General features: G+C 35.9%; 2 protein-coding genes across 2 annotated transcripts; both read left to right on the top strand.

Annotated features, from left to right (window-relative positions):
- The first annotated feature begins 6,642 nt into the window (after positions 1-6,642).
- On the top strand, positions 6,643-29,020 carry LOC133034420 (copper transporter 6-like). The gene is made up of 5 exons (XM_061109504.1): positions 6,643-6,672; positions 8,652-8,765; positions 9,191-9,213; positions 10,465-10,517; positions 28,755-29,020. Exons 1-5 carry the CDS (start codon positions 6,643-6,645, stop codon positions 29,018-29,020), a joined length of 486 nt encoding a protein of 161 aa, XP_060965487.1.
- Positions 29,021-57,346: 28,326 nt separating this feature from the next.
- Positions 57,347-58,362, top strand: LOC115721402 (copper transporter 1). Its single transcript, XM_030650687.2, has one exon. It carries the CDS (start codon positions 57,658-57,660, stop codon positions 58,150-58,152), a length of 495 nt encoding a protein of 164 aa, XP_030506547.2. The 5' UTR covers positions 57,347-57,657; the 3' UTR covers positions 58,153-58,362.
- The last annotated feature ends 13,727 nt before the right edge of the window (positions 58,363-72,089 follow it).

Here is a 72,089-nt window from a genome sequence, read left to right on the forward strand (position 1 = left end):
CCCACAACATATATCCAAACACATTCAAGAAGAAAAGTATTTTTCCTAATTTTCATATCCACCATCATCTCATCCAAGTAATTGTGGGAAAAATCAATTGCAAACTACCAAGAAAGCATGAAGAATAGAAATTAGCTCAAAGAATTGCTTGAATTTCCAAGGAGCCTTGAAGAAAATTTGAAAAATCCCTTCTCTCTTCACCCAACTAGTGCCACGGCCACACCAAGAAAAAGTAGGGTTTTGTGAGTTTCTAATTTAATGAGAGAGAGGAGAAGAGAAGATGAATGGGAATGAAAAAGAATGAAAAGAAAAAAAATTACCTTGATTACTGCTTGAGAATCCCTAACTGACACCTTGAGAGATGAATGGTGATATGGTGTTCTTGAATGTTGGTGAGTGAAAATTCAAAAAAGTGATGAAATGTTTTGGGAAATAAGAGGGAAGAATGGAATTTATAAATAAAAGGTCTTATGGCCATGTGGTATTTTTGGCCAAGGGTTTCCAAAAATACCCTTGGCCTAAATGGCACATGTTTTTATCTTTAAGTGTTAATGACACTTGTCATGTGTTGGTAAAATTTGTGATTTAAATCTTTAATTATGTGAAAAAAAAAATGGAAATTTGTCATCCTTAGACAAATTAAATTTCTTTTCACCCAATAAAGTTTAAATTCTGCAAGTTCCGTAGAAATCATCAAGAAGACACACTTGACTCGTAGCAACGACAACTTCAATTGATATTCCAAGAGACAAAAAAATAAGCAAAAGATGTCATGCTTATTATTTCAAGTTAAGAAGGGTATAATAACAAAAGTCTTTCCCAAAGTTCTCGACAAACACTTTTAGGGGGCGAATAATAAATCAAGACATCCTTCTTGAGGGCCCCATGGCACTTTTAGAGGGCTCGAAAACGTCAACCAACCATATGGCGTCGGGACTCACACACCCAAGTGTGCCCAAACGAGGGTTCATGGGTCCACGCGAGCATTTTCATCCTAGAGACCTCAATCCCCCAAGGAAACCAATAAGAACTTGACTTGTTTAAGCATGAAAATGACTTAAGTTTATGTATAAAGTCAAAGTAGCACTAAAACCACAAGAGAAAAAGGATAAGTGACCACTGCAACAAGGAAATGGTAGTGCTCTCCACTTTTGGGGACATATGCCATATGAGAATGACACAGGTCACTCCTCGCGAACCATGGAAGGAAATGTGTTCCCTCGACATCAGGGAGCACGAGACAAGTGAGAAAAGTCATTTCCAGCCTAGGAGTCGCCTTAGGTGACCTGTGCCATAGGAGAAATGACAGTGCTCTCTTGTTTTAAAGACCTATGCCACAAGAGAATGGCACAAGTCACTCCTCACAAACCATGAAAGGATATTTGTTTGAACGGGTTCCCTTAACATCAAAGTGCAAGAAACAGGTGAGAAAATTCATTTCCAGCCTATGAGTCGCCTTAGGTGACTTGTGCCATAAGAGAATGGCACAGGTCACTCCTCGCAAACTACGAGAGGAAAATTTTCTAGATGGGTTCCCACGACACCAAGGAGTATGAAACAAGTGAGAAAAGTCAGTTTCGTCCTAGGAGTCGCCTTATGTGACCTGTGCCATAAGAGAATGACAGTGCTCTCCAAAATTGGTGACCTGTGCCATGGTAAAGTGGCACAGGTACGTTACTACACAAGGAAGAGGAATTGTCATACCAAATTATATTTTCAACATCCATGTATCAAATACAAGTGAGAGACACCACCTATGGTTTCCCACAAGCCATGGGTGACCTGTGTCATTATTCAGCCCCAACTGGTGGTAGTGGTCATCTTTTAGGGTTTTGAATGTCAAAATGAGGTTTTTGGGTCACGAGACCTCCAACATATGACTCGATATCACAAAAAAAGTCAAAACACACCCCGAGGGGTCCGAGAACATGCATTTCCGACCTCTGCCATCTGGCCATGGCAGTGCCCGCAACTGGTACAAGACAACATAAACTGCCTTCAGTAAAACAAGCATAACTCTCTCAATTTTTATCCAAATGACCTGATTCAATTTGTGTTGGAAAGATAATTTTGAGACGGATCAAAGTGTGTCTCACAGACATGACTCAATTCTGAAGTTATCGAGTCTAAAATTAGCTTGCAATAAAAGCTGGTGCATTTTACTCGAGAATTGGGAAATGCGGCTAAGCGAGGGTTGGTGGAGCACACCGCCACAGCCTATGTAGCGCTGTGCGTGAGCATTGATAGTCTAAAAAGCATGTGTTCAGCACTCTTTTTCAAATTGGTGGATCCTTAATTGAAAATAACCAATTGTCCAATATTTGTGGGATATTTGTCTAGATATAAGGAGATTGTTATTGATTTTTATTTATGTGTAATATTTTATTCATAAAAAGAAGTGGTATACGGGATTTGTTAGTGAAATATCTTCCTCATCGTGACCTTCCCCTTGAAGTTCACTTGACAACTTCCATGAACACTATATTATTTCCATCACCTTATTCATTGAGTCCACCATACTCAGGCGACACCAGACCTCAAAACACCATTTAATACACATGTTTTACATAAATTATTGGTTTATTGTTCCCAAGAACTTTACAACCTTTAATTTAGATCAGATTTATAAATATCAAGTCTCCCATGAGTCTTACATTCATAAATCTTGATTAAGATTTCATCTAAAAATCTTTTGTTATACTTTTATCCACACACTCTTGAGAACATAACTCTGGTGTGTCGAATCTAATCAATAAAACTACAAGTAGACATAGCCCCATTACCATCGCGACATGAGGGTGAACTACTGTAAATTCTTGGTGTCCATTTAATTTTTTGCAGTTTTGTTAGTCAGATTAATTCACCGTGGTCCTCTTTATTTTACGATCTTCTTATATCAGTTGACGAAAAACCGCGTCAATTATTATTATTATTATTATTATTATTATTATTATTATTATTATTATTATTATTATTATTATTATATTAAATTTATTTTAGTTTGTGATTCCATTGGACATATTTACCCTATATTGAATGATTAAATCAACTTTAAATTTTGAGCAAGCAAATAAGAGATTAAATGCCAAAATAAAATATGAAGTTAGAAATTGGTGTATTATGTATTCATATAAATTTATATGTTAGAGATTGATTTTTATAGTTGGTGCCGTTTTTAGATTATATTTTTTGTATTGTATTTTTCTTTTCATTATGTTGTTGAAAAAATTGGTTTTAGTTTCTGATTTCCTTTGTTATCTTTACCCTATTTTATATGCTTAAATCATTTCTGGGTTTTGAGAAAACAAATTAAAGATTGAATGCTAAAATAAAGAATGAAGTAAGAAATTTGGTTATTAGGTATTCATATAGAATTTATACATTCCAAACTTGTTTTTAAAGTTTGTATCATTTTTTTATTATAATTTTTTACATTGTATTTTTTCATTATGTTGTTGATGAAACTGATTTTTTTTATTTTTAATTAAATAATTAGTTTATTTTAATGTTGATGAAACTGATTTTTAAAGTTGGTGACGCTTTTAGATTATAATTTTTTACATTGTACTTTTTCATTATGTTATTAATGAAACTAGTTTTTTTTATGCCAATTTTAATAAAATAATTAGTTTCTTTTGATGTTGATGAAACTAGTTTTTAAACTTAGTATGGTTTTTAGATTATATTTTTTTGCATTGTTTTTATTTTCATTGTGTTATTGATGAAGCTAGTTTTTTTTTCTTCTTATAATAAAATATTTAGTTTCTTTTAATATCGATGAACTGATTTTTAAAGTTGATATTATTTTTCGATTATAATTTTTAGCATTGTATTTTTTTACATTATGTTTTTGATGATGCTAGTTTTATTTTTTATTCAATTTTTATTATTTAAGAATCTAGAAAATAGTTTTAGTTTTTTTAGCTTGACTAATTATGTTCGTTGTCATGGTTGTTATATTATTTTATTTTTATTTTTGATTTTGTATTTATCTCTTACTAATTCTAATTGGCTAGAGCTTAAGATTTATGTAATATAATATCATTTCTAGTATGAAATAGCAACAAACAACTCAAATACAACTAAATAACAACCTCAAAAAACAAACAAACAAAGAAATAAACTTAAATGCAACTACAAATCACTTGTACATTAATTCAAAAATATATGTGCACAACAAAAAAAAGTATATATATTGTACTCATCTAGGATAAATTAATTTTATATTCTACTTTGGTAATATTTTTATTCATTAAAATTTCTTTGGACTTTGGAGTAGTAATAAATTTGTTGGGAGTTATATAAAAAATTAAAAAATGTATACATATATAATAGGAAAATTTTTAATTCTATACAAGTAAATTAAATATATTACAAAAAATGTACAAAAAAACATAATTATACAATTCTATATAATTTTATAAATATTTACAAATAATCATCATATTCATATTATATAATAGAAATAAACATAAATGTTTACGATTTTAACATGTTGATTATTTTTAATTAATTTTTTGAAAAAAAAACGCCTACAGCTAAATATAAAAATACATAAGTCAATATTTATATTTTAATATATTACTAAAATAATATGTTTATTAAAATTTAATACAAAATTATATATAAAAACATATTTAAAAATTTTGTTTATACTTTATAAATAATGTATATACATGTTTATTGAATATTTGATTATTATTAATATTTATAATGCAATTATTGATCTAATATGTCTATTATATAATGTTTTAATAGAATTAATATAATTTGTTTATTAAAAATTTATAAATAAGTTTAAAAATAAAACATTTATCTTTATTTTGTTTTAAGAAACAAAACTATAACCAAATGTGAAATTATGTATAAACATTATGTTTATATTTTATATTGATAATATTTATAAATTATTAATCTAATATATTTAATATATACTTTTATAAATAAAATATGTATGTTTATTTATTTTACTTATTTTGTTGTAAGGAAAAATATATATATTTATTGTTTATTTATATATGACTTAAGAAAAATTAATTACCTTATATAGATTGTATAGAAAATTAAAATTATATTTTTGTATCTATATAGAATGTATAATTAAATGTAAATAAGCTATATTGTACTATATAGTGTAATAAAATTATATAATGTATACAAAATTATAAATTTCCCTATATATATAAAATTTAAAACAAAACAAGTTTTATATAATATAATTTTTAAAATTAATGAAAGCAAGAGTGGATTGTTAAGAATGTGCAGAAGCATGACAAAGTTGAGATGAAACCTGATGCAGATGGGTTTCGGCCAGTTGCTAAGGGCTGGAAGGCTAAGGATAAGGGGAGGGATTAGTTGCTACAGGCACTAGTAACTCTTTCCAGGTGCTGCAGCAGCTTGATAAGGGAAAGGAAAATGATCAAATGGGTGAGATGAAGGATAGAGGGTATGAGATTGTTAACAAGGGAGGGGGGGAGATTCCTCTCTTGGAGATGGATAAAATATTGGCATGGAATGTCCGAGGAATAAATAATCAGCAAAAGCAAATGTCAGTCAAGCAATTGATTGAACAACAAAAGATAGGACTGGTTGGACTCCTCGAGACAAGAGTTAAGGCTCAGAATTTGGGAGCCTTATATGTACGTATGTTTGAAGGGTTGTACTTTACATCAAATTGTGTGTGGCACAAGGGAGGTAGAATAATTGTGTGTTGGAAGTCCGGTAGCTTTATAGTGAATATCCTAAAATGTACAAGCCAAATGATTCATCTCTTTGTGGAATCCATAGATAGAAAGGCAAGATTCTTTGTCACTTTTATCTATGGATTCAATTCTGATGAAGGGAGAAGAATCCTTTGGCAAGACCTTAAGGATTTGGCTAGAAAGGATGCTTGGTTGGTGCTTGGGGATTTCAATGAGATCCTTCACAAGGAAGAGAGGATTGGTGTTCGAGCAAGGTACAAAGAAGCAAGTGAGTTTCATGAATGTGTGGAAGTGTGCAAATTGGTAGATGTCAAGTATACAGGGAATTATTTTACATGGAGTAACAAGCAACATGGAAAAGATAGAATCTACTCCAAGATCGATAGAGTTTTAGCAAATCAATCTTGGCTGGATTCCTTTCCTCCTGTTGAGGTATTTTTTCAAAATGAAGGCATTTTTTATCATTCTCCTGCTATACTTACTATCTACAATATGCCAAGTGGGAACAAGAGGCCTTTTCATTATTTTAGGATGTGGTCTAAACATCCTAATTATAAGGATTCGGTGGCTGAAAGTTGGGCAAAACAAGTAAGAGGATCAAAAATGTATCAAGTTGTGGCTGAGCTTAGAAGTTTAAAGCAGGTGTTGTGTGCTCTGAACAGGAATTATTTTAACGATGTACCTGCTACTGCTATGACAGCAAAGGAAGAACTCGATATTTGCCAAGATAGACTGACGAATGACCCCCTGAACTGTGAATTGCAGCAACAAGAAAAGCTTCCACGAGATAACTTATACACTGGCACTTGATAAGTATTATTCTTTCCTGCAGCAAAAAAGTAATTTAAATTGGCTGAAAGAGGGTGACATCAACTCTGGTTTTTTTCATTCTTACCTTCGGGCTAGAAGAGCTCAGAACAGGGTGCTATCTATTACCAACATGGAAGGAGTTAGTGTAATGACCGCTTTAGTAATTTAGATTAGTAAAGGCAATTAGCACTAATTTCTGTTACTATTATAATTATTTATGAATTTTATTATTTGTGGACCCCATTATTATTAGTGAGTATTAGAGTTATAATTTCTCAATTCCGAAGATTTTATTAAACTCTGGCGATATTATTTGTTCTGTATGTGAATTATGCATTTTTTGTAATTTTTGCCCCGCGACAACGAAAAATGCGATGGATGGCTAGTTTGATCAAATGGGTAAGTTTAGAACCTTATTTCTTAGTGGGAAATATTTTAGAGAAAATAAAATATCGAGGTTAAACGGGTTATGGAAATTGACCAATTTACCCCTAGTTTTGAGAAAACACCTAGGTTATAATTTGGAGGGCATTTAAGTCATTTTCTTTAGTGAAGGATAGGTGACTGCCCTAGGAAAGTGACACCTAGCAAGCTAATTTCAGCAAGGGAAATGGATTTTCCATAACCTTCATTTCATTTAGTAAATTAAAAGAAAATACCAAAAAATCAAGAGAAGCTCTCTCTTTCCTTCTCTCTCTCTCTCTCTCTCTCTCTCTCTCTCTCTCTCTCTCTCTCTCTCTCTCTCTCTCTCTCTCTCTCTCTCTCTCTCTCTCTCTCTCTCTCTCTCTCTCTCTCTCTCTGAGTTTAATTAATTATTAATCTGAATTTTTTAATGGTTGATGTTGTTTGGATAAAAACCATTTTTATTCATTTATTTTACAAAAAATAAGAAATTAAGAAAAACACTTTTCCTCTCTCTTCAACTCTCTCTCTCTCTCTCTCTCTCTCTCTCTCTCTCTCTCTCTCTCTCTCTCTCTCTCTCTCTCTCTCTCTCTCTCTCTCTCTCTCTCTCTCTCTCTCTCTCTCGTTCCCTAGAACAGCTAGGGTTTGGATTTTTTTTTCTTCACAAATTCTAGTAATTTCAACAGGTTGTTTAATAATATAATCCAAGGTAAAGTTCCTAACACTCCTGCTTTTGATTTCTTGAACTTTCAGTAAAAGATTTTTGCATGAATTATGTGTTAGGGTTCTGCATTTGCTGTTGGTGTTTGTTATTGTTTTCTAAAGTTAAATTATGGTTATTTATGTGAATTGAGCTAGTTTTGGTGGCTGTTGTAAGGTTTGAGCAAGCTTTGAGTTTAAGAACTCAAGCTTGCCTCTCTAATGGTGAATCTTGATTCCGAGCTTATTTATTTGTTTTCTTGCTTGGAATATGTTTATTGGGGTATATTAAGCAGGTTTGGAAGGTTTGGACTCGAATTGGTCAAGTTTTCAAAATTTTTTGGGTTACCTGGTGTAAAATCGGTTATTCGGTTTTACAGGCCTTGTAAAATAGGTTAATCAGATCAGCAGGTGGGTTCCCAAACTTTTCGTGTTGTCGATTTGTGTTAGTTTCAGAGCTTTGGTTGGTTAATTCCTTGATAGTTTAGAGTGTTTCCATGTTAACTTTTAGTAGGAAAACTTTTGGTTTAAAACCTAAGTCCTCGGATGTGATTTAGCGTGTCACTCACCCGTGTTATGAAAGATGTGATTTAGGGGCCTATAATTCGTCGAGTAGTTGTTCCAATCTGGTTGGCCGGAAAACCTAAATTTGGAAACGAGGTAAGAATAGTATAATGTTATGCATATGTGTTTACATGTTTAGCGTACATGTTAATTATGCCTGTTAGAGTACATTGACAGTAGTATTAATATACGTAGAGTTATACGGGATACTGATAGATGTATGTTTGGCTCAAATACTGATCGATGCTATCACATTAGTATGGTTAGAGTATGACTAGCATATTGAGTATAGGCTGATATTATGGTCTATAGTATTGTCGTATGAACGTTCTAGACTCAGCACCCTGTGGGACACGAGGATAAGGTTATGGTTGGGTGTATGGGTGCCTGATTATAATCAGGGTTATTATTATGTTATTATTTATGCTTTTCTTACTGAGTTTGTTGACTCATAGTTGCTATTTCCATGTGTAGGTAAGGGCAAGGCTGACGCTAGGCAGCTGCGAGAGCGAGCAGATGGAGATTGTACATGTCGGAGCGGTTAGGCCTAGAGCGTACGGTCTTTGGGACATCATGGTTTATATCCAGGTAGATCGTAATTGATTTCGGTTCAATTTATGGCGATGACGCCAGCTCGCAGATCACTGACGATAGAGAAGACACCTCTTTGTACATCAAGGAAAGCAGCTCAGAGAACACTAACACCAAAGGAAATAGTCTTAGCTCCATCGACTAATACTAGCACCAGTCAATACTTCACCTGTAATATCCTAAGATTAAGAAAATAGATTAGTGAACCCTAACAAGTTAAGTATGTATTCATTATGGAATTATATTATTATATAACTTATTACATGTGAATTAATTTGATAAATGACATGTTAAGACCCTGTTGGTGAGCCAGGGGCATTTTTCGTAATTATGATACAAGAAGGGTAAAATTATGAATTTAATTTAATTGCGTGCTTATAGACTATATTGTTATGTAGTATACTTGTATTTTTCTTTTGCAGGTGTTTTTTGACAAGTCTGCGCAGTTAGGGATGAGCATGGATTGGAAATGGGTCGACTAACCCGACCAACACTACCCAAAGTGGGCCGAAACATGGTCACATTTAGTGGGCCGAACCTCACATGGGTTGAAAAGAGCCCAACCCGCACCAAATGGGTTGATAATCGGGCTGATGGTTTTTCAACCCAATCAACCCAAACTTGGCCGAGCAGCCCAACCCAACTAAAAATAATTAAAAAACAAAATAATATATGTATAGTATTTTTGAAATGCAAACCCTAAACCTAATACAACAACATAAATCCTTCCTCTCTCTCCAACAAGAAACCCAGCCGTCACTCTCACTCAGCCTTCTTTTTTTTTTATTTTGGAAAAAAAAACTCGAACCTCCAAAGCTGTCTTCTCTCTCACTCAGTCACTCTCACACTCATCTCCTTGCCCTTTTGTTGTGCCTCCCATCCACTCATCCAGGCTCCTGCTCCACCAGTGTTCTCCCACCCTAGCCTCACCAAAACCACCGTTCAGATCTCCATCCACGCCAACCATCCACACCTGGAACCACCATCGTCCAACTCTCCACACGCCAGCCTCACCACTCACCAACTAAGTTTTCAACTTGTAAGATTTTTTTCTCTTCTCTTCTCTAATCTTTTTCATTTATTTTTCTATGTTAAAAGAAACTGGATCTTATTTTTTTTTTGTTTCGTAAGCATATCGGCGGTCAGCCAAAGGCTGGATTTCATTGTTCTTAGGTGCTGGAGTTCGTTGTTCTCGGTGATGATAAACTCAGGTCTTGATCTTACTTTTTTTTACCTTATTTTTTCTAATAAATGTAATATTTTTTTGTGTATAAGAAGTTTTAATTTTTATTTTGTTACTGTTTACATATTTATTTATTTTTTCTTATATATAATTTGGTTATTTTTTTCATTATATTTTTGCTATGATCTTTGAATAGTATGTTGATTATAATTTAAATAAAAATAAATTTGAATATAAACTGATTCTTAACTACTGTTGTTTTAAATATTAATTTTAGTTAATGTAATTTGGTACTATAATAGTGTATATATAGCCTATATTTTACTCTCCATATTATGATTTTATTTAGTTACTAACACTATGTAATAATGCTTCTTTCATTTAAGTGATAAAATAAAACTGTATCATATGTTGTGATACATAAGTTTGTTTATAGATACACTATGTAATAATGCTAGTTACTTGGTGTCTCTTTAATCTCTGTGGTTGCTTTATTGTTGGTTTTGTTTATAGATACATAAGTTTTGGTATATTTATAGATGTAATGGACAGATATATTGAAGAAGGTATAATTTTTTTTATAATGATTGTTTTATAAATTAATAATTTTATTTTATTATGCTAATTTAATTTAAATAATTTGAGTAACTTTATTTTTAAATTGTAGGCAATAAAGTAAACGTCAAAGCATCAACAAAAGTGAAGACTATTGACATTGTTAATTGATGTTTACGTAGAAGAATATTGATTTTATTTTAACTTGGTAATTATTTTAGATAATTTAACAAATTTTAATACTTATTTTGAATTTGGATGGCTGTAATAATTTATTTTTGATGTTTGAATTTTTTATAACTTTGCCTGAACTTTATATTTATTTAATCATTCAACTCAATTTTTTTTAATTGGGAAATTTTAATTGCAAAAAATTAAGGGTTGTAACCCAACCCAACCCGATCAATAATGGGTTGGTTTGGGTTGGGTTATAATTAAAACTTGATATGAATGGGTTAGAATTTAATAGGTCGATCTCATTGGGTTGGCCCACTAAAATAGCATTAACCTGGCCAACCCAACCCATGCACAGTCCTAGGCACAGTATAGTCACTATTGGGTATTTCGGGCCGAATCGGGTTCGGGGCCAAAATACATTTTCGGAATTTTATGTTGGCATTTTATTGATATATGAATAACTTGAAATTAATGTGAGTGTGTATGTGATGAAAATGACAATGTTGCCCTTGAATGCATGCTTATGTCTTATTTTAGCCATAGGGGCATTTTGGTCTTTTGACCATTTATTTGATTTTTCAACAAAATGAATTTTGGTAGAAAATTAAAGGCATTTCTCTGGTTATGTCCAGCCCTAAAACTGATATCCTCTCTCTCTGTCTCTATTTCTCATCTCTTCCAATTTGTTAATTCTTAAAAATTCATATTCAATTAAGCTTGGATTTGTGATTGTTGGAAAAGCTTGAGGTAATTGCTTCACCTCTGAATTTTTAAGTTTAAAGGCTGATTATTGTGATAATATCCCTTGCTCTTGATGTTCAAGGTGATTAAATGCATGTTGTAGTGAATTGAAGTTAAATTGATGATTCTTATGTTGTTTGCACTTGTGGAACTTTGGGTTATGCATCTAGACTACCTTAGTGAGTTTTAAAAGTTGTGATTGGGTTAGAAATCTTAGTATTGGTTTTGTTTTGGTTGTTTTCAAGCATGAGTTTTAGTTTAGGTGTTCAAGCTTTCGAATGGGCAATTTTGATGATTTAGCTCAAGTTTTGAGCTTATTTTTATTGCTGTTATAATCTGATTTTTTGATGCATAATTTGATGAGGATTAAAAGCTTGATTTATATGTTCTAATGCTTTGCTATGATAATTTTAAATCCATGGAGTATGAATTTAAAGTGTATGCATGTTTTGGTTGGGATCCTTGTGCTTTTTGGGCTGAAATTTGAAGATGAGATGGGGTTTCCGGGTTTGGAACCCAGGGGCCGTGGCCCTACTCTTTGGGCGCCGCGGCCCACCCCCTGTTAGAGGCATGGGTTGCCAACCCAGGTGCTGCGGCCCATGAGGGGAGTGCTGCGACCCACCCCTTTGTTTTTGGGCAGTTTCGAGCATGTTTTTGAATGTTTATAACTTTTTGATCCAGACTCCGTTTTGGGAGTTCCATATATCGTTGGAATGCTCGTTTCGAGCTCTATGTAATTATCTAAAATTGAATGCCAATTTTATAATTATGTGAAAATAGATTTAGGGATTAACCCTATTTTGTGAATCCCAAAAATCGTGACTAGGACTACCGACACTTGGTCAGGAGCACCCAGGGATTTAGAATCTCCATACTTGTGGGAAATCAGGTAAGATAGTATTTTGCACTTAGAGTTAAGCGTGGCAGCGCTCACCTTTTATACTATGGTTATGATTAATTAAGAACCGTGATTAGGGTTATTGCCCTAAAATGAGTAGTTATGTGGCCTAGGGTTATTACCCTAGTTATTAAAGATTTTGGGTGTTATACAATGCAAAATGTGTTGGAATAAAGAATTATGCGCTCAATCCATAATTAGATTAGACTCGGTAAATTAGTACCCTAAGTTTAATAGAAATGTGGTCTAGGGTTATTACCCTAGAATTTACACGAAGGTAAGAAAGCAACGATGTGTAGTAACATTGCTAATTAAGGGAAAGCAAGTTAGGGTTATTACCCTCAATAGGTGTTATTTAGAACATGCTATAATATGTTATATGAGTAATTATTTAGTATGCAAGTTAGGGTTATTACTCTAGGATTTTATATATTTAGTATATATTGAATGTACGCATATATGTCAAGAGTTATGTTTATAAGACATAATTGGGTTAGACCTGACATTTATCATCAGGATAAACCATTGAAAAAACGTAATGTATGAATTATATATATATGAATAGGGTTATGCGTGCAAGCAAGGCATAATCAAGTTACACTCGGTAAATATAACCGAGATAAACCCTACGAAGGCCTTATTTTAAATAGACGTGTGAGCGTAACACGTGGGTCTATGCTACATAGACATAAATAGACGTGTGAGCGCAATACGTGGGTATATGCTACATAGACATATATAGGCATGTGAGTGTAACACTCAGGTGTATATTAAATAGACAAATAGTGCGGTGTCACCATTAATTATGTGTTATATATTTATTGCGTATATGGTTATTTATACTGTCTCGCTGGGCTTGGTTCACGGGTGCTCTACTCTACAGGAAAGGGTAAATCAGTCTGTGATCAGCCATGAGTGCCAGAGCTTCACGATGCTTGTACATGTTCGGGCCATACTAGACTAAGCGGGTTGGGGTCTACCAGTGATTTATTTTGTAACTCTAATTTTGCCGCTTAGGTCGGCTCGTAAAATGAACTTGTAATATTTTGTGAAAATATTTACGGGATCCCGAAACATGTATTTTATGATTGTAAAGTTTAAAGTTGTAACAAGTTTAATTTTTATTTAGTTTCGAATAAAGTTTAAATTTTCCCGCACTTACCTTTCTTGTAATCCCAGTTTAGGGGATTAGGGTTTCATAATCTGTTGTCGTGGCATGCCTAATTTTTAGGACGTTACATCACCATTCTGGATGCCAACCAGATCAGGCATGAATCTGGTCGAGTTGGTCGATTGGAACATCATAACAGAAAGAAAGAAGAGATTGTAAGGTTAGGGGAAGGAGAAAGAGCTAGCTCTCTTGTGTAACAATGTTCAACAATGATGGACTGAATGGGGTGATTATCTACGGACAACAGGAGGCTTGGTCTTATTGGATTGCAAAAGCTCAAAAGAGGAGGGGGACATCGACCTTCATTCCTATGAAACTACTAAAAAATATAAATAAAAATGGAGGTGTGATTGAGTTGAGAAGAGTACAGTAGATGTTATTGTGCATTATAGATAGACATATATATGTTGTTAGTCCAAATATGGAATATTATGGAGGGGATAACTTCACATAGAAGAAGCTGGTCACGATATGGACTACGGCTTCCATATTTTTTTTACATAAAAAAAGTATTAAAAACCAGTTGATCATTATTTTATCATGGGTGATAAAAGAACCCTAGTGATATTGGTGCTTGGGCTATCAAAGTGAGCTAGACTTAAGAAGCTAATCAATGGGACACAAAAGGGAGCTCAATTTTATCTTTACTATTATGTGTGTTTTTATTTTGTTTTTGAATTTTATTTTGTATTTTTACTACATTGATCACAAGATGATTTTGAAGGGTGGGAAGTGTTATTTACTATTACGTGTGTTTCTTTTGTTTTTGAATTTTACTTTGTATTTTTACTACATTGATCATAAGGTGATTTTGAAGTGTGGGAAGTATTAGATTATGAAAATACTATAAGGGTTTTTTAATAATTTGTAAATAGTGTGAGAGCCTATAAATATGTAATTGTGTAACTATTATTGAATATAGAATGAGAAATTAGAATTTCGGTTCAATTGGGAGATTGACATTGTCTTAAAAAGTATTTGAAAGATTTATCCTGACTCAAAAAGAACTATAACCCCATCATGTAACAATTTGCTGTTATGTCAAAATATCTCTTCATTACTGTTGACCGAGATTTTCGGCAACTAATAAAATATTATAAAGTTATTGAGCTGTAAGAAAGTGAGAGGAGGATTTTTTACGTGGTTGGGGCGTTAATGAGCCTTAGTCCACGAGTCTCTGTTATTTATGAATGTCTTTAATACAGAGAGTATATTTGGGAGAGTTTCACCCTTATAAATACAGAGAATGTTCTTGGTGAGTATTTACTCTACTTGCTCATATGCAGCCCAAGATTCTCGATCCCATTTAATGAGCTTTGAGGGGGTATTTATAGTATTTTTGGTGGGGTAATCCCTAGAATTGTCCTTACAAGTGTATCTGTAAGTATCCATAAAGTTGGGTATTCCCAATGAATATACCATGGGTAATGCATGGTCAAATCCCTAGGTGTTGTAGGGCTTTTATGTGGAATGTCCTTTTTGTCTTTTGATTGACGTGACTCTTCACAGTGTAGCCGTCGCTAGACTTAAATGATCATTACTGTGCCGCTACTGGTTGGAAGTTGTGCCGTCAGACTTTATTGCGTGTAGCAGTCCCAGCACGCTTCCTCCCATGCGGCATTTAATGCGACTTGATTGCTCAGGAGAAACCTGACACCTCGCGGAGATGCCTTAGCGCTATTCGAGTCTCCGGGAGCACACGAGGTTCCATGGGCCTTCTCCGGGGACTACGTCCCAGACGTTACCTTATGGCATAAACACTTAGCAAATATTGCAATTTGCTTGATCCACGTGTCCCTATCTGGTTGGTCCACGTATATTGGGCAAAATCAGGGGCAACATTTACCCCTCAAGCCTTGTTTATTTGAAAAATGAAACAAGGCTTGCTCAAGTGCCTCCGGTTGACTCCTCGGTTCCCTGGCACGAGCTTTGAGCGCGTGAGGGTGTATTTAATGATGGCTTTTAATGCAGCGATTCACTTTTTGCAGGGGTCGATTCATTTTGCGCCCATTGATTGATACGCCGCATTAATGGTGTCAGACGGATACTCAAGCGTTTCCACCGCCTTTATTGTAAATCGATCTGGTCCGTTGATCTTTGAGCATTTGAATCGTGCACTTCCCCCACCGTTCGATTGGTAGGTGATGACGCCTGTTCCTCATGCATTTTTGCCTATAAAAGCCACCACCTTTTCTTCATTTCGGTTACTTCCCATTTCTTGCCAACTTTGCTTAAATTTCCTAGAGAGAAAATTCTCAGACCTAAAACAAGGCCTTTAAACACTTTGCGATTTTTCCAGTTCTTCTTCGCTCGTTGCCACCAGTTCTTCCTATCTTTACTCGACTCACGGCAGGACCCCCAGTTTCAACACTTCATCGTAAGTTCTTTGCACCCTTTGCTCTATTATTGAATGGCATGCTATTACTTATCTGTTTGTTCTTTTCTGGGTTTGCATTCGAAGTTTCTGGGCATGCAAGTGTTTAAATCCTTCATGTAGTCGGTTTGAGTTTACTGCTCTAGTGATAGGATTGCTATTGTCACGCCTCTGTTGTTATTATTTTTTCCTGTAGAGGGTCATACGTTCCTCGTATAATGGCTGCTTAGGGCATAGGACATACCTTTTTTTTCCTTTCTGTTTTCTTTAGCGCGTAAAGCCGTCTTCTGTGAATTTATTGCACCTGACTCTTGTCCAGGGAATCCTTCCAGGGTTTTCTGTGTGACACGTGTCTGGAGGGGGCCTCTTTCCAGCGGTTAGGGGACCCCCATTCCCTTTTTCTTAATTTAGGGTTTGGTATGGGGCCTAACTGCTGGAATCTTACTCTTTTTACAGAATAGAAAAATGTCTGCTTCTGGCTCAAAGTCATCAAAGAAAAGTGGCAAGCGCATGGCTACCCTTGAGGAGGTCTCCCTGGGACCCGTTGCCCAGGAGGGGTATAAGTCCTGGGCGACCGGATGGGAGGCGGCTGAGCTTTACTCCACTTTGACCTGTCCCCACCAGTTGGAGAACATTGTGGAGGTTGCTGGAATCAAGCCTTTCACATCAGGGACCTACCATCGGCCACCTCGCGATGCGGAGACGCCCAACCACAACTACGGCGGCTTCGGGGCCTGGAGCCAAACGCATCTGATGGCTGGGGCCATGCTTCCTCTCCAGGATTATTTTGTTAATTTTCTAGTTTTTATCGGCCTTGCGCCATACCAACTTATTCCCAAGCATACCGCCTGCTTTCAGGCTTATTTATTTTTTATTCTGCCCAGGGATGGGGATCTCCTCGCCTGGCGGAAATTTTGTATTTTTATGAACTTGTTTCCGTCCCCAAAAAGGGGGACAAACTTAAGGACGGTTTTTATGGGTTCCGGGCCCACCCTGCTAACGAAGGGATGGTCCCGTATAACAGGCAAACTCACGTTAAGGAGTATCGCCATCGTTTTTTCTTCTCCTCCGGATTCCAGGCAGTGGACCATCCGGAGTTCCTTACTGAGTGGGTGAGGATTCCCCCCTATGAACGGACTGCACCTACTCAGGCCTTTCTCTGGAGAGCCCAGGCCTTTGCCTCTTACGACCGGGCCGATCTTGACGTCGGGGGTCTGGTCACTACGGAGAACTGTAGGAAGGCAAAACTCATCCTTCCGCATCAATCCGTGGAAGACTCTAACCTTTCCCGGGTTACCTGTCCAAATGTGAGGGCGCCAGTCGCGGAGAAGACCTTCCGGGACGAGATCATCGCCACGGTAGAGAAGAAGTACCAGAAGTATCTCTACCGGAAGGCCCAGGAGAAGGCGTACTCTAAGGCCCAGGCAGCTTCCGGGAAGACACTTCGCGTGGGGAGCCCGGTGGAGAGAAGGAGTCAGGCGATTGCCGGGAAGCCCCTTCACATTGGGGATTCAACGGAGAGAAGGGCTCCCAGGCCACAGCCTTTGGTTCAAGAGCCGAACACTGGGGCTCCTGGTGCCAGCACTTCCGGCGCCGGCGGTAAGTCTCCTTTGGCAGTTCATTATGTTCCTTCTGTTGGCGAGTATGCCAGTCTTAGGCCCGTAGGGTTCGACGAGTGTCTTTATAGGTTTAGGATGCCCTCGACCCGGTGGGGAGATCATTTGAAGGAATTTTATTTTTCAAACTTAGGAGATTTCCTAGGTTAGTCCCGGATGGGTTCTGGTCCTCCGGAGCCCGTTCCCTTAGGTCCTTCAGCTTACATTACATCCAGCTGGTTCCGGCCTTCGGACAGCTATCTCGGAGATGATGCTGCCAGCATAAAAATTCGGAACTTTGCTAGGACCGAATTAGAGAGTCAGGGTAGGACTAGCTTATTTGCCATATCTTGTGTTGGTGGTTTCCCACGGATGTTCTAACACTTGTTTTCTTTTGTTGTAGTAGGTATCTCCATGGATGCCATTTTGGATCAGCTCGCTAGGGTTCACACTCCTGAGGCTCCTCCTGCCTTTACTTCTTCCCCGCTGGCCCCTGCTCTAAAGATTTCTTCCAGCGCTCCTCCAGACACTATTGATTTAGTGGATGACGAGGAGGTGCTGCCGGGAGAAAGTCAAGAAAAGCAATGGGGCTTTTCTGAGGAAGTTAAAGAAGGTGCAGGAGGGCTCCGGGCTCTTCCTGAGGAAGTTGAAGAAGGTGAAGAAGAGCAAGAAATTGCTCTGATTCGCAAGCGTAAAGGCAAAATGATTGCCCAGGAGGAGCCCAAGCGGCCTCGGAGAGCTGATACTCCGGCCCACGGCCTTGAGGGTGGGGTCTCTCCCATGGAAGAGCATACTTCCCCTCCCAACATTTTGCTGACTCCGGTTCCTAGAGACGAGGCGAGGTAGGAGCTCCGAATAGCTAAGCATAACTACGCCATGGATGAATACTCCCGGGGGTTTGCTGAGGTGGAAGCCCTTAGGAGGGTTCTACGGGTTGAGGTGCAAGACACCATCAACAACCCGGAGTACCAGGATCCGTGGGACCTAAATTTGGACCCCCTATCGGACTGGTTCCGTCGCTTCCTTGGGCCCATCTTGGCTCCCTTCGCTGCGGAGATGACTGGCGAGTTTGCGTCTCAGCTTACCCGGTGCGCGCCTAAGCGGTTCGCTACTTGTGCCTCCCTGAACTCCATCTTCCAAGTCTAGGATCTCAGCCACTCCCTCACTGTGGTAAGTGCTTTGTGATTTTGTCTCTTTTTTTTTTCCTTATTCTTTTTTGGAGATTCTTTCTTATACTTGTATTGTTGTTTAGCTTGCTGCTGAAGCTGGCCGCCTCTCCAAGAACATAATCAACCATGGCTTCGTTCTGTCTGATTTTGGGGACATGAACGAAGTCAGGAAGGTCCTTCAGGATCTTCTTTGCGGAGAGGCGGCTTTACCGGGGAAGGCTGGCCCGAGACGCGGGAGGGGCTGGTTGCCAAAGCCAATGAGGAGGAGGCTAAGCGGAGGGAAGCCCAGGCGGAGGCGATGATCCGGGATGAGGCCATGCGGAGAGACAGGCTGGAGGCCAAGCACCAAGAGGAGCTGAGGGCGGAAGGTGAGGTCACTGCAAAGGCCAAGCGGGAGCTCCGGGAGGCCAGGGAAGCCTTGGACGAGATGGTTGCCAAGGTGAGATCCTTAGAGGAAACTCACCAAGCAAACTTGGAGTCCAGGGCCGCTCTAGCCGCGGAGCTGAAGGAGCTCAGGGACTTCAAGGAATAAGCCTCAAAGAAGGCAAAAAGAGCTGAGCTTCTTTCTCCCGTTTCCTGCGGCCGGTGCCCTAAACGCTTTGATGATGGAGTCTTCATGGCTTGGTCTACCAATGACCAAAATATCAAGCTTACCTTCTACCCCAAACCTGAAGAAATGATCGCCAAATTTCGGGAGAAGAAGAAGAAGCTTGATGCCATGGTGGAGGCACGCATCGGACCTCGTCTTCCTCCGCGCATTGACTAGGCCGCTCAAAATTAACCCAGTACAACCAGGATTTCACCCGCTTCTCTTATTATTATTCTTTTTATATTTGTTTACATACAGCTACTTTGAGACAATACATTTATGTAGCTGTTTTTTATTTAAAGGGGAGACAATTTCTAAGGCCTGTCCCCGGGCCATTTGTATATATTTTGACCTGCCCTTTGGGCTAGGATATTTATATGTGATCTCTTTTGACGCACATATTTCTCTTTCTTGACCTGTCCTTTGGATTAGGATTTTTATACTTATGCTTTTTATTTTTGTGCATACTGTTTTTTTTTTACCTGCCCTGTGGGTCAAGATATTTTACTTAGTTTGTTTTCTGTCTGTCCGTGCGGTATACCCTAGTACCCCCCTGAGTGGCATAGAAACTTTATTTTTAAGGCACTCAGTTTTATTCAACATGTGGAGGAGGTATACATTTGGACGGTACAAACTCTTTAAACAAAGTCTAAGTTACATTTTTGGCTATTGGTAATATTTCATATGGTCCTTCCCAAGTACCCCCACTCCGGGTTCCTGGGTGGCTGGGAAGACTCTTCTTAGGACCATATCCCCAATAGCAAATTTTCTGTTTTTAACCTTAGAGTTAAAATACTTGGTCACCTTCTTCTGATAAGCTGCCATCCGTATTTGTGACTCGTCCCGGAGTTCTTCGACTTGATCCAAAGCCTCTTGAAGCAAAGCTTGATTCGTGGCTGGATCGTAAGTCGTCCTCCTGTGGGATGGGAATAACGTTTCTACCGGGACCATCGCTTCACAACCGTACGCCATTGAAAAAGGTGAGTGACCGGTCATGGTTCTGGGGGTCGTCCGGTAGGCCCATAACACTCTTGGCAACTCTTCAGGCCAGTTGTTTTTGCAGGCCAGCAGCTTTTTCTTCAAGGTGACCTTTAAGATTTTATTGACTGCTTCCGCTTGACCGTTTGTTTGAGGTCTGGCCACCGCGGAGAAGCTTTTCACTACTCCGTGTTGGTTGCAGAAGTCAGTAAATTCCTCGTAATCGAATTGCTTTCCATTGTCAGAGACTATTTTGTGAGGCAAGCCATATCGACACACTATGTTTTTGATAACAAAGTCCAGTGCTTTTTTAGTAGTTATTGTCTTCATGGGCTCAGCATCCGTCCATTTGGTGAAGTAGTCTACTACTGCTATTGCATACTTTACTCCTCCTTTTCCTGTTGGCAGGGACCCAATAAGATCTATTCCCCATACCGCGAAGGGCCAGGGACTAGTCCTCAGTGTGATTTCATTTGGAGGAGCTCTCGGTATGTTCGCGAATCTTTGACACGAATCACACTTTTGGACGTAGTCTATGCAATCTTTTTTCATTGTTGGCCAGAAGTACCCTTGTCTCAATATTTTCTTTGAGAGACTGGGTCCTCCTGTATGATCTCCACAGAACCCTTCGTGAACCTCTAGCATGATTTGTCTAGCTTCAGGGTCCGATACACACCTTAAATAAGGCATGCTGAGTCCTCTTCGGTAGAGAATTTGATCCATCATCACATAACGATGAGCCTGATACTGAATCTTCCGAGACAGTGCCCTTTCTTGGGGCAACTCACCTTTTGTTATGTATTTTATGATGGGGACCATCCAGCTGGGTTCTTGCCCAACCGTTATCGTGGTCTCTTTTATTTTGATGCTTGGCTCTGCCAAGCGTTCCACTGGTACTACCCCCAGCTCTTCAATTTCGCTATCTGAGGCTAACTTAGCCAGACAGTCCGCGTGAGCGTTCTTTTCCCGGGGGATTCTTTCTATTTTGTAGTCCGTGAACTCGTGGAGTAATTCCCGGACTATTGTTACGTACGCGGCCATTCGCTCGCCGCGTGTTTGGTATTCTCCGGATACCTGGTTTACGACCAGTTGGGAATCACTCTTTTGGCTCCTACAGCTCTTGCTAATTTCAGTCCTGCTATTAGGGCTTCATATTCGGCCTCATTGTTTGAAGCTGCGAAGTCAAACTATAGGGCCGCCTGGAGTCGCAGTCCGGTTGGTGATATCATAGCCACTCCGGCTCCGGAACCATTTTCATTGGAGGCTCCGTCTACAAATACTCTCCATGTGGGTATTGGCGGTATCGGCACATTTGCAGTTGCCTCGACGTCGTTGCATTCAGTGATGAAGTCCGCCAAGGCTTGGCCTTTTATAGAAATTCGGGGCATGTAGTGCAAGTCGAATTGACTTAGCTCCATTGCCCACTTGAGGAGCCTTCCGGATGCTTCAGGTTTTTGGAGGACTTGCCGGAGCGGGTGATTGGTCAGCATCTTGATCGGATGTGCTTGGAAGTATGGCCTCAGTTTCCTTGACGCCATCAGGAGGCAAAAAACCAGCTTTTCAATGACTGGGTATCTGGTTTCGGCTCCTATCATGCGCTTACTGACATAATACACGGGATGTTGAGTTTTCTCTTCTTCCCGGACTAGAGAAATGCCGGCCCGACCAGCGTGTTCGGAGACAGCCAAATAAAGAAATAGGTCTTCTCGGAGAAGAGGTTTTGATAAGATAGGAGGCTTGGCCATGTGCTCTTTTAGCTTTTTGAATGCCTCCTCGCACTCGTCCGACCATTCAAACTTTTGGCACTTCTTTAACACGTTGAAGAAGGGTATGCACTTGTCTGTGGACCGTGAGATGAAGCGGCTTAAAGCAGCTACCTTTCCAGTCAGGCTCTGCACATCTTTATGCTTTTTGGGGGATGGCATGCTCAGGAGAGCCTGGATTTTTTCCGGATTTGTCTCAATCCCTCTTTGACTGACGATGAAGCCCAGGAACTTTCCTGATTTGACCCCAAAGGTGCATTTCTTTGGGTTGAGCTTCATGCCGTATCTCCGGACCACTTCGAAGCATTATTCTAAATCGCTTGCATGGCTGTTGCATGCCTTGGATTTGACGAGCATGTCATCTACATAAACCTTCATATTTCGCCCCAGGAGGCCTTTAAACATCCGGTTAACCATTCTCTGATAGGTTGCTCCGGCGTTTTTCAGTCCGAAGGGCATGACTAAGTAACAGTATACCCCCTTATCGGTCCTGAAGCTAGTGCACTCCTGGTCTGCCGTATGCATTTTTATTTGATTGTACCCAGCATAGGCGTCCATGAAGGATAGCAGTTTGAATCCAGAAGTGGCATCTACCATCTGGTCGATCCTAGGCAGCGGGAAGCAGTCCTTCGGACAAGCTTTGTTTAGATTGGTGAAATCTATACAAACTCGCCAAGTTCCGTTCGGCTTGGGCACCAGGACCGGATTGGCCAGCCACTCCGGATAGTATACGTCGCGGATCATGCCGTTAGTCAAAAGTTTGTCCACCTCTTTCTCCAGAGCTTCGGCTTTCACCGAGTCGAGCGGGCGTCGCTTTTGCTGGACGGGGGGCATGTCCAGATTGACGTTGAGTACGTGGGTGATGACATGAGGGCTTATGCCAGTCATGTCTTCTTGGCGCCATGCAAAGATGTCGATGGCGCCCTTCAGTGTTTTTATTATTTTTTCTTTTTCCTCCGGATCTAGGTTCTTCCCTAGCCGGAGTACTTTGGTGGAGACGAGGTCTCACACTGATACTTCTTCGACGTCCTCCATTGGTTCCACAATTCTTTCGGACCCCACACGGGGGTCTAACTCATCCTCTTCAGCCACTTCTGGCTCAACTGACTCCCGGACCATTAGCACGGGCAGGTGGGTTGCGACATTGTAACATTGTCTTCCTTCCCCCTGGTTTCCCCTCACAGTTCTGATTCTGGCCTCCCGGGTAGGGAACTGCATGCACAGGTGCCGAATCGATGTGACTGCGCCAAACTCTACCAAGGCCGGTCGGCCGAGGATCGCGTTGTAGGCTGTCGGACAGTCCACCACTATGAAAGTGCAGTATTTAAATGTGCTCTGGGGGATGTCCGGGCACAAGGTGACTGGGAGCCTTACTTTTCCCATTGGGATAAGTGTCGTCCCGTTAAACCCTATGAGCTGGGACCCACTGGGTGAGAGGTCCCGGTCCGTCAAGCCTATCGCAGTGAAGGCTTCCTTGAAGAGTAGGTTCACGGAACTTCCATCGTCAATTAAGACTCTGGCCACCACTTTATTCGCGATGGGGGTCTCTATGACCAATGGGTCATGATGAGGGAAGCGCACTGTCTTGGCGTCTTCTTCCGTGAACGTGATGGGTTGGTCCATCAACGGGGGCCTTTGAGCTGGGAATTGAGTAACTTCCCAAACCTCACTGTGTTTCGCGGCCCCTGCGTATCGCTTAAGCTCCTTGCGAGTAGTTCCTCCGATATGGGGACCTCCGGAGATCATAGCTACCCTCCCATTAGGTCGGGGCGGCAGACCAGGGATATGCTGGGCGTCGCCCGTGGGAGCAGCTGGAGCCAATGCCCCTGCTGTACCCCCCGGTGTTCCCTGACGCATACCCGCAGTCGCCTGGCCCGGATTGAGGTGGGGCAACCTATTTTTGATCCACTTGTAGAGGTGGCCTAATCAGATTAGATTTTCAATCTCGTCCTTGAGATTCTTACATTCATTGGTGCTATGACCGATGTCGTTGTGGTACTCGCATCTCTTACTCGGATCTCTCCGGGAGCTATCCTTGTACAACGGTTGTGGTCTCCGGTAGTGTGTATTTTGCCTAGTAGCAAAGTACACACGCTCTTGGGAGTCCGACAACTCCGTGTATTGAGTATACTGGGGGGTGTACCCCCTTTTCTGGCGCTTCTCTCCCGTCCGGGTGATGCCCTTGGAGGACCTTTTACTCCTCGAACCCTGGGAAGGGCCTGCCAGACTAGCAGCCGGAGCAGAGTGTGAAGGAGCTTGTCCATTCACTCCGGACGGGTTGCCAAAATGGGATGATGCTGGTGCCAAGGCTTGGCCCTGGCTATATCTGGGGGTAGCAGAGAATTGTATGCCACTTGCTTGTGGAGTGGCGGTCGGGGCAGTACCCGAGGGCGATACTCTGGGCATGTACCCTGCTATCCCGGTGGGATAGTATCCTTCATAAGCCACGATTTGGGCTTCTTCGAGGTTGATATATTTTTGGACTCTCTTCTGGAAGTCCTGAAGGCTAGCAGCTCCTTCTTGCTGCAGTTCATTCCAGAAAGGAGTCCCAGTGCGGATGCCTGCTTGGAGAAGTGCAAGCTGTTGTCCTTCGTCAACTTTCTTGGTTTTCGAAGCTTCCTCTCGGAACCTCTTTATATAATTCTTCAAGGTCTCAGTGGGCAGTTGCTTGATATTAGTCAAGGCACTGACCTCCAGATTGACCTTTCTTGCGGCGACAAACTGTCTCCGAAAGTTGGTCAGTAGTTTGTTCCAACAGCCCACGGAACCTGGTTCCAGTTTTTTGAACCATTCCTCCACGTACCCACTTAGGGTAAGTGGGAAGCACAGACATTTGGCGTCATTGCTGACCCTCATGACCGTCATGACACGGTTGAACCGTGACAAGTGGTCGCTAGGATCAGAGTTCCCGGTATAAGCTGCCATTTCGGGCATCTTGAAGTTCTTAGGGAGCTCCGCCTCTAAGATGTGCTTAGCACAGGGCTCCCGATCCTCGTTGTCTGAGTCGGAGTCATCTCCTTTCTGTCTCCGGGAGACTCGGGCGATGTCTTTTCGAAGTATGGCGAGTTCCACCATAATTCCTTCGTTTAACGTACCCGTGGAGACCGCGGGTCCGTATCTTTTTTGGTCAAGGTGATCTCGGAGATCACCTTGGTTCCCATTGATTTGATTTCTCAGATCAACGGGAGGACACCTCTGTCCTCTTCTCCCTCTACCCCCGGGTTCTTGGTGCACGGAAACGCTTTTTCGGTCCCCTCGATCCTGAGGGCCAAAGCTCCCTTTTTGGGGCTTGCCCCTCTGCGGACCTTTCCCTTTAGGGAAATCTGAGCGGACCTTTCGCGGATCCTGCGCCTTTTTCTTTCGCCCTGGAGTAGAAGTAGGGTTTTTTGTTTGGTTCCCTTCAGCAGGGTACCTTATAAGGCTAGGCTCCCTAGATTTTTGCTGTTGGGAACTAGGCGAAGACATCGTTGGCTCCTTGTCAAATCCAGCGGTCATTGCCTTGGGGTGCACGTGAATGCCAGCTGCCTCCATGGCTTTTTGCATGGCCAGCATCACTTCTTGCATTTTCTGGTTTTGCGCTTTCTGAGCTTCGATCTCGGCTTCGTGATCGATAGCTTTTTGTCTGAGAAGCACCAGTTCTGAGTAACTACTTTCGTCGTAGGCATACTCATCGAGGTTTCCCTCGTAGTCATCATCGGGGATTATTTCCTCCTCCTCGGACCCCTCTGCTGCTCTTGAGGCTACATCTTCCTCATTCGGGTCTTGAGCGTCTTCAAGAGGGCGAGGCTGACGAGTACTTCTAGTCTCCACCATGTTTGTGAAGTCAAGTGTTTGTTTACAGTGGCTTTCTTCAGCTCTCAATGAAAGCAACAAAATGTTGACCGAGATTTTCGGCAACTAATAAAATATTATAAAGTTATTGAGCTGTAAGAAAGTGAGAGGAGGATTTTTTACGTGGTTGGGGCGTTAATGAGCCTTAGTCCACGAGTCTCTGTTATTTATGAATGTCTTTAATACAGAGAGTATATTTGGGAGAGTTTCACCCTTATAAATACAGAGAATGTTCTTGGTGAGTATTTACTCTACTTGCTCATATGCAGCCCAAGATTCTCGATCCCATTTAATGAGCTTTGAGGGGGTATTTATAGTGTTTTTGGTGGGGTAATCCCTAGAATTGTCCTTACAAGTGTATCTGTAAGTATCCATAAAGTTGGGTATTCCCAATGAATATACCATGGGTAATGCATGGTCAAATCCCTAGGTGCTGTAGGATTTTTATGTGGAATGTCCTTTTTGTCTTTTGATTGACGTGACTCTTCACAGTGTAGCCGTCGCTAGACTTAAATGATCATTCTTGTCTTGCCTTGGTTGGAGGTTGTGCCGTCAGACTTTATTGCGTGTAGCAGTCCCAACACGCTTCCTCCCATGCGGCATTTAATGCGACTTGATTGCTCAGGAGAAACCTGACACCTCGCGGAGATGCCTTAGCGCTATTCGAGTCTCCGGGAGCACACGAGGTTCCATGGGCCTTCTCCGGGGACTACGTCCCGGACGTTACCTTATGGCATAAACACTTAGCAAATATTGCGATTTGCTTGATCCACGTGTCCCTATCTGGTTGGTCCACGTATATTGGGCAAAATTAGGGGCAACAATTACCTTATATAATATATTTAATGGAAATCAAAACGGATATTGGCGGCAAAACAATCTGAACTTTATATTTTTTAACACTTAACCACAAAAATAAAAATTTTGACAGCAAAACCTACTGAAACCCCATTATGTTTTGCTCTTTATACTCTCGTCCAAAAACTTCATCACTTAAGTATTACAGTAGACTGCCCACGTGTACACTTGTGTAAACTTGTATACACGTGACAAATTATCATTGGTCCACGTAATATTAAGTATTAATATATTATAAAATATAATTAAAAATTGAAAAAAATATATTTACAATGAAATATTTTTTTTTTACTTTTATTTCATCTTTTTCTTTTTCTCTTTCTTCTCCTCTATCCTTTTCTAGAAGCTTCTTCTCTCCGAGTGAAACTAGGGTCAAGATTGTTAGAGGCCCAGAATGCAACCCCGACTCTAATCTGCTGCCTCCAGCCACCAATGGCCTAGGAGGACCTCTTTCCTACTCACTTTGTTGCACACAGGTCACTGCCCACTCGAGAGCCTTTCCTCTTCTTTGTCTTCGGGGGTTCAAGGAGCTTCACTATACACCGATTTCCAAAATCTCTCACACACGTATGCCTCCTCCTCTCTCAGATTTAATATTCTTCTCCCTCTGTTTTTCTCAAAATCATTGGCTGATTGTCGGCGACCTTAAGCAGAACCTCCACCAAAAATAAGGAAGACAACATCGTTGCTGTGAATGAAAAGATGAAGAGGATGATGGTGTTGGATCTGTTATCTACCAACGATCTATGTAGATCTAGAATTGTTTCTCATTTATTTTGTTGGATCTTATGTCATTATTTTTTGGGTTTCTTTAATTTTGGCTTTAGGTGTCAATTTCTTGATCTTAAAAATGTAACAATAATGGTGGTGGTGGCAGTGATATGGTGATAATAGTTGTGATAGTAGAAGTGGTGTTGCTGCGGTGGTTGTTTTTAGTGGTATTTTAGTATAGTTGTGGTGGTGGTAGTGATCGTTATTTTTTTATTTTTTCTCTACGGATTTGGTGGTGGGCAGTGGCAATGGTGATAGAGGTGGTAATGGAGTTAGGATTCTAGGATAAGAAAGAGGAAGAAGAAAAGAAAAAATAATAAAAGGAAAATAAATGATATTTTTTTTTATTTTAGAGTTTAATTTCAAAAAGAAAAATCAATTCTTTTTTATAATATTTTAATACTTAATATTTCGTCAATGAAAATTTATTGTGTACACGTAGATAGTCCAATGTGCCATTTAACTGAATTTTTTAGACGAAAGTATAAAAAACAAAATATAATGGTAGTTCAATAAGTTTTGCCATTAAAATTTTAATTTTTAAAGTTAAATATTAAAAATAATAAAGTTTAAATAATTTTACCCCAACAAAAAAAAAATAATTTAACATGTATACTTGTAATTATATATGTATTGTATCATCTTACTTTGAATCCAAAGGGAAAGTAAAGACAAGAAGATAGCACAACTATTTATATTATTATTATTATTATTTTTTGTAAGGCTGTTTGACTTTTTTTGTTCTAGGAGTACGACAAACTATTCCTGCGGTCTGTGATAATTATACAACACTTTTAATTTTCTAATGCAAGGAAAAGTTGTTGAAACATAGAAGTATTAGAACAGAGATATTCATCAAGTTTCACATTCTCATCCAACAAAGAAAATGGCTTCCTATTGGTGAGAGTCAGTAATATGGTTTCAGTTTCTTTTGTAGAAAAATTGTTGATTATCAGTCTATTCGATTGGTACTATCAGAAAAATTGGACTTCCACCCATATATACGAATACAGCCTCCAAGTACGGCAGTAGTACTGCTTGTAGTACAGGAGAACAAATCTAATTAGTACGAACTTTTAAGTTTTTACTTTTCTTCAACTTGAAGAGATCAAAATAAAAGATATATGATAATGTATATATGGGTACCTAGAAAAATGAAAGCCCACATAAAATCTTTATTCCGAGAAAGTACAATTCCGATACAGAAATAATAATAATAAATAATATATGGAAGCCCAAGTAACATTCTTTTGGGGGAAAAACACAGAAAGCCAAAGCATTGAATCATATATTTTAAAGTTGAGTTGTGTGTTTTTTGTGTGTATGGTTATAGAGTGGATTTCCCAAGCAAGGTTGATCAAGTCAATCATAAACGACAATGTAGTCAAAGCTGGAGTTTTACAGACTTTCATGTATGGATTTCGAGTTGGATTGGCTTATTTGGTAATGCTTTCAGTCATGTCCTTTAATATAGGTATTATAATCGCTGCTATTGCTGGATATTCACTTGGCTTTCTGGTTTTCGACCGTCGGATCTTCTGGGGTTCCATGATTATGTATGATGGTCCACCTGACCTTCCTCCATTGATTTGTCGATAATTTGTTAAATTTTTCGGAAAAATAAACTATATGTACGTTCTATATTATTATTGTGGTCATTTGTGTATACTGTAATGATTAAAGTCCAATTTCTCAATTTGAGGTTTCAATATAATCTGTATTTTTTAAAATACATAGTATCTGTCCACTACAAGAATGATTTTTAAAAATAATTTGGCTTGTTTGGCCTTGCTTTTTAAAAACAGTTTTCAGAAAACAAAGTTACAAAAAACAAGAATTTTAAAAACAACAAAATGTTATTTTCTGTTTTAAAAACCAATTCACTTTTGGTCCATATTGTTTTTAAAAATCACTAACCAAACGTGACTTGTGTTTTAAAAACTTCAAAAACTATTTTTTGTTCTCACTTCTAAAAATAATTTTTTAAAACAAAAAACAAAAAACAATACCAAACATGCTCTTACTCTCACTACTACAATGTAAGCCTTTAGCTTCCCTTTTTTCAACCCAATTTATAAAAAGGGAAGCTAAAGGGGGTGAAAATATCTGAATTGACATTTAGAGGCGGTTTTTTGGTAAAAACCGTAGGTATAGAATGTATATATATCTATGCCGTCGGTTGGGGTTGGGAAAAATCAGGGTTTTTCTATATAACCCTATGGCGTCGGTTATTAGGTATTAACCGACGCCATAGGTGCCACCTTTATTCGACACGTGGCACCTATGACGTCGGTTAATACCTAATAGCCGACGCCATAGGGTTATATATCAGACCCTTTCTGCTTCGTCTTCCTCACTTCCTCATTTCACACCTTGCTGAACACCAAGAACAGCCACCCATAGCAGCCCCAAACCCACGAAAAAACCCTCGCCAACCACCACTAAAACAACCTCATTCTCCCTCATTTCTTAACCATTTTACCCCATTTTTGTCTTAAAATCTTCTATTTTCTATACCTAAACCCATACTGTAAAAAAGTTTAGTTTTTTTCCCCTCTATATACCAAACCGAACCTATTATAAAGAAAGGTGATGGGTATAACTCCGGCCACCGATTTTAGCGGAGAAAACGTTGAGTCTCAACATCCATTAAGGTATAAATATGCTTTCTATATATTTTATTTATGTACATTGGTATTATTTCGTTTTTGTAAATTTTTTTAGAATTTTTTTATTTTATTAATATTATATTGTGTGTGTTCTAGAGGTGGTGGGATTTTTGTAGCATTTTATCGCCGGATTGCGTTTATAAGGTAAATATTTATTAACTTGATATATAATATATATGTATATATTTTGTGTTTTATTATTGAATATGTGTTTATATATATCTTGTGTGTATATACTATTTGTGTATTTTGTGTATTTGTATTGTATATATATTTGTTGTGAATGAGAATGAGAGGTAGTAGAAATTTAATTAGTTTAGAGATAAAGTTTTTAAAATAATGGTAGTGTGAATATATAATTGATTATATATGTATATATATTTATATGTTATTTTTAGAAAAATTAACTATGGAAATTAGCTAGTAACTAGCTAGTAACTTGCTACTTTGTTTAATAATTAGTAAGTAATTTAATAATTAAAATTTTAAATTAGTTGTATATTACATTATGTTATAGGTTGTGTGGTAATATTTGAGGGTCGACATATTTCGGTGTTGATCGGATTTGCAATAGGTATATCCATCCGCTAACCTTTTGTTAGTATAATTAATTATCAATGCATGCTTAGTTGAGTTTGAATATCTTAAATATTCATCTGTAGTGAAGTAGGTTCTGCGAATACATGTACTGCGGTCGGATGGGTGGATAAATTTTGTATTGTTTATGTTAGTTTCTTTGTTCTGTATTGTTATATTTGTTTTGTTTGTTACTTTAGGCACTTTTAAAATTTTTGGGAACGTTCAATTACAGTCGTTATGCTGCCAAAATTTCAGTAGAATTTGGATCAAATTTTATTATAAAAAACATAAATGTTAAAGGAAAAGTACATAACATAAATAACTAGGTTATTACTCGCTAGTTGTAAGAAATTAGGTGACATAACACATTCATATTTGACTCAAAACATGTTCGTGTTAGTAGGTCTTTATATTTGACTCAAAACATGTTCGTGAAATTAGGTGACATTTGTTTTGTTTGTTACTTTAGGCACTTGTCTTGTATAATCTAATTGATGTGTCTATGCATTTATTATACTTAGTAAGTCTTTATATTTGACTCAAAACATGTTCGTGTTAGTAGCAAGATTATCAATGCCAAAGTTCATATTTGAAAGGTTCTCAAATTTTGTTTATTAATGGTGTTAGGAAAATGTTATTAATAGGTTTTAATTTTTTGGAAACGCTCAATTATAGTCGTTAAGCTGCCGAAATTTTGGTAGAATTAGGATAATATTTGATTTTAGTTTCTCTTAAACTTGGTTGTTAGAATTTTATCGGAAGTGACTTTATCGGAAGTCAAGTACATAATTTTTGGTATAAGGTATGTTTTCCTTAACTTACTTTTATAAGAATATTTTTTATATATATTTAGATAATTCTTAAATACTTAGAGTAATTTTCGAATAATATTAATACATATGATAGATATTGTTCAGTGTTAAGGATAGATAATCCTTAAAATTATAAAAAAAATAATAATATACTAGAAAAATACAAACCCATATTATAAAATTTAAATGTATAAAAATATAAAATTACATTAAAATTAAAATATTACACATTATTTTATTATTCAATATACTAATTATTATACAAAACATAACTTAAAAAATTATAAAAATAATAATAATATACTAGAAAAGTACAACCCATATTATAAAATTTAAATGTATAAAAATATTAAAGTAATAAAATTAAAATATTACACATTATTTTATTATTCAATAAACTAATTATTATACAAAACATAACTTAAAAAATTATAAAAATAATAATAATATACTAGAAAAATACAAACCCACATTATAAAATTTAAATGTATAAAAATATTAAATTACATAAAAATTAAAATATTACACATTATTTTATTATTCAATAAACTAATTATTATACAAAACATAACTTAAAAAATTATAAAAATAATAATAATATACTAGAAAAATACAAACCCATGTTATAAAATTTAAATGTATAAAAATATTAAATTACATTAAAATTAAAATATTACACATTATTTTATTATTCAATATACTAATTATTATATAAAACATAACTTAAAAAATTATAAAAATGATACTAAAATACTAGAATACAAACACATATTATAAAATATAAAATATTAATAAAAAAAATACCTAAGATACAAACACTTAGAGCAATGTAAATTTGTATTTATTTAACTTTTTAATTTAATTAATAATACAAAAGTAAATTTAGATTTTTAATAAATGTAAAAAAAAAAATATATATATATATTAATTAAAGCTGAAAAAAAATTTTAGGAAACCCCACAGGGGTCCTATGGCGTCGGTTATTTCATAATAACCGACGCCATAGGGGTACATATGGCGTCGGTTTTTATAAACCCTTTAGCGTCGCCCTGATCAGCGTCGGTAGCGAATTTTGCGAAAACCGACGCTGAAAGGGCTTAAAAACCGCCTCTAAAGGGGGTTTTTGTAGTAGTGTCTCTTATTTATTTTTGTTTTTTGGGAGAGGGGACAAGATCATAATTGATTATAACAAGCCTTAGCTATAACAATGTAATAATGAATAGTACCGTCAGGAGACTCGGGCCAACAAACTTTGCAAGAAGCAACAGTCAAAGCAAATTTAGTAAGAGCGTATTGCAACATTATTAAACTTAGTCGCCACATTAAGACACTCAGACTCAAACTGAACCTTCTCGGAGTTGAGAAGACGACATTGAACTCTAGCATTACACAATACAAGTACTTCAGCAACTTTAGTAAGAAAGTGACCAACTGAAGGCCAAATTGCATGAGCAATTACCGAACCATTGAAATCTTGGATCACCATACCCATACCACAGAAACCACCGTTGTTATCTAAGGCCGCATCAATATTAACCTTAATAAAATCCTCTAAATGTAGTGCCCAACAACGACGAGAGATCGATGAAGAGCCAACATCTAACTATCTTTTCGTCCTTTTACAAGAAACCTCCGCTGACCGAACAAATGGTCTTTGATAATCACCCAAAAAAGTTACGGGCCTAATATTAGGCTATTTTTAGCCAAATATTCAGAGTATTTTTAGTATCTATTTTCTTCTTAATAATTCTAGTTTTTAGAATATAACTAGGCTTATTTTTTTTGTTTCAGTTTTTGACACTTAGAATGCATAAATTGATCAAATATTACAAATACATTGATTTATAACATAGATAACTTTTTTAAAAAAATAAAGCTGAAACTTCAAGTAAAAATTCAATCAAGTTTTGTTTAGATTTTGGAAAATTTCGAAAAAAAATGAAAGTATTAGAGATCTTTCTCAGCTTTTAAATGCATCTTGAATCAGCTCATTTGGAGTTTTATTCAAAAGTTAAGTGTGTTTTACTGAGAGCAGTTGAAGTAGAAAAGTGTCAGGCACCGTGGCGCTAATTGCGCCTCCAAGGTGCTATTGTCGAAGGAAGTTGGGAGTTTTTTGTCTTTTCGCGTGTTTTGGCTGAAGATTCTATTTTAAAAGTAAAAGAAGCCTTTGAAATATAGGGGGAGCCAAAGAAGGCAGAAACAAAACCTTAGAAGAAGAAGAAGAAGAAGAAGATTGGAGCGAGAAGTTGGTGATCTGTGACAATCCCAAACTTTTTTCTTTATCATTCTCTTTTATTTTCTATGTTTATGTTTATGTTTAATTTGATTATGTGCTAAACTTCTACTTTAAAGATTTGATGGATATTGTTTGACATTATTTCATGAGTTAATATTAGTTAAGTTTTCTTTCTTCCTTGATTATGTAATTTATTGATATTTGTAATTATTACATGTATTTGATTGGTCACCTTATGCATGATCTATAATCCTAATGTAAAATTTAAAAAGTGAATGTTATGAATACTCTAAATGAATAAACATAGGTTTTAATGTGAAATGAAAGTTTTCACATAGCTTATGTGGCTTTTAGATTATTGCTTAATGCGAATTATTTGTTGTACAATCTCAGAGATGTGTTGTAGTTGACATGTTGTAATGACCGCTTAAGTAATTTGGATTAGTAAAGTCAATTAGCACTAATTTCTGATATTTTTATAATTATTTATGAATTTAATTATTTGTGGGTCCCATTGTGAGAAATGGGCATTAGAGTTATAATTTCTCAATTCTAGAGATTTTATTAAACTCTAGGGGTATTTTATGAATTATATGTGAAATATGATATTTTTGTATATTGTGCTCGGCGACAACGGAAAATGCGATGGATGGGTAGTTTGATCACATGGGTAAGTTTAAAACCTTATTTCTTAGTGGAAAATATTTTGGAGAAAATAAAATACCAGGATTAATCGGGGTTATGGAATTTGACCATTTTACCCCTAGTTTTGAAAAATACCTAAGTTGTAAGATTAAGGGCATTTTAGTAATTTTCCACATGGGTGTTTGGTAGCTGCCTTAGGTGTTGACACCTAGCATTAAATTACTTCAGCCAAGGTTAAGGTATTAACCTTTATTTCACTTAGAGAAATTAAAGGAAATTAAAGAAATTAGAAGAAAATTAGGAAAAAAGCTCTCTTCCTTTCCTCCTTCTTCGAACCAGCCCAAAGCAAGAGGGTTTGTTGCTGAACTTTGGTTATTTCAGCAAGGGATTCAAGAGAAATTAAACCAAGGTGATCCCTAGCATCTCTACCTCTTAAGTTCTTGAAGTTTTTACTTGCTTTGAATATGTGATTTTGAGAATTGATGGCTGTTAGGGTTAGAAATGTTTAGGGCTCGAATTATAGGGTTAATTTGAGTTGGTTTTAGCTTCTTGCAGGTGATTTTCATGTATGGAGTTTGTTTTATGCAAATTTGAGTTTTGAACTCAAAGCTTTGGTCTTTAATAGCAAGTTGAGTTTCATTGGATTTTTATGTGATTTTCTGTTTTGAATATGTTGTATATACATTGTTTAGGTACTCTGGAAAGTTTGGTGGCAATTGGACAAGTTTTGAGAAAATTGGTGAATTTTTGGGGACACTGGTATAAAAACCGATTGACGGGCTTTACCAGTACCTGTAAAATCGGTAAACCGGTTTTGGCAGGGCTCCCCGAAAAATCAGTTTTCTCAATTCTCGTCCATTTCAGTGTCGTAGTTGGGCGTTTCCCTATTTACTTAGTTAGTGTGATTCATAGGTATAACAGAACCTATAGTTGTAGGTTTGGATTTCCCGGATTAGGGTATTCGAGCATGTGATTTACAGAGTTATAATATGTGATTAGGGCATCCAGCCAGCACGTGACTTTCCGTTCAGGTCGGCCAGCACACTTGACTCTAGAAAGAAGGTAAGAACTGTATATAATGTGTGATATGGATATGCGAATGTATGTATATGTTTAGTGTATATGCATGCTTATATATTTTGATTCATACACTACCAACACTTATACGGTTGCGGTACAGAGTGCATTGGTAAAGTGTATGATGTCTGAAAGTACATCGTGGTGTTACCAGTACTTGTACGGAAAGGTAAAAGGTGTCTGTGGTACAACACTTAGTAGTACTCAAGCTACGGTCCATACCCTACCTACACTAGTACGAAGGTATACTGAGTACATGTGGTACATGGTACATGGTCGTATCTTTAGTAGAACGTTCTTACTCATCTGTTAAGCCTTGTAAATAGGTGTATGGGCCCCTAAATTCAAGTTATATGATATATTATATGCTTTTCTTACTGAGTCTGTCGACTCATTGTTCTGCTTCCATGTGTAGGTAAACGAAAGGCGAAAGCTGAACAGGAGTGAGCCTGAGCTGGGATGAGGTTGTACATGTCGAGGCAGCGCGACCTGGAGTGTTCGATCTGGGGATATCTTGGGTTATATTTTCTAGTCGCTGTGCAACCTGGATATTATGTATTTTGGAATATTGTGTATAAAGTTTAAAAACGGGATCTCGGTACTTGTAAATAGTTTTGTAAACTATAAAGTTTAATAACTAATATAAAAGTTTTAATTTGACACGTTTTTCAAGAAAATCCTTTGATTAGCAAAGGCAGCACTGTAGCGTGCCTTAGCATTAGGGCGTTAGAATTTTGGTATCAGAGCTGTCACGTTTGTTTACCGAAGCTTGCCAAGACATGTAAAATCTTCATCAGAGAAAGCTCAGTTCACGGTTTAGTAAGCCTATACCTGTTTAGTGTTATATGTGATTATTAAAGTATTATAGGAAGCATATTAGATTACAATTATTTATTTTAAGTGTGTTGCCTTTAAGTCCATAAGAGCGATATTAAGTTTTATTATCGCTGTCTATCAAGCCTGGCTTATGGGTTCGCAGGCTAAGTCCTATAAAATTGACGCCCAACGAAATACAAGAAGTCAGGGTAATATGGTTGAGACCGGAGGCGGTCAGGGAAATCAAATTCCCCAGAATCCCCGTGGTCGCGGCCGTGGCCGTGGCAGAGTTCAGGGTGGTCGTCCTGTAAATCCACCACAAGCTCCTCTGGATTGGGAGCAGAGGTTTGCGGAAATGCAAGATCGAATCTGCCAACAAGAAGAAGAAATTCTGAGGTTAAGGCAGCAGGGTCTTCCTGCCCTGCCTCCGCATCAAGCTCAGGCCGTTGTTGCTCCACCGGTGCCAGCAGAATAACCTGTTGCTGGTAACCGTATGGAGCCATTATACGAAAGGTTTCGCAAGCAAGCACCTCCAGTGTTTCTGGGAGGTCCTGATGTAATGAAGGCTGAGCAGTGGCTCACAGTAATTGAGCAAATTCTGAATTTTATGGGGGTGGTTGGTAATGATCGGGTGACTTGCACCACTTTTCAGTTCTAGGAAGATGCCCTAGTGTGGTGGGAATCGGTGACCCTCACCCGGGATGTCACTGTTATGACTTGGGAAAGATTCTGGGAGTTGTTCAACTCCAAATATTATAATGAAGCCGTCCGCAGTGCTAAGCGAAAAGAGTTCAGTGAGTTAGTGCAAACCGAGGGTATGTCAATTAGTGAATATACTACAAAGTTTGACCGTCTGGCCAAGCTCGCCGTGGGTATTGTGCCAATAGACTTTAGTAACAAAGAAAATTACTTGGTGGGTTTGAATGTGAAGATTAGGCATGAACTGGTGATCAGTACCAATGAAGCAACCACTTATGTAGAAATGGTTGAAAAAGCTTTGAGAGCCGAGGGTGCAGTTAAATTCCTTCAGAAGCCTTAAGTGACTTCGAATGTTGGTGGAACCCCCACTTTTCCTACTCATGTATATGGTAGGGATGGTAGTGATTCCACCACTGATCAGAAGAGGAAAGTTACTCTTGCATCTGGTGGCTCAAGGCAGAGTAAGCGGTTCCGTGGGAAACAGGGCAGAGGTGGACGCCAAGGTTACTCTTACCCTGAGTGCCCATGTTGTAAGAAACATCATCCAGGAGAGTGCAACCGGAAGACTTGTTTTCATTGCATCATGGTGGGGTATTTCAAGAATGATTGCCCTCAAGCAAAGAAAGAAGAGCTGAAGTCAGAAGCAAAACCCATACCAGCTCGGGTGTTTGCTATCACTCAAGTTGATGCTGCAGCCAGTCCTTCTGTGGTGACAGGTTAGCTTCTTGTCAACAACTCCTTGTATACTATATTATTTGATTCGGGAGCTACACGCTCATATGTAGCTACGAGGTTAATTGATCTTTTGGGTAGGCCTTGTGATATCCTTGAAAGAGGGTTTGGAACCCTAATGCCTAACGGGGAGTTAGTTATCTCCAATAGGCGCATTAGGTCTATGCCAGTTAGGATCGAGGATAGGGCGTTGAGTGCTGACCTTATCGAACTAGAATTAACGGAATTTGACATTATACTTGGGATGGATTTTCTGTCCAAGCATTCACCCAGTATAGACTGTAAACAGAAAATTGTGACCTTTCAGCCAGAAGGTGAGGATCCATTTGTTTATGTTGGGTCAATTCAGGGGTCTCGGATCCCAGTTATCTCTGTGCTAAGGGCTAGGGATCTACTACACAGTGGATGTGTAATATTTTTAGCAGTGGTGATTGACTCCAACAGACCTGAAACATTTGGGCCTGAAGTGGTCTGAGTTGTTAAAGATTTTCTCGATGTGTTTCTTGAAGAGTTGTCGGGATTGCCGCTTCAACGAGAAATTGATTTTGTAATTGATTTCGCACCTGGAGCTGAACCTGTTTCTAATGCTCCATATAGAATGGCTCCGGCAGAACTCAATGAGCTTAAGTTGCAGCTTGAGGGGATGCTTGATATTGGGTTTACCCGACCTAGTGTATCGCCCTGGGGAGCTCCGGTTCTGTTCGTGAAAAAGAAAGATGGTTCCCTTAGAATGTGTATTGATTATCGAGAACTAAATAAGTTGACGATCAAGAATAAATACCCGTTACCCAAAATTGACGATTTATTCGACCAACTTCAGGCAAAGATAGTATTTTCAAAGATCGACCTACGATCCAGTTATCATCAACTTAGAATCCGGGAAGAAGATATACCAAAGACTGCATTTCGAACTAGATATGGGCACTACGAGTTTCTGGTTATGTCATTCAGATTGACTAATGCTCCTGCGGCCTTTATGGATCTCATGAATAGAGTGTTCAAGGATTTCCTAGATAACTGCGTCATAGTGTTGATTGATGACATCTTTGTATACTCTCAGTCAGAAGAGGAGCACAAGCATCATCTTCGAATGGTATTGCAGCGACTTAGGGATCACAAGTTGTATGCAAAGTTCAGAAAGTGTGAATGCTGGTTGTCAGAGGAGTCTTTTCTACGATACATTGTCGGAAAGAATGGGATTATGGTAGATCCAAGTAAAATTGAGTCAGTGAAAAATATGCCGAGGCCAAAATCAGTGACAGAAGTTTGAAGTTTTTTCTAAAATTTCTATGCCCCTGACCGAGTTGACTAAGAAAAATTAGCGATTCGTGTGGTCAGATAAATGTGAAGCAATTTTCAAAAGTTGAAGCAGCGTTTAATAATAGCTCCGGTGTTAGCTTTGCCATCAGATCAAGAAAAATTTGTTGTTTATTGTGACGCATCCAGACAGGGTCTGGGATGTGTTCTGATGCAAACTGACAAAGTCATAGCCTATGCCTCTCGTCAATTAAAGGATTATGAGGAGCGCTACCCAACTCATGACCTAGAACTTGCTGTAGTGGTTTTTGCTTTAAAGATGTGGCGGCACTATCTTTATGGTGAAAAATGTGAGATTTATACCGATCATAAGAGTCTGAAATACTTTTTCACCCAGAAATACTTAAATATTAGATAGAGGAAGTGGCTAGAACTGGTTAAGGACTATGATTGCAAAATTCAGTATCACCTCGGGAAAGCAAATGTTGTGGCTGATGCGTTTAGTAGAAGAGGTCCCGGGCAGGTTTGCACTACAGTATTAATAGCCCCTCAACTAGCTTGTGAGATGGTTAGTGCAAGGATTGAGTTTGTAGTTGGAAAGTTGCACAACTTGATACTTCAATCTGATCTGTTAGAAAGAATCAGAAAGGCACATTTAGAAGATCCTGAACTAGTCAAGGTTCGAGATGAGGTGATGGCTGGTCGGCCTAAAGACTTTTCAGTCTCAAATAATGGAATGTTGTTGTATAAAGCTCGAGTGTGTGTTCCTAGTGTCGATGAGTTTAAGAAAGAGATTCTTGATGAAGCGCACACCACACCTTATTCACTGCATCCGGGAACCACCAAGATGTACCAGGATTTAAAACCCTACTTTTGGTGGTACGGGATGAAAAGAGATGTGGTGGACTACGTGTCCAAATGCTTAACCTGCCAGCAAATCAAGGCTGAACATCAAAGGCCGGTAGGGTTATTGCAACCTTTAGTCCTTCCTGAGTGGAAGTGGAAGGACATTGCAATGGATTTTGTTATTGGTTTGCCTAGAACTGCGAGAATGTATGATTTGGTATGGGTCATAGTAGATAGATTTACAAAATCAGCTCACTTTCTAACAGTGAAAGTTACATATTCAGTGGATCAATATGCTGAACTGTATGTAAAGGAGATAGTTCGTCTCCATGGAGCCCCTAAATCTATTGTTTCAGACAGGAATCCAAAGTTTCCATCAAAGTTTTGGGTGAGTCTTCAGAAAGCTATGGGTACCAAGCTGAAATTTAGCACAACCTTTCACTCTTAGACTGATGGTCAGTCCATAAAGAACAATTCAGATACTTGAAGATTGCTGCGAGCCTGTCATGGACTTTGAGGGTTCATGGAGTAAGTACTTGCCTTTAATTGAGTTCTCCTACAACAATAGCTACCAGAGTACAATAGAGATGGCTCCCTATTAGATGCTATATGGTAGGAAATGTCGCTCCCCTATTCATTGGGACGAAACTGGAGAAAGGAAGTACTTGGTTCCAGAATTAGTTCAGAGGACCAATGAAGCTATTGACAAGATCAAGGCTCAAAGCAGGCAGAAAAGTTATGCTGATCCGAAGCGCAGATATGTCACATTTCAGGCAGGGGAACATGTTTTCCTGCGGGTTTCACCAATGAAAGGTATTAGGCACTTCTGGAAGAAGGGTAAATTGAGCCCTAGGTTCATTGGGCCATTTCAGATACTTGAGAAGGTCAGACAGGTAGCGTATCGACTAGCCTTACCACCAGCATTATCGGCTATTCATGATGTATTCCATATTTCTATGTTAAAGAAATATGTTTCAGACCCGACTTATATATTCAGTTATGAAGCCCTTAAACTGCAATCAGATTTATCCTATGAAGAGCAACCTTTTTCAGATTCTTGACAAAAAGGAAAAGGTTCTTCGGAGTAAGACCATTGCCGTCGTCAAAGTACTCTCGAGAAATAACAAGGTGGAGGAAGCCACCTAGGAGTTAGAGTCTGACATGAGGACTCAACATCCAGAGCTATTCAGGTTAGATTTTGAGAATGGAATCCTTTTAACGGGGGGATAATTGTAATGACCGCTTAAGTAATTTGGATTAGTAAAGGCAATTAGCACTAATTTCTGATATTTTTATAATTATTTATGAATTTAATTATTTGTGGGTACCATTATTAGAAATGGGCATTAGAGTTATACTTTGTCAATTCTATAGATTTTATTAAACAATAGGGATATTTTATGAATTATATGTGAAATATGCTATTTTTGTAATTTTTGCTCGGCGACAACGGAAAATGCTATTGATGGCTAGTTTGATCACATGGGTAAGTTTAGAACCTTATTTCTTAGTGGGAAATATTTTGGAGAAAATAAAATACCGGGATTAATCGTGGTTATGGAATTTGAACATTTTACCCCTAGTTTTGGAAAATACCTAAGTTGTAAGATTAAAGGCATTTTAGTAATTTGCCACAAGGGTTGTTTGGTGGCTACCTTAGGTGTTGACACCTAGCATTAAATTACTTCAGCCAAGGTTAAGGTATTAACCTTTATTTCACTTAGAGAAATTAAAGGAAATTAGAAGAAATTAGAAGAAAATTGGGAAAAAAGCTCTCTTCCTTTCCTCCTTCTTCGAACCAGCCCAAAGCTAGAGGGTTTGTTGCTGAACTTTGGTTATTTCAGCAAGGGATTCAAGAGAAATTAAACCAAGGTAAGCCCTAGCATCTCTACCTCTTAAGTTCTTGAAGTATTTACTTGGTTTGAATATGTGATTTTGAGAATTGATGGCTGTTAGGGTTAGAAATGTTTAGGGTTCTAATTATAGGGTTAATTTGAGTTGGTTTTAGCTTTTTCCAGCTGATTTTGATGTATCAAGTTGGTTTTATGCAAATTTGAGTTTTGAACTCAAAGCTTTGGTCTTTAATGGCAAGTTGAGTTTCATTGGATTTTTCTGTGATTTTCTGGTTGGAATATGTTGTATATACATTATTTAGGTACTTTGGAAAGTTTGGTGGTAATTGGAAAAGTTTTGAGCAAATTTGTTAATTTTTGGGGAGACTCGTATAAAAACCGGTTTATCGGTTTTGGCAGGATTCCCCAAAAAATTAGTTTTCTCAATTCTCGTCCATTTTGGTGCCGTAGTTGGGTGTTTCCCTATTTCCTTAGTTAGTGTGATTCATAGAGAGTATAATAGAACCTAAAGTTGTAGGTTTGGATTTCTTGGATTAGGGTTTTCGAGCATGTGATTTACCCAGTTCTAATATGTGATTAGGGCATCCATCCAGCACGTGACTTTCCGTTCAGGTCGGCCAACACACTTTAATCTGGAAAGAAGGTAAGAACTGTATATAATGTGTGATATGGATATGCGAATGTATGTATATGTATAGTGTATATGCATGCTTATATGTTGTGATTCATACACTACGAAAACTTGTATGGTTGCAGTATAGAGTGCATTTGTAAAGTGTATGATGTCTGAAAGTACATCGTGGTGTTACCAGCACTTGTACGGAAAGGTAAAAGGTGTCTGTGGTGCAACACTTAGCAGTACTCAAGGTGCGGTCCATACCCTACCTACACTAGTACGAAGGTATACTGAGTGCATGTGGTACATGGTACATGGTTGTATCCTTAGTAGAACGTTCTTACTCATCTGTTAAGCCTTGTAAATAGGTGTATGGGCTCCTAAATACAAGTCGGTATTATATGATATATTATATGCTTTTCTTACTGAGTTTTTCGACTCACAGTTCTGCTTCCATGTGTAGGTAAATGAAAGGCGAAAGCTGAACAGGAGTGAGCCTGAGCTGGGATGAGGTTGTACATGTCGAGACAGCGCGACCTGGAGTGTTCGGTCTCGGGACATCTAGGGTTATATTTTGTAGTCGATGTGCTACCTGGATATTATGTATTTTGGAATATTGTGTATAAAGTTTAAAAACGGGATCCCGGTACTTGTAAATAGTTTTGTAAATTATAAAGTTTAATAACTAATATAAAAGTTTTAATTTGACACATTTTTTAAGAAAATCCTTTGATTAGAAAAGGCAGCACTGCAATTGAAAAAGCACTGTAGCGTGCCTTAGCATTAGGGTATACTTGGGTATTTTGTAATCACAAGTATATTCGTCTAAAGTAAGGAGGCCAACGCTCTTCAAGTTCTGCTCATTTAGAAAGAAATCTGCAGCTCACAACCCATATGGCAGACTCTGCAGGTTTTTGTGATGCTCGGCTATCTCTGGCGTAGGGACTGGTCTCCGAGGAACCACTCTAAACAGATAAAAGTTTAGTAAGAAACCTTAAAATTTACAAGTAAATGTTTTTATAGGTTGTTTTAGGAGGATGAGAACTTACGTATAATGTGAAAGGCAGTTGTGTTTATTGGAGATAGGCCCGTCGTCCAGAAGAAGTCTTCTTTAAAATCTGTCTTGTTGGGCAATCTAACTACGATCTTACGATCACCAGTATAAGTCCCAACATAGTAGAAGCCTCACGCAACGCTCTTTCTCGCGGGAACTGCTTTGAAAGAGTAAAAGCAGGCTATCTCCAAAGGATTAGGGCACTCCTTGCATGTTACTCTTTCAGGGGGAAAACAGCTGAATTCCCCAGGTACCACAGACCTTATAATGCACCCTTTTCGCTGCTTGATGCTGCAGGAATTCAAGATACCACCGAGTAGGCCCCAATAGACCTAACCTTAGACTCAATAAGTTCTGCCTCAAAGGTAACATTGGGGTCCTGTGGGGTCTTTGATTTACGAGGCTTAGGAGACATGATTTCAAACTCAAGGTCACATGGTTCAAAAGCAACAGTGACTTTGGGTAAAAACATTGGTCTTGCGAGTGGAATAGAAGTTAGTATTGTGGGTTCAGGCCAGGCCGCGTCTCGCAAGACATGACGCTTGCCCTTGGAAATTTCTTATAGGAATTGCCTATAATAACTGCCAGTCTCTTCTTGGCTTGACTAAATCAGATGGTCTCTAATTCTGGCATCATTTATTTCTAATTTGGATTGAGGTTCAAAATTTTTGGGTTTATATGGAGAGGCTAGATGTTTAGGATATTCTAATTCTAAAAATTCTGGAGAATAAACTTCTGAACCAGATTGGGACATTTCTACAAAATAAAAATAATACCAATTTCTGGATGAAATTTATTAAACCAGAGTCTTAAGGAATATGACAAACCTTAATTATGTCTAAACCCTAAACATCACCCAGAAATAATGAAACCTAATTGTTAAACCGAATGAAGTGACAAAATTCAAGATGATCATAACCCAAAAAAAAGGGAAGGAAAATGGATGAGATACTTACTGTGTGAAGTCAAAAAACTGGGTGTCGGAGAATTCTGCAAGTGGAGACGTGATGGCCGGCGAGATGAGTTTTTCGAACACCAGGAGTTGAAGAGAAAGTCCGAGTAAATTCCTAGGAAGAATGTCAAAGATAAGGATGGCATGCACGGATTAGGGAAGCTTGAGTGAAAAGTTTCAGAAAGCTTAAGTTTTTGAAGAAGACAAAAATAGTAGAAAAATGGATTCTTACTGTTTTATACTCCAAATTTAACAACCATCAGATCATAATATAAAAGAACTAATGGATGAAAATAGAAGAGAAGTGGAAATGATGGTTCATTAATGCTATTCATGTGCATTGGAACCATAAAGTTGCCAAAATCAAAGGCATGCATAATTTCAAAATGAATTATGACAAAAATACCCTCAATGATTATGTAAAAAGCACCTTTTATTAAAAAGGGACTTTGTAAGTGGCAATTGTTATACCCAAAATTTAGGTGGCACTTTAGAGGATGACATGTGTTAACCTTGGAGAATATGAATCAACAAATATAATTGCATCTATATTTGAAAGATATTAAAGTGGAATAACTCATTAGATGCGAAAATAATAATGCACATATGTAACTCGCTGACAGTATAGTCTTGAGCGAGACAAAGATGTACAAACTAGTGATTCAAGTATTGACGAGAAACCATTTTTCATCAGAAGGATATTGGTAATGCATAGCGAGGCACTCACCTCGCGATATACGATTAGCGAGACACCCATCTCGCTATAGGAAGGCATACTCCTGGTACCTTCACTAATCAGCTCCAGAAATATTTTAATGAGATCCACTGCTCCGTCGAGTTAGCTCTCTTAGATAGAAGCTGACATTCAAATGATGTTGGCTACTGTAGCTCACCTTGTCACCAAGAACTGCGATTGTCAAATGGAGCATTATGTCTTCAACTGTAGAAACGACGCCATTACATTATCAATCTCGGAAAGACATAGGAAAAGCTCCAACTCGCTATCAGGGTTATTGTTGTTATTCCAGTGAGATGCCTTAGCAAGATACACCTTGAAGCGTGATCAAAACCACGTCCGCATTGGCCCGTTAAAAATGGATAAATCATAGCTGTGTAATTTTTAAATAATAATCACATTTATTCTATGTGGGACGTAATTAAATCCCATAATTTTAGGGAAATATTATTGTGCGATATGAATCTGATTGTAATTAATTGCCAACCTATATTACTATAAATAGGGGCAGAATGTACTGAAAAACGGATGAAAAATTCTTGCGAGAAAAAATCCTAGTTTTGTATCAGAAAAATCTAATAAGATAAACTCGTGGAATATGCAAACTTTTAATTGCAAAATAAAAACTTAGTGTGATCTTTACATTATTCTTCTTATTTTTAATTTCTATTATTTCTGTGCTAATCCTATTAAGAAAATAGGCTGATATCGTTAACGAAAATCCGCGTTAACAGTAACCATCTTCATAACATCACATTGCCTAATCAGACAAGTCGATGCTTAAATAAGATAATCCTGCATTGCATTGCCTAATTAGGCAAGCCTGTGCCATAGCCTGACACCCATATATTGCATAACTGCATCACCTAATCAGGTGAGCATGTGCCAAAAACCCTACACCCATATATCATATAATTGCATCACCTAATCAGGTGAGCCCGTGCCACAACTTGAAACTAATATATCGTATCGCCTAATTAGATGAGCCCGTACCTACGCCTGATACTTATCATATGTCATTGACACTCGTATCTACACGTTGTCAGGAGGAAACCCTACAACGGTTTCATTCTATGCGATAACCTGGCAATTTTCATATCACTAACACCGTATCTACACGTCGCCAGGAGGAAACCCAACAATGGTTTCAATCTATGCCATAACCAGGCATTTTCATATCACTGACGCCCGTACCTATGCTCAATACGTCGCTAGGAAAATCGCATCACCTAATTAGGTGAGCCAGTACCTACGCTCGGTACTCATCATATATCGTTAATTCCCGTACCTATGCCCGATACGTCGCTAGGAAAACTACATCACCTAATTAGGTGAGCCCATATATCACATGCATAATATTATCACATTATCGATACTCAACCAATCAATATTTTTATTATAAAACAGTATTAAGTATATCTCAATATTATTAATTAATTCATTACAATACTAATTGTATTACATACAACGTACTATGCAGTAGAATATACTTTTCTTACCTTTAATCCAGGTTCATACATGTTGGCCAACCCAAGTAGAGAACTATCTCCGATGATCTTGGCCTTATGTCACAACAGCGGTAACCCAATAAGTGTTTATCCCCAAACACTGCTTGACAACTGCCAAGGACAACCTAGGGTTCCTACATAACCCCATAGCACAAATACACAAAAATAAAATTTATATTTTGGCTCTAAAACATGCAATATATGGTAGAGCTTGTTGCAAGCTTCAAAACAGTATATAGAACGTCTAAAATGGACACCCAAGTGAAAAGTTATGGCCAACATACGAAATTTGGCTTTTTCAAAAACTGACCAAACAGAATTCTGATTGGTACCATACAGAATTCCGGTTTTGAACAGCCAGAAACATGATTTTTCTTATCTTTAAACCCTCCAAGCTAGCTCCAAACCTAATCAAATCATTTCAAACTTCATAGGACACATATATATCATTCATATAACAATCCCAACGTAATAGAAATCAAAGCCATGCTCTCAATCAAAATCTGCTTAAAACTCAAACTTGATTCTCTTAACCCCACAACAAACAAACATATCAGTTGAACATTCAAAATACTCCTAATCCAACCCAAAAACAAAACCAAGAACTTACTTAAACCCCAGCAACTACAGATGCAAAATTCACTTTCAAAACCTAAACTTTTCCAAAGAAAAAAGAGAGCTAAACTTACCTCAAGATTCCTTCCAAGCTTAGCTTCACCTAGTTGTCTATCTATAGTGTTGAGGAGCTGAATCTTGGAGTGAAGAAATTGAAAAAAAAAAACTAGTTGGTAGGTTGCTCTTGGTTGCTCAAGAGAAAGGAGGAGTAGGTGAATTTTTTTAGGGTTTGTTTTTCTTTTGTTTTTAAAATATACATATATATAAATTTATCTTATCTAATAAGTTTAATAATAATAATAATAATATATAATAATAATAATAATATATTAATAATAATCTTAACAGTAATAATAATATTAATAATTATCTTATCATTTTTTAGCCACTAAGAAATCTTTACTTCTAGGGTATTTGTTCAACTCCAAGTACCCCAAAATACACTAGTATTTCTAAAATTAACTTATCCCAATAATCCCAACAATATTTCTACATATATTGTTGTGATATTTTTAGCCTCCAATCAGGTCTCTAAGATCGCCGAATCTGAAAATATTTTTATCTTACAAATAACTTGTATTATTCATATATTTCAAATAAATCTCCATAATTATCAAATTACGCTTATTTATCCGCTCATAACGAAATTTATAATTTATACTAATAAGGTTAGCAAGATCATAATCCTACTCATTACTACCTAATTAATCCATAATGTATAATAAATCCTAATTATTCACAATTAGGTTTACGGGATATTACACTTATTATGGGCGTCAACTGCTTATTGATGTGGCATGGCCCAAACCGAATTTGGGCCGAAACAGCCTTATTTTTCTTGGGTCGAAATTAAATGGGCCAAAACTTTCTTAACCCGTGTTGACTGGGTTGGTAATGGGTTGCATACATTGTAACCCAACAAACCCAACCCGGGCTGGCTCAATAAGGTTTTTAGAAAGAAAAAAATCAGTTCAAACCCTAAGGCCTAAATAAACACTACTCTCTTCCTTCCCTAATATTCATGTCATACACACATGAGAAAACCTTAGCACACTGCCGCCCCCTCTTCTTTCTTACAAAATACAAAAACTAGTTGTGAATGTGATTCCATTCCTAAACGGCTCCGATCCTCCACCCATCTGCCATCTCTAATGGCCCTATTTGCACACACAAACGACCACATCGTTGCTTGCCTTGTCGGAGATAACAACAAGTAAGTTCTCTTTTGTCTTCTCTTTTCTTTCTTTTTTTTTTTCGAGTTGAAGGATCCGAAGCTCATTTTTTTCTGTTTGGTAAGAATCGCGATTGGCCAGACATTGGAGTTCGTTGGTTATTTTTTGCTATGATTTTGAGCATATAACAATTAGCATAAAAATTTTGGTAGTTGTAAATAAATGTATTATAATTTTTCTTTTCTACTATTTTTTCTATTTGTGATTTCATAGATTTGGTTATTTTTTACACTATTATTTTTTTACTGTGATCTTTAGTATATAGCAAAAAAAAATTTTGTTAGTTGCTATTATTATTATAATCTGAATTTTTTTCTTTCCTTGATGAATATTGAATATATTTTTTTTAATTATTATGTTTTTATTTATTTATTTATAATAATTATTATGTTTTGTTATTTATAATAATTTGACTAACACTGTGTTTTTCTAATTGCAGAACAAAAAATCTAAGGTCATGGAATCATCAACAATTGACGATGAGATTATTGAGTGAGGCCGATATCGAAACTGATTTTATTTTGTTTGAGTTTGTTTTGGACAATCTTAATAGTTTTCAGACTTTAGATGATAGATGACTGTAATATTTGATCTTGAGTGATTTGTAATTTTGGATGGATATGTTTATGTTAGAACTTTTAATTTTTCTTTTAATTTATATATGATTTTGATAATATTGAAATATGATTTTTTTTTTAATTATGGGATAAGGGTTATAACCCAACCCAACCCGCAAAAGAAAAAATTGGTTAGGTTATAAAAAATTTAGGATGTGAATGGGTTGAAAATTTTTAGGCCGATGTCATTGGATTGGGTCATTAAAATTATCTCAACCCGGCCAACCCAACCCATGCTTAGTCCTAGTTATCAGGTAAGTCTCTCTCTCTTAAGTTGTTTGTCACATTGGGAAAATTGTGAAAAATTAGTTTGGGGGAGGGACTTATTGTTTGTTTATATTCTATTTTCTATTTTGAGTGTTTAATTTTCGAGTTTTTATTGGTTTAGTGTATTGTTAATTAAGCTGATGGTATGGATGAATGAATAATTGCCACTATTGTCACTTTTAGGATGAATTAAAAATTAAACCATGTGCTAGGATTGACTACTCTTTGGATTAATTTGGTTGCCTCTTGGAAATAGTTGTGTCATCGTAAATTTTCAATATTTAGATTGCATCATACTACATGTTTTACTTTAATTTTTGGTAAGATTGATTTAATAAGAAAAAACTTGCACGAATTATTTCTTAAGGTGAAAGTCTTGACAATGCTTGTTTGGAATATGAGTTAGGCAATTTTTTTGGATCATTTGGACCTTTTCGAGCTTACCTTTTTCTCTTTTATCCCTAGTTTTTCTGTTTGAGCTTTAGCCTGTTCAATTATTTTTAACTACTTTATGAAATTAATTTTTGAATCTACTTACATTTTTCCCTTGTCCCTTAAATTATACCATAAGCTTAGAAATAATTTTGGAGATAAGTGGGTGATTGACTAATGTTTGAATTGTAAAAGTATTTTTTCAACATCACTAATTTTATTTATCTTTTTTAAGAGAGAGAGAAAGTGAGAGAAAGGAGAGAGAGAGAGAAGTAAAAAAAAAAGGTTGAAAAATAAAGTGATGTTTGAAACATTATCAGTAAGCTCTCAGTCATTATTAATTTGGTGAATTATGGAATAGTGTGTTTATAGAAAAGTACTTCATTGGTTCATAATGTGCTTATGGCATAATATAGCCCAATAAATAATTTTCAACTACCCTTTACCTTAGTCATTTCATTATTATCTTAAAAAGTCCTATTGATTCTAAGCAAGTAATGTTGAAATTAATGGTGAGAGAGGTAAAACATGCAAGAATATTGAATATTGGTTTGTGGAAAGTCGGAAAGAAAAATATTGGTATGTTTTTGTCCAAATGTTGAATTCTAATTTGAATTTATACACTACTTTTTCAATGGAGACATCTGAGTAATTGAGTTGAAATTCTACCTAAATTTTTTAATTGAAGTTTTGTAGGTGGTCACAGCAGTTTGTTAATAAAAATGGAGGCTTAATTGTTTGTGTGTTAGTTCTAGTTTGTGTTTAGTGTTGTCTTACTCGAGGGCGAGTGATGAGTTAGTTTGGAGGAGTTTGTTAGGCTATTTTTAGCCTAATGTTCGGAGTATTTTGAGTATCTATTTTTTTTTTCTTAAATTGTAGTTTTTGGAACAGAATTATGCTTATTTTTTTGTTTTAGGTTTTGACACTTGGAATGTATGGTCAAATATTAGAAATACAGTGATTTATAAAATAGAGAACTTTGAAAGAAAAAAAAACTGAAACTTCAAATAGAAATTAAACCACGTTTTGTTCAGATTTAGGAAAATAAGAAAACCTAAAAGTTTTAGATTTTTTTTTAGCTTTTAAATGCATCTAGAATCAGCTCATTTAGAGTTTTTATGCAAGAGTTATACATATTTTACTGAGAGAGGTCGAAGCAGAAAAGTGTCAGGTGTTGTGGTGCCCAAAACTAGCATCGCACCACTAATTGTGCCTCCAAGGTGCCACGACGAGGTTTTATAGAGGAAAAATAAAGTGTCGAAGTTGCTCCAGGCACTGTGATGCCTATTACTGGCACTGCAGTGTGGCCGTCAAAGGAAGACGGGATTTTTTATCTTTTCTCTTGTTTTGGCTGAATATTCTATTTTAAAAGCAAAAGAGGGCTTAAGAAATAAAGGGGGGGACCCAAAGGAGGCAGAAACAAAACACTAAAAAAGAAAAAGAAGAAGATTGGAGGAAGAAGTTAGTGATCCGTGACAATCCCAAACTAGTTTCCTTCTCATTCTCTTTTATTTTCTATGTTTATGTTGATGTTTGATTTGATTATGGATTTAATTATGAGCTAAACTCAAAATTTAAGGATTTGATGGATATCGTTCGACATTATTTCATGAGTTAATAATAGTTAATTTTTCTTTCTTCATTAATTGTGCAATTTATTTATATTTTTTCTTATTAAATGTATTTGATTGGTCATATTATGCATGATCTATGATCCAAATGTAAAATCTGAAAAGTGAATGTTAGAAATGCTCTAAAAAATAAATATGGGTCTTGATGTGAAATAAAAGTAATCACATAGCTTATGTTACTTTTAGATTATTACTTAATGTGAATTGTTTATATTATATTATCTTAGAGATGTAGTCGTTGACATACAATTAAGGCTTTTATGATCTAAAAAGAGTTTACGTTAATTTATAATCTGTCATCACATAGGAGGAAGAAGATTAGCTAATTAGTATTAAAAATTGGGTAATCAAAGCAATTGAAATCATATCCCTAATTTTACATCCATTGTTAATTTTTTTTATTTTCTTTTTTCCTAGTGTGTTGCGTGTGTTCCAAGTTTAGGGTTTTTTCTTAAGATCTTTTGTGGGGCTAGGGATTCTATGGAGGTTTTGTGGTCACGTTGGCTGTGAGAATTTAGAGTGGTTGTGGAATTGTGCTGGTTCGACCCGCCTTGCATCATGAGTGTCCTCAGTTAGAACTGTCGTGGACTTGGCAACAGACAGAATGGCAAGTTCCTTAAAGACGTCATTCGTCACAAGAGGCCTGCGTCTATTTTTCTTTGTGAAACTTTATGCAAGAAAGATAAGATGGAATGGATTCATAGACAACTGGAGTTCAAAGGAAAGTTTATGGTGGACTCGAGAGGTAAGAGTGGGGGTGTAGCAATGTTATGGCGTGAGGAAGATCAGGCGAACTTAATTTGTTTTTCTCAAAACCATATTGATGTTATTACAAAGGTCAATGTATGGAGGCTTGGAGTTTAACTCGGGTTTATGGTGAGACTAATAGAGCACAACGTGGGAAGACTTGGGATTTGGTTCGAACTTTGGTGCAAAACTCTAGCTTGCCTTGGTATGTAATTAGAGACTTGAATAATATGATAGATTAGGTAGATAAGTGGGGCAGGGCACCATACCTTAGGTGGCTAGTGGACATGTTTAATAAAGCTTTTAAAGATGTAGGGTTGAGAGATATGGAACTAGTTGGTCATCAGTTTATTTGGGAGCGTGGTAGGGGTACTTCAGAGTTTATAAGAACTCGTATTGATTGGGCTTTAGTTACATCAGCTTGGCCTTCTTTGTTTGATATGTAAAGACTTTATAATTTGGAAGACTCGTCTTCGAATCATAGTCCCAATTTGTTAAAATAGAAAAGATCTGTGTTGGCGGTAAATAGGAGATTGTTTAAATTTGAGAATACTTGCTTGGTAGAACCAATGTATTTTTAACTAGTCAAGGAGAGTTATGAAGGAAGCTACGTGATCAATATTCAGCAGAAGGTGTGGGTGTGTAGTTAAGCTACGAGTTGGGCAGATGGATATTACAACGAAGTTTGGGTAAAGGTTAAAAGCGTGTAAAGTCAAAATTATAAAGCTTCACATGAAGAATGATTTGATTTTGAGCCTGCGGTTCTAGTTAATTTAAAAGAAATTATTTACTATTCTTGATTAGAAGGAGATTTATTATCGCCAGCAGTCAAAGCAGTTGTGGTTGCAATCCAGAGATTAAAATAGCAAATTTTTTCCTGCAAAAAGCATATTCTTGCCGTCGTACCAATCGCATTCCTAAGTTGAAAACTGATCAAGGTGATTGGGCGGAGTGGGACAATGGCCTGCAAGTGTTGGTGGTGAATTATTTTTCTAATTTATATTTGGCTTCTAATGCTAACTAGCGGAAGGTGGTTCTGTGTGTTCTGAGTATTGTTTTAGTTGCACATAATTTGGAGTTTCTCAAGCCTATATTAGAAGAAGAAGTGCAGCATGCTTTGTTCTAAATGCACTCAAAGAAGAGCCCAAGACCGTATGGCATGAATCCTACTTTTTTCAAAAAAACATTGGGAGATAGTTGATCATGATATGGTGAGGATGGTTTGAGATTTTTTGGATGGTGTGCTCCCAGTGGGTATTAATGAAACTAATAGGGTTCTCATTCCCAAGAAGAAGAACTCTTCTGTGTTGGGAGACGTGTAACCTATTTCTTTGTGTAATGTGTTGGTCAAAGTGATTACTAAGGTGATCGCTAATTGAATGAAAGAATTGTTAAATGTTGATGTTTATGTGTCTAATACTTAAAGTGAGTTTATTCTGAGTCATCTAATCTCTGACAATATCATGGTTTCTTTTGAAGTCATGCACTACTTGAAAAGAAAAGAAAAGATTGGCAGGGTAGTATGGCTCTTAAGTTGGATATGAGTAAGGCATATGACAGGGCAAAATGGGGTTATCTTCGTGTAATTTTGCTTCAAATGGGATTCATGGAGAGATGGGTTGATTTGATTCTTACTTATGTCACTTTAGTTCTTATACTATTGTACATTGTGGTAGAGAGATGGGACCTATCTTTCCAACTTGTGACATCTGACAAGGAGATCAATTATCTCCATATTTATTTATAACATGTGCCTATGGTCTTTCCTCATTGATTCGAGTATATGAATCTCAGAAGTGGATTAGAGGAATCAAAGTTTGCTAGGAAGCTCTTATTATCTCTCATTTATTTTTTGCTGATGATAGTTATATCTTTTTCAAAGCTTCCCCTGATAATGCTACGAGAGTTTTGGAGTTGCTTCATAAGTTTGAGGAGGCATCAGGTCAGCATGTTAATTTGGCAAAATCTAATGTCTTTTTTAGTGCTAATGTGACGAGGCCAAGTCCATTGGATCTTCGCAATGTTCTACAAATACAAGGAACTTCTGAACACAGTACTTATCTTGGTTTAACTAATACCTTCGATCAGTTTAAGTTTGTGATTCTAAGCTTCTTGAAGGATAGAATTTGTAAGAGGGCTCAAGATTGGGATGGGAAGCTTCTTTCATATTTTGGGAAAGAGATTCTGATTAGAACGGTTGCTGAGCCATTGCCAACGTATGCCATGAGTATTTTCTTGCTCCTGATTGATGTGTCTACAGATTTGGAGAGAATTATGAGTAAGTTTTGGTGGCATCTAAATTCTTCTTATAATGGCGGTATTCATTGGATGAGTTGAGAAATAATGAGTAGACATAAAACTATTGGTGGAATGGGGTTTTGTAATCTTCATTTAATTTGGCAATATTGGAAAAGTAAGGGTGGTGTTAACTGACAAAACTCTTTGGTTAATAGTGTATATAAGGCTCGTTATTTTCCTAGGGGTAATTATCTTTCAGTATTCCTTGGGAATAATCCAAGTTTTGTGTGGAAGAGTGTCTTATAATCGCAGGAGCTTCTCAAGTTTGGGATTCATTGGGCAATAGGTTCTGGTGTGAAGGTTGATAGTTTGCATCAGCCATGGCTTCTAAATGATGTGTGTTCTTTTGTCACTTCAGATGCCCAATGTTTGGTGGGCCATAAGGTGAGCTCATTTATGTGTATTGATAAGAGAGAATGGGATTTAGATATTATTAAAGATATTTTTAATGAGCACGATCAACAACATATTTTAGCTGTTCCATTGTATAAATGTAGCTGATGATCATTTTTTATGGTCTAAGGAGCATCATGGTTTCTACTAGATGCGTAGTGCATATAAGTTGATATAAGCTTAGAAAGGAAACTGGATTGCAGTTGGTTCTTCTAGGTTCTGGCACAAGCTCTAGAATTCAAAGGTATAATCGAAAGCCCTCAATTTGGTATGGCGGGCTACTTCGAATTGTTTGCCCACCTTAACTCAATTAAGTGGTAAGAGAGTCCCAATTCAAATTATGTGTCTCATTTGTCAAAAAAGTGAGGGAATTATTTTCCATGCGCTTATTTTCTATTCATTCGCTGCTCAATGCTGGCAGAGCTTTTGGCTAGGGTTAGGTCGATTGTTGCTGCTAATTTTAGTAGTTGGTTTGATTAAATTTTGCAAAGGTGCAGTAAGGACAAGTGTGGGGAGGTTGTTATATTGTGCTGGGGGTTATGGAAGGCTCGAAACGAGTTGGTTTGGAATTAAAAGTATGCTACAGTGGATTGTGATCTTATCTCATCTATGAGTGGTCTTGTGGAATGGAAGTCATCCCAAAATAAAGGTTCAGAGGCTTCTTTTTTAGTTTTTGAAGCTAGTGATGGAGCAGAATTTCAGGTTAAGTCGCAGGAGAATACAATCAAGGTAACTGTTGATGTTGCCATTTTCTGTGGTCCAGCAGTATTTAGTTATAGCATAGTCGCTCGAGACCCTCAAGGGGAATTGGTGATTGCTAAGTCGGGCAGTTTTGCTAGTATAGGCGCTCTGAATTTGGCCGAAGCAATTGGCATAAAGGAAACACTAAGTTGGATCAAAACTCAACCATGTCGAAAAGTGGAGCTTGAGTCAGTTTGCTTGGTAGTAGTCCAAGCTATTCGAAATTTGTTACATATACTTTCTTCTTTTGGGGTTATTATAGAAGATTGTGGTAAACTTCTTGCATCTTTAAATAATGTTTCCTTGTTTTTAATTAAAGATCTGCTAACATAGATTCTCATAGTCTTGTTAGAGCATCTTATTTTTTTCAGAAAGAGTGATATTTTTGTTAAGGTACAATCTTATTATTTGACTGATTTAACAAATTAGTAAAAATTATATATTTCCATTCTAAAAATAACAGTTGACTCCTTAATTAAAAAAAATATTAATTCATTTCATTGCTTAAAAAATTCCTCATATAATATATATTCATTTTAAAAGAAAAGAATTGCTATGAATATTGTATTTTTATTTTTTATATATATTTTTTTTATTTTTATAAAAACTATTTTCATTTTAAGGTTAAGTTATTTTTATTTTAAAGTTATACTGTTTTGACTTGCTAGAGTTGCTGCATGAAGACGTCGTGACGAGGGAGAATCTCAGCCGCCTGAGATGGTGACGGCGAAGCGAGAGAGGATGAGAATGAGAGAGACGAGTGAGTCGTGAGTGTAGTGAGTCTTAAATTTAGGTTTTTTTTTTTTTAACTTTTACTTTTAATAAATATCTGATATTTATTTTTAAAAAAACGGCCACTTTAGTTTTTTTAATAGGATAAAATAAATAATATTTTAAAAAAATAAAAAATAAAAAATTAATAGTGTTATTCGGGTTAGGTCGGGTTAGGTCGATTTAATTGGGCGGGTTGCTAAATTTTCAACCCGCCCAATATACAGATTGGGCGGTTTTTCTTTGTTCGTCGGTTTTTTCGGTTTTTTTTTTTTTTTTTTTTTTTTTTGCGGTCTTTTCGGTTTGGTTTAGGCGGGTTACTCGGTTTAGGCAGTTTATGAAAATATATGTACAGCTCTAGTTTTGAGTTTAAGATTATGTTATTTATATTTTAAAATTATATTATTTTTATTTTTTATAAATAAATTAAAAGTGTATAAATGAAAACGTCTAAGAAATAATAAAATATATATTTATATATTAATATTATACTATTCTATGTTGACGCGAAAATAAAGACTCCTTCAATATCACATTTAATTTATAACTTGCTTCAAATAATAATAAGAATAGTTTATAACTAATTGTAGTTGGCATTTATATATTGTTATCACACATATCAGTGTACTACACAATACACCATCCTGTACTACGAAATTTCATTTATCATTTATATCATTGTACTACCAAACGTTTCATTTCAAGCTGTCTCATAATTTCAGCTTCCACTGTTGGACATTTCCTATTTTTACTTAGAAGATGAGAAAAAAAAAACAATTTTGTAAGGAAAAGAAATAGCTGGAACAACCTCATTTAAAAAAATAGTCACAATAATAAACTTCTTGTGCTCATCCTAACTAATTATACATCTTAATAAAAGTCACACCATTTAATTCCTCCAGCTGACTTTCAAATTTCAATGGTGGCCCCTTCCCCAAAAAAATCTAGTATTTTTTGTGTGGACCTACGTTGTTTTAAATAATAAGAAAACGAAAACTGGGCCAAAACCAAGTTTTGAGAACGAGCATGCTTCATGCAGTTTTTTCCATATGACAAGACTATAAAATTTTGGTCCCGGAATCGACTTCTACGGCATGTATTGAATTTAGTTTGATATTTTTGAGGGCTTCATTTTCACTAATTTATTTATATGTACTTCCCAAATTAATTGCCTGTGGTGTGTACTATTTTGTTTACCTAAACTAACTAGGTTGTAGTAGTAGTACTACTAAATCCAAAAGCATCATCTACAGCTATAAGATTATCTAAAAATAAAGAGCCACGACCAATCATAATAAATACCCACCCTACCCTCTTATCAAGAAAGTAACGCCTTAATTTCCAAACAACCAAAACAAACTATACCCATTTCTTCTTCTTCTTTGTAATTACTACTTTCACCATAATGGATCATAATATGCCTGGAATGGACATGTCACCGCCCACATCATCGTCATCATCGCCCATGAACAACGGAACTATGATGGGGGGTGGTGGTGGAATGGGTCATAAGATGATGATGCACATGACTTTCTTCTGGGGCTCACAAGCCGAGATTCTCTTCTCCGGTTGGCCTGGTTCTAGACCGGCCATGTACGCCTTGGCCTTAGTTTTCGTCTTTTTTCTTGCTCTCATCGTTGAGTGGCTTTCTCACTGCCGACTCATCAAGCCAAATGGGTCGGGCTCTCGGGTCGGGGCGGCCCTTTTTCAGACCCTGTTGCACGCAGTTCGGGTCTGCTTGGCTTACATGGTCATGCTTGCAATCATGTCTTTTAATGTTGGGGTTTTCTTGGTCGCCGTCGCCGGACATGCCGTAGGGTTCTTGATTTTTGGAAGCAAGCTTGTGAAGAAAGAGGAAGCTGAGAAGGTGGCTTCTGATCTTCCACCCATGACTTGTTGATTTCTCTTTTAAAGTACAAACAAAAAATACTTTTTTTATATGATGTTGATTTAGGGTTTTCTTTTTTCTTTTTTAATTAGAAGTCTCTTGCAATCCAATGTTAATACATAATAATAATAATAATATGAGCAATACTGTGTTTTTCCTTAAGTAAGAATGTAAGATAAGAAATATTGTGTTTTGAGCATAGAGTTTGTCGAAATTTCTAAACTTTAAGTGTAGAGATGTTAAATTTCTTGTTTAATTAAGTTAGCTTTATTATTTGGGATAAGTCGTGGAATATCTCTTTTTTTTTATATTAATTAAAAATACTTTTATATTATTTTTTTTTTTTTAAAATATACCCACTTTTTTTAGGTGGGTTGTCCAATATACCCTCACTATTTAGTCGTATAATTTACATTGACCAAAAGATTTAAAGAGGATATTATCTTTAAAAGTGGGCCTATATTAAATAATATAAAAATAGAAGTAAAAATAAAAACAAATAAAATGAAGTAGGTATATTATGTAGTTTTCTCTTATTATTTTGATGTTAAAGCTTCTTCTAATTGGAATGGGGCCTTCTCTCCTTCTCATCTGGTTGAGATTGAATTGCTTTTATTTTTTCTTTTAATTATTTGGTTGTTGATAAAAGAATTCTTTTTTTAAAAAAAAAAAAATTATTTTTATGATTTTTAAAATTTAAGTTTATAAAATATGATTTTTTTTCTCTAAAAATTTATTTTATATGGAAAAAATAGTATTAAGTACCCAGTTATCCTTTTATTGTAACTAATTATCCTTCGTTATCATAAGAATACTTTGTTACCTTTATTTGATTTTTTTCATATTTTTTGACTTTTTCTTTAGTTTTCTTATAAATGACATTTTTGAAAAAAAATTCATATTTATATAAAAAAAGTATGAAAACCCATAATACTTTTCTAAAAATATTAGAGTTAGTATCACATTGCTAATGAGTGAAAATAAATTGTCATATATAAGATGAATGGACTACTCCTCCCATTGCCAATTAATTTTGAGATAGAATCTCATTCATCTCATCCAAATTCTAACATGGTATCAGAGCCATTTGTGATCTGTTGTGAGCCCAAAGTGTCATCGGTCTAAAAACCCGTTTGTGATCTGTTGTGAGCTAAAGTGCTATCAGTGCAAAAAGATATATACTTCCGATGTCTCCCCTTTAACTTCTATTTGGGACTTTTTAGCCAATGTGTGCCAATTTCCAATTTTGGGGTCTTTGACCTATTTTAAAATTCTCAAATTTCCCGACGTGTACACCCACAAATTTTTCGATATTTGGTCTTGTGGGATTCTTTCAAATGTCACATTTAGCCCTGTGGTCATTTAAAGGTCGTTCGTTATACCCACACATTCTAAGCTCAAATGTGAGGAGGGTGTATTAGAGTTAGTCCCACATTGCTAATGTGTGTAAATAAATTGTCGTATATTATAAGATGAATGGGCTATTCCTCCCATTATCAATTGGTTTTGAGATGAAACCTAATTTATTTTATCCGGCCCAAATTCTAATAAAAAAAAAATTGTGTGCGATTTGGTATTATGTGTGTACAAAGTATAAACTACACTTTGTGAAAACGATCACTATTCCCTTCCATCTTTATGAAATTATCACAAGTTTTTTTTTTATGTGAAATTTAGGAGTGTTTATAAAATAGTCAATTTAATTCTTAAAGTGTATTGGAGGTCTTGAGTTCGAGTCTCAAGTTATGCATTGTAATATATAAACGCTTAAATAAAAAAAAAAATCTACAAAGTGCAGATATCTGCACTTGTACAGATTGGAAAATCTAAAATTCGCACTTGTGTCGAATATTGGATGTTGATTGGCATGTAAAAGTATAAATTTTATCCAATCTACACATATTTATATAAAATTTTAAAACATTAGATATACAATTACTCTTTTAATGTTAAAAAAAAATAGTAATTTAAAAATCTAATACAAAAATTATAAATATATTTTAAAACTTAATAAATTAAATGTATATTCAATTCTTATCTATATATGGGTCCATGATGGTTACATTTTTGTTAACATGTAATAGCAAGTTACCAACATGTAAAAATTTCTTTTTTTGAATTAAATTAACTATAATAAACTATTTTTTAAAATAATTAATTTTTAATTTAAATATTTAATAAGACCCCTTTTAGCAATTAATATTAATAATTTTATTTTTTTTTATATTTAAGTCTATTATAATTTTTTTTAACAGTTAAGTCATTTAATTATAATATTTATAATTAAATTCTATTTTATAAAATTTAAACTTTCACCCCTTATAAAATATATTTTTGAATAATTAATAACAAATTCTGAGAAGAGTACGAAATACTAGAACATGAGAATTCATACATCATATCTAATCTCCCATTTCTTCTGTATATCTTCAAACTAAATGTTTTAGACACAACTTGAAAACAAACTAATGATTTCATATATGTATATTTTTATCAGTAACACATATTCGAGATGAATAACTAGTAAATAATGTACTAATTTTATTGACGATACATAACCAATAACTTTATTAATAATTAATAATAATGAATAACATCAGTTGCTAAATTTATCAAGAATACATGTTCAAGATCCATAACCTATAGTGTGATCTATTGCTCATTTGATTGTTTCTTTGCTAAAGATTTCGATGCGTCATCTCCTCACACATTCTTGTAAGTTGGTAGACTTATTAATTGTTGGGTTTTATGCCCTAAATAAAACCCATTACAATCTGATTAGTTATCAATTTAGAATTTTGAAGTGAATTATGATTACATGTATGTTACATGTTTATGGTTTAATATATATACTTGATATATGCACAAAATCGCTAAATCCGTAACATATAGTTATTCACAATTACAGTATTGTCAATACAGTGGAATGTGATTGTGATTATATGATTCAAAAGATTTGGTCCCTGTTCATCAGTGTTTTGGATTTACACTGATGTGATAATCAGCGATGAAGTATACTTACACTTGGAGTAAGTGTTATGTTCTTTCCAGAACATTGGCAAAGTATATTGGTTTCGAATGTATGGAGTATGCATTGGACTGGACCGATATTGAACTTGGTCAAAGATATTGTAAACTTACCGTTGTATCATTCCAAGTCAATGTCAGAAGTTGATTTTAGATTAAGAGAATCTAAATCCTGATATGCTTAGGCTCAATCTCAGGAGTACTATTCTTGTTCTTTGATTTATTAGTTAAGTCTACCTTTGGGTCAGGATAATACATATATTTTGGGAACATGATAGCATAACTGAGTGGGAGTGCTGAACATAAATATGGAAATCTATAGCTTCTACTGGTGTATAGAAGTAAAATGATGATTCCTTTTGAGCTTAGTTAAATAGAAGTAAATGGATGAGCTCTTGTTTCAGTGACTGTATATCAGATCACTAAAACATCATTTACAGGTAACTAAGTGTTCAAAGGGGCAAAATACATTGAGGGGTGTAAACGGTAAATTGGTCCCATCTCGATGTAAATCATCTATATAGAGGATCTCTAAATCACATTAAGATTATAACAATGGTTAAATGAGATAGCATATTGATATCGTGAAACATATGATATGCTCTATATAAGTCTGAGAGTGCAATTCCAAGTTCTAAGAGTGGATTCAACGAGGAATTAATAAGTTAGGGATTTACTTGGTAAATCGGTTCAACTTATTGGAAGCTCAGCATATAGATCCATGGTCCCCATTCTAGTTGAGACTATACTGTTTGTAAGACTCTGTAATTGATTTATGATTAATCAATTATAATTCTAAAAGTTAGACTATGTCTAATTTGTGAATTCTCACAGTTTAAGGATAAAATTGTAAATAGGAGGGTTTCTAGGTTTAATTATTAATTAAGAGACTTTGCATGTCTAATTAATAATTATTTTAAATGGCAATATTATTTAATAATCTATTTTAGTTATTAAATAATTAGTTTTGGCATTTAAAAGATTAGAATTGGAAAAATAGCATTTTTAGAGAAATAGAAATAAAATTGAGGAAACTGCAAAATTCCAGTGAGGCCCAAACACACCATGGCCGGCCACCCTTTGCATGCTTCCCAATTATTATTTTTAATTTAAATTGCCATATAATTGCTAATCAAAGCCTAGTCTAAATAGGAAAGTGGTGGATCACACTAAATAAGGCAGTTATTCAATTACACAGTAAAAGAGGAAACTGTTTATTTGGAAAGTTGTGCTCTTCCCTTTTCCTATTTATAGCCGCCCCCTCTCTCTACTCTTGGTGTGCTTTGACAAGCTTTTGCATGCATTGTATCACACGAAATCAAGAGAGAAAAACAAGAGAGAATTTCGAAATTCCTAGTGAGAGAGAAGTGTCCACACACATCACTTAGTACCTCATCATAGTTTGGAAGACTGTGAAGGATCACATCAAACTGAAGGACTTTCGGGCTCAGATCTTGATTATACTCTGCTACAGACAGGAATCAAGGGTTAGAGATCTGAGTGGAAGGAGACATTAATTCTGCTGCCATCACTGTAAGTTATTCTTAACTTTTATGTGTTTAGTTCATTGTTTTAGAAGTTCAATATTAGGTTGTTAAATCAACATACTTGTGAGTAGATCTAAGATCATGGATAAATATATTTCCAACATTAATATTTTGCTTACTTATGAGAATTGTGAGAAGGTACTGCCGAAATTTTTACAAGAAAGAAGCAATCTCAAGAGCATAGATTATATTATATGTATATTACAAACTTGAATGAGATAGGTTCATTACCCTTTTAGTAATGGAGTGAGAATGTGGATTTGGACACTTGCATATTTTCAACTTTGTTTTGAACTTTCTCTTTTTATATTATGTAGAAATATGGTGAGCAACAAAAGTTGGATGACTTTAAATAGACGGTGTGTAGAGTTTCGTAGGGGTGTGGATGAGTTTATTGGAGTTGCTCGAATGTAAATAAATTCTAATGGAGTTACTCGATGCCCTTGCATGAGATGTCTGAATTTGAACTTTGAGACTCCCGATAATATTAGAGTACGTCTATTTATGGATGGCATCCAACGATCGTACACGACCTGGTATTTTTAAGGAGAGTCGTTCATGCAACCGACTATGGAAATAGTAGACAGCGATGAAGAAGAAATGACAGATGTGATGGATGATATTTTAAGAGAAGATCTTGGTTTTGATGATACAAGTACTACTATTGATTCCTTCAATGAGCCCCCGCTAAATGGTAGTGGTAAGTACAACAATTTGTTCAAGAATATGGAAAGTGAACTGTACTCGGGTTGCAAAAAATAGCACTCAATGCTTTGATGAAGCTAGTGCACTGCAAAGTTCTTAACAAGTGGAGTAACCATTATTTTTATATGTTACTCTCTACATTGATTGAGTTATTTTTGGAGGGTACAAAATTACTCAAGTCCCATTACGAGTCAAAGATGAAGTTACACAACCTTGGTTTAGGTTATGACTCCATTAATGTATGGAAGTATCACTATGCCTAATTTTGAAAGGAGAATGAGAAAAAATATTTTTGTCCTATTAGTGGTGAGAGTCGTTGGAAAAAGAAAAAGAGAGAAAAAAATAGTTGCTCATAAAATTATGCGATACATTCCCCTAACTCCAAGACTAAAGAGGTATGTAGTTCAAGACACTCGACCGAGGACATGTGGTGGCATCACACAATGAGACCCAAAAAGGATGGTGTGCTTAGGCACCCTACGGATGCAGAGCAATGGAAGCAGTTCAACACATGCCATCCATCCTTCGCAATTGAACCCAAAAATATGAGGTTGGGTTCAGCCACTGATGGGTTCAATTTTTTTGGTAAAATGAGTAACTCTTACAGTATGTGGCCTGCTATCTTAGTATCGTATAACTTACCCCCTTGAAGTGCTTGAAAGCGGAGTCATTGATGTTGTCTCTATTGATTCCATGGCGCACTGTGTTGGAAATTATTTTACCAGGATCTAGATTATTAACAAGTATGTTGGATTAACAACCTAATATGAATTCTAAAACAATGAAAATAAATACATATAAAGTTAGAAAACCTTACAGTGGATGCAGCGGAATAATATGACTCCTTCCGTTCAGATCTCTAGCCCTTAATTCCTTTCTGTAGCAGAGCATCACCAAGATCTGAACCTGGATCTTCTTTTCTCCTTCTTTGATGCAGAATTTCCATAGTCTTACATACTATGATTGAGATACCACTTGATGTGTGTGAGCACTACTCATTCACTCAAAGTTTCGAAATCTAGAGAGAAGAAAAGAGAGAGAGGCGTGTGAGGCATTTTCTGAGAGAAACAAAGTGATCAAAGATGTGTGTCTGTTTCCTCAAGCCAACACTTTCTATTTATAGAAAACCCTCTAGGTTTAGGTTAGAATTGTATGGCATTAAAATAATGGAAACTACAAATGGAATTTCCTATGCATAGGGCCGGTCATACAAAGGGATTGGACCTCACTTTGCAACTTTCCCATTTTGTTATTTTCCATTCCCATTTTCTCAAAAATGCCAATTTTTCCAATTTAACCTTTTAAATGCCAATTCTAATTATCTAATAACTTGGAAATAATTATTAAATAATATTGCCATTTAATATATTTATTAATTTAGACATATAAAATATCTTAATTAATAAATAAACCTAAAATCTCTTTTCTTTACAATTTCGCCCTTGCTTAGTGAAAATTCATCATAGTCTAACTTTTAGAATTATAATTGATTAATCAAAATCAATTAACTGAGTCTTACAAGCAGTATGGTCTCAACTAGTATGGGGACCATGGGTCTATATAACCGAGCTTCCAATAAGTCGAACCGAATTTACCAAGTAAATTCCCTAACTTATTAATTCCTCATTGAATCCACACTTTGAACTTGGAATTGCACTCTCAGTCATATAGAACGCTCTATATGTTCCATGATATAGACACGTCATTAGTTATCCATTGTTATAACCCTAATGTGATCAATGATCCTCTATATAGATGATCTACATTGAAAAGGCACTACTGTTACCGCTACACCTTCAATGTATTTTATCCGTAAAACACTTAACCCTGTATAAATGATATTTCACCTAAGTGAAATGAGATCTCCACCATTTATCTTCGTTTGGTTAAGCTCGAAGGAAATCATCCTTTACTTCTATTTTCCAAATAGAAGCTATATATTCCATATTTATGTTAGCGCTCCCACTCAATTGCACTACCGAGTTCCCAAAATGTCTATATCACCCTGACCCAAAAGTAGGCTTAACTAACAAATCAAAGAACACGAGTAACACTTAAGATTGAACCTAACCATATCAGGATTAAGATCATTTGATCTAGGATCAACAGGTGATATTGAATTGAATAGATATTACGGTAAATTTTAATATATCTAATCAAAGTTCAATATCGGTCCCTTCCGATGTATACTCCATACATCCGATACTGGTAAACTTTGCCAATGTCCTGGAAAGGACATAACACTTTCCAAGGTGTAAGAATACCTATCGCTGATTATACCATGTCAGTCTAAATCCAGTGTTCTGACAAATCAGGGAATAAACTTTTGAACATATAATTAAGATTATATTCCACTGTGCTGACAACACTATAATCTTTAACCAACTCATATGTTTTGGACTTAAAAAGAATTCATACATTATATACCTATAATCATGAAATAAATCATGTGAACCATGCAACATAAAATGTTATTTCTAATCTTTATTAATAAGTAAATCTGATTATATAAAATGAGTTTTATTTAGGGCATAAAACCCAACAAAGTCCCACTTGCACTAATATAAAACAAAAAGTGCATTTCGAATAATCATTAACACCTTGATATACAAATCAAGTGTAATAGTAGTAAACTCCTCGTAATAGGATCTGACAGGTTGAATTAAACACAACCTCTTCTCCACCATTACTCTTCCTTAATCACAAAATCCTTGATAATGTGAAATTCCTCTCTATATGTCTACTCTCTTGGGATACTGGATTCTATACTTTTGGCAATTACTCTTTGGTTATTCAGGAAGTAACCCTAGTAGTTAAGGCAAGTTGGAACGGTGCCACAAAAATATAGAACTTTCCTTAGACTGAATAAGTATCTTTCCTGCAACTTTTAACATTCAGTCTCTCTCTGGTAGAACAAGAGATTTCAGATAGGTTTTTACACTTCTCCAAAATCACTACTCCACCCCCAAAGTAATCACCATCTCATCAGCAGACTTTCTAGCACACAGGCAAGTCTCGAAATCTGATGTGGTGTAGTCTAAGAGTTTCAAAACACACCCTTATCGACTAACATATAGTTCCTCTTCTTAATCTTAAGATTTACTTGATTGTCTTCCAATGTTTCTCTCCTGGATTAATCTGATACTTACTCATTACTCCCACTCAACAGTAGGTGTCTGGTCTAAGGCATACTAAAGCATATCTGAGACCTCTCACTGTTGATTTAAGAAATTATTTCATGGCTTTATCTTCTCTGGAATAGTTGAGACTCTTCCTTAGATAAATAAAATCTATATTTAAGAAGTTGTGAAGCTTCTATAGATTTCCATTGGAAAGAAAATGCATCAGCATCTCATGCTTGCATTAGAGTAAGTAATTTCCAGGTATACCATAAGCCATAGGTTTAGATAAACTCAAACCTATTATACTAGGAACAGGAAGTTTTGTTAAGTCCATTGAATAGACTTATGAACGAAAATTTCCTTTAATGTCCTTGTAACAGAAAACTTTAGGTTACTCCATGTGAATGGATCAAACCATAGTTCTATTGGCTTTCTTCTTAGTTTCTTATCTTGACAATCCATTACTTGTTTAAACTCACAATGGATTTTAATCACTAGTGTCTTCCAAGTTATAAGAAGGTGAGTTCCTAGAAACTCTCCCACTACAACAAGGTACCGTGAACTATGTCAAAGAAAACTAAATGGTATAGACCTCTTCAGTTGTGTTAAGACAACAAAGGCAGTGGGATCATCTTGTAAAATAAGATGATAGAACACTTTTTGAATTAAGAAAAAATATCTCCTTTATTTGCTACTTTATTTTCAGATTTAGTCATTTTCTTAGAAAAATAGTATTTGTTTAAACAAACACTTTCTTATCTAATGACTACGGGATGCTCCACCCCTAATCACTTAGAATAGCTAACAAACATGGAAACCAAGGTTAGCAGTTCTAGCTTTTCTTAAGATTTTGATTAGGTCATCCATGAATCTAGTAATGATTTACATTAAGTATACAACCATTGCATCATTCTGAAATTTTATTACCATACAAGGATTTAGGCAACTACTAGTAACTAATCATCAATATGCAACTCGAATTTCTGGGGAGGTAAGTTTGGATATAATTCAAAATCAAATTAATGATCTTTGAACTGCATATCTACTAACTTTTTCTCCACCCCTATCAGTTCGCAAGATCTTTAACCACTTACCTTCACCATTGCTAGAAATTCATGAAATTTTTCAAACATTTCAAATTTCTTTTGCATAAGGTAAAATCTAGAGTGATCGTTTTAAGAATACAACGAAAACTCATATCCACCCCTGAATGTACATCCATCTGCGAATGAGATGAAATTACTTTCAGTGGATATAGGCATATGAACTCTTTGCAGAGAATGATCTTGTCAAAAACACTATGAACAAGATACAAATGCCATAGATTTATAAAATGTGGTTGTATCTTTTAGTTACAACAAAGAGTTCTTAGAATAGTGCTAGTGGATTTTGGTCACAGAATACTAAACTCATACAGTTTGAATCCATTGATAGAAAATGGTTATGAAACACTTGTGAAAGTGTAACTGTATAATTAGTAATTCTTTCTTGGACCACCATTACTAATCTAACTCTATGATTTGCCTATACAATTAGGAGATATCTAAGATTGAGGATTTATATCATTTAGGGATAGAATTCCGGGAATATAATCATATGCGCCATCTAATTTCTTAAGAGGAAATAAGACTTTATATGATTTATAGACCATTCATCCAATGATATGTCATTAAGCTAATAAGCTAAGAGGAATTAGGATAGTTTCGTTTTAAATAAGAATCCAACGATGCTCCGATTAGCGAGAGTCAAAGTAATCTTATTTATACAATCTTCTTGTTTCATATTGTAAAATACTAGTCTAAGGTGTGATCAATTGATGAACAGTTAGATGTTGCATATACAATATTTATCTTTCGAGATCTAACACTATTATGTTAGTCTAATGGTGAAAATCCATTAGGGATTTGTCTCATTAGAAAAACAAACCAAGTTAGACCAACAATGAAGATTCGAAATTAAACTACAATTTAATAACAGAAAATAACATGGTTCAATACAAATTCATACACGATTCAGAAATTATGAAGCACATAGCAAGTAGGAATGACAAGTGAAAATACTAAAACATACAATCCTAAATAATTTCCAAGGTTTTCAACAAACTGATATCAGTGTCCCGTTTAGGCGAGAGTCAAAGCTACCATTCATTGAATAGAGTTGTCAGCTCATCTAAAATGATCAACATTCTAGCAACCTTTTATTCGATCAAGATTGGAATCCGCGTTGTCCCGTTTAGGCGAGAGTCAAGGCTATTCTATCTTATGAGCTTCCACCATTGTTTCATATTCTTGCAAGTCTTATACAGTCGCCACCATTAGGGTGATCATAAACTATATAAAAAACTTACAAGATTACTTATCTTTCGAGATTAAACGGTGCTAACTTGCTAATGAACGTTCCTCCATTAGGGAGGATTACTCACTAAAACAATAGCTATGTAAAACCAACAATGGAGATCGAATATTCTTATAATAATAAAGCTCATTATTTAATGAAGGGTTGTATTTTCTTCTAATATTTATTTTAATCCATTTATTTTAAATATATATTTAATTAAAATTTCCAATTTAGAATGAAAAATTCCAAATATAAATTTTAATTTAATATTTATAAATTATACTTAGATGGATAAATAACGTGAATTATTTCCATCTTAGTAATAATTTCCATAAATATTTAGAAAATTATTCAATTTAAGTTGTTTCAAAATTAATTTAAATTAATTTACAACTCAATTTTAATTTTCTATAAATATATATTGCATTTCGAAAATGCTTTAAAACAAAATAAAATAAATCCTGAAAAATTACTCTAATTTTATGTTGTCCCAAAATTAATTAAAAATTAATTTTCAACAAAAAATATAATTTTCCTATTTAATTAAATATTTAAGAAAAATTTCAAATATTTAAGTATCATGATTAAAAAATCAACTTAAATATTAATTTTCTATTTAATTAAATACACTAGAAAAATACTTCAAGCAAAACAGATAATAACTATCTAGACTTTCATTGACTAATTAATCCAATTTCTAATTATAATATATTTTAGTTCATTTATTTTAATTAATCATTAAATGAAAAAATCAATGATTTAAGTTGGTCCAAAATTAAATAGATAATTTTCAACTTTAATCTATTTTTCAAATAAAATTCGAAATTTCTGCATCAAGGTGATGCAATTTTGAAATTTTGGAAAATAATTAATAAAATAAAATAAAATATATTTTGAAAAATTATTCAAACTTAAGTTATCCTGAAATAAGATTCCAAACTTAAAATAATTTTCAACTTTAATTAAATAACATGAAAATAACAATATTAAAGTATCATGATGAAAATCAACTTAGACATTGAAATTTTCAATTTAATTAAATGTATTAAATTCAAGAAATAAATAATTAAGTAAAGAGGAAACTTAATTATTAATTCTAGTTTAATACTAGGAAAATATACTAAACTTAGATTGTATCAAAATTAATTAAGAGACAATTAATTTCACAATCAATGATATTTTTCTATTTAATATTAGAAATAATAATTAGTACTAGAAATAACTGTCTAGAATATATACCATTAACTAAGTGTTTTTCTAAAATTAACTTTAAAATATTAGATGATCTACATTGAAAAGGCACTACTGTTACCGCTACACCTTCAATGTATTTTATCCTTAAAACACTTAACCCTGTATAAATGATATTTCACCTAAGTGAAATGAGATCTCCACCATTTATCTTCGTTTGGTTAAGCTCGAAGGAAATCATCCTTTACTTCTATTTGCCAAATAGAAGCTATAGATTCCATATTTATGTTAGCGCTCCCACTCAATTGCACTACCGTGTTCCCAAAATGTCTGTATCACCCTGACCCAAAAGTAGGCTTAACTAACAAATCAAAGAACACGAGTAACACTCTTGAAATTTAACCTAACCATATCAGGATTAAGATCATTTGATCTAGGATCAACAGGTGATATTGAATTGAATAGATACTACAGTAAATTTTAATATATCTAATCAAAGTTCAATATCGGTCCCTTCCGATGTATACTCCATACATCTGATACTGGTAAACTTTGCCAATGTCCTGGAAAGGACATAACACTTTTCCAAGGTGTAAGAGTACCTATCGCTGATTATACCATGTCAGTCTAAATCCAGTGTTCTGACAAATTAGGGAATAAACTTTTGAACATATAATTAAGATTATATTCCACTGTGCTGACAACACTATAATCTTTAACCAACTCATATGTTCTGGACTTAAAAAGAATTCATACATTATATACCTATAATCATGAAATAAATCATGTGAACCATGCAACATAAAATGTTATTTCTGATCTTTATTAATAAGTAAATCTGATTATATGAAATGAGTTTTCTTTAGGGCATAAAACGCAACACACTGCGCCTGGAAAAGACATGGATGTTTTCATGAGACAATTGATTGATGAATTGAAAGAGTTGTGGGAGTTAGGTGTCCAAGCTCGAAATGCTTATAATGAGATTGTATTTACAATGTGTGTTGTTATTTTGTGGACCATTAATGACTTCCCAGCGTATGTTTTGATGTCTAGTTGGAGAACCAAAGGGTACAAGGTGTGTCCCACTCGTAATGAACACACCCCTTCCATTGGATTGCGCGGCAAGATTGGTTATGTTGGGCACAAACGGTTTCTTGAAATGGACAGCACAAGGTAGAGAAGTAAAAAATACGATGGAAACATTGAGGAAAGACCACCTCCTCCAGAATTGTTAAGGGTCAATGTTTTAGCTCAACTGGAGCATATACAATTTTGTTTGCCCAGAAAACACAAGAAATTTGGTTGGGTCAAGCGTAAATGTTCTATATCTGAGCTAAATTGGTCAAAAAATAGTATATTCTTTGAATTAGAGTATTGGAAGGACGAGTCCCTCAGATATAATTTCGATGTAATGCACATCGAGAAAAATGTGTGCGATAGTGTCCTTGGAACTCTTTTAAGTATCAAGGGCAAGTCCAAAGATACCAAGAAAGCAAGGCTTGATTTGGAAGATCTCAAAATACATCGTGAAATATGGTTTTATGAAGATCGCAATATGAATTAGAAGAAATTTCCTGCTAGTTACACGCTTAGTCTTCCCGCACGATGTGAATTTTACAAATTTATCAAGTCTGTGCAATTCCCAGACAGATTTGCTGCAAATTTAGAGAATAATGTAAATGATAATGAAGACAAGATTGTTGGCCTAAAGTCTCACGACTTCCATGTGTTGTTACAATGCTTGTTGCCAGGGGCATTCAAAATTTTTTGAAGAAAGAAGTCTGAGATACAATAATTGAACTATGTGTATTTTTTAAAAATTGTGCATGAAGACATTGAATGTTGAAGACTTAGAGAGCATGCAAAAAAGTATTCTAGACATTCTTTACAAATTAAAAACCATTTTTCCACCGATATTTTTTGACACAATGGTTCACTTAGTTATGAATTTATCTTAAGAAACGATACTTGGGGAACAGTGCACTACATGTGGTGTATCCAATTGAACGAGCCATAT

The sequence above is a fragment of the Cannabis sativa genome, chromosome 2 (assembly GCF_029168945.1).
Source record: "Cannabis sativa cultivar Pink pepper isolate KNU-18-1 chromosome 2, ASM2916894v1, whole genome shotgun sequence".
Taxonomy (NCBI): domain Eukaryota; kingdom Viridiplantae; phylum Streptophyta; class Magnoliopsida; order Rosales; family Cannabaceae; genus Cannabis; species Cannabis sativa.

Coding starts and splice junctions, on each gene's coding strand:
- LOC133034420 (XM_061109504.1), top strand. CDS start 6,643: ATGGAAGGAGTTAGTGTAATGACCGCTTTA. Junction 8,766..9,190: donor ACATCATGGTTTATATCCAG/GTAGATCGTAAT, acceptor TTTCTTTTGCAG/GTGTTTTTTGACAAGTCTGC. Junction 9,214..10,464: donor TTTTTTGACAAGTCTGCGCA/GTTAGGGATGAG, acceptor TTTTGTTTATAG/ATACATAAGTTTTGGTATAT.
- LOC115721402 (XM_030650687.2), top strand. CDS start 57,658: ATGGATCATAATATGCCTGGAATGGACATGTCACCGCCCACATCATCG.